Raw genomic sequence first — 69,799 nt, 5'->3', positions numbered from 1 at the left:
GCCGCTTCTTTTGAGTGCGAAGTCCGAATTTTTTACAGCAAAAGTTTCTGGTTTTTTAAATTCTGTCCGACCAGTTATCCTCATTTACGGTGTTGGAGCGATTGAAAATTGAACATTCGCGAAATCTGCGTTAGTGAGGAAGTTGATTGATTGATTGGGGGGGTTTAACGCGCCGACGCAACGCAGAGGCGCGCCGTAGTGGAGGGCTCCGGATTAATTTTGACCACCTGGGGATCTTTAACGTGTGCCGAAATCTGGTACACACGGGCGTTTTTGCTTTTCGCCTCCATCAGAAAAGCGGCCGCCGCGGCCGGGAATCGAACCCGCGACCTCGTGCTCAGCAGCGCAACGCCTTAGCCACTGAGCCACCGCGGCGGGTCGTTAGTGAGGAAGTGCCATGCGTTATACGTTGTGCCCTTCTCCGTAATTTTTAAATATCTTTCTCATTTTCCTAATTTTTGAAATTTTCTCGGTACCAACTATCTCGCTTTACGCTATTATAGTGATTACAAATGGAACTTCTGTGATATCTGCATTTTTGCGGAAATGAGGGCCGTTACACGGTCCTTTCTGTGGTGGTACTCGGCAAAGAATGCTACGCATCAAAAGCCTCTTTCGATAACGAGGAAAGCATTGTAGTAAAGATCAGGATGATGTCGGGGTGACCCAAAGGACAGAAGTCCTAGTTTGATGACGTGGCTACAAAAAAATTACGCGCACTACCGCTTTGTCTTCTGTGTGTGGGCTAAGTGCTTTCCAAAATTGAAAAAAACAGGCTAAACAAATTTTTCGGCTGCACATAAAAAATTCATTTTTGACCTAATTAGGTGTCATCCTTGTTAATTGATATGTACTTGCATAAAAAGCTGATGTTCTTGTTTTTAAGCTTATTGGGTCCAACAATTAAAGAAAACACACAGCACAAAACTTTTGGATACAAAGAAAAAAATTAGGGCTGGAAAGGATATGCGTGCGGAGTTGTCGGCGAATCGTCTCCCGTGCACGCCGGTCGATGGAATTCTGATACGTCTTTCTTGCCCTTCGGCTTCCAAAATTCGGCAATAGATTAGTTTTTCGGTTGGTGATTCAGGGGCCCATTGGGGTTGTTGAGGGACTGCAAAACTATGGTTCCTCATAGGCAAAACAGCCCTCTTCAGGTTTTAGCGATAATCCCAACGCTCAGATATCCTCAAGTGCCAACCTAAATTTCTAAGGTGCTGTTCGAAAATCGGTGCGAAGACAACAGCATCGCGGAGGTAGATTTGGTAGGTGTCACACTTCAGTGCATCTAGCTACAGTTTTGTGCCTCTTAGAAACATTGCTGTGTGTGTAAACCGGTCAAACGGCATTACCTTCAGCTCCTGCTGTTAGTCCGGCGCTTTGACCCAGGTTTTTGAACCTAAGGTATTCGTCTCACGGATGGCGTGCGCCCCGTAGAAAACGTACAGCAGGAAAGCCAGCTTTCTCTGACCATGGTGATGGTTTGTGGGTGAAGTAAAAAAACCTTCCGGCGGTCGGAATTGAACCTGGGTTCCCCGCTTTATGAAGCCGACGTCTATCTGATCACGCTATTCCCACTTTTTTTATTGCATTGAAGACAAACCCAAAGTGCTTTAATGTCACACCCTAACTGCAAAAACAGTTCGTTCACTGACACATAATTTAGAAGTCCGGCAGGCACACACACGCTTCAAGAAGACGCAACCAGTCCGGCGGCTGCGATTGCGCCGCATAGACGCACATTGTTCGCGAAAAATTGACTTAGTCCCACCAGGTTCAAAACAGTGGCTTTCATTGGTCTTCTGCGCTTATAGCAGTAATGTTTAAAACGCAGGCATGGGTAAGGCGGCAGCTGTGTATATTTGCGCGTGCACAACTGTGTAATGTTATCTTGTTTCCTACCTTTTGTTTATGTTCTTCAGGTCCTTAGTTGTGCGCGAAATAAGGTTCAAATATTTCACAGAGTGTTGGCTACCTTCGTATGGCAGTCCAAGTGGGTGCTCATGCGCCGCGATAACCTCTTGCTCTCGTGAAGGTCTGGTGGTGTTGGATTGGGGCATTTGTTTGTACATAAGCTCGTTTCGCGGTTCTTTTTCAAAATGGCTGATCATCCGTTTTTAAAGATTTTCATTTAGTATAAATTGAGTGCTCATTTGCCTTTCATTTGCCCCCACCAACCCCGCGAATCCTATGCCGCCTTAGGGCTTTCTTCAAGACGTTGCTGACATTTTCAAGTTTCTTGTGCGTTTTTCTCTCGAGTACCTGTACGGTCCCTCCAGCAAGGAATTGACGGGCGTTTAAATTGAAAGTTTATTTGCAGTGCCCATTTACTGCCAACCATACCTTATGATTTTAGATAACAGTGTATTGAAGCTCGTCAAGAAAATGTGCATCCAGGTGACTGCAAAAACTTTCTATTTCAAATTGCACCGATCCACGTTGCCTGTTAAAACACGGTTCATTAGTAAAGGTGTATATGTGCCTTGGTCTGTTAACTGTCTCCTGTTTAACCAGCGTGAGACAATTCATCACTGATTTGGTTTATGTCAGGATGCTGTGTTTTTTTGGATGTTCTGCAGTAGACTTATAAAAATGACATAGACATCACCCCATATAGTATACGATTCCTGCCAGTGATGAAGGAGCGTTCAGTGCCATACAACCTTCTCGTGCTGATTGGATTGTTTAACCTATGAAAGTATCTCATGAATGACCGCAATGCGGAGGAACCTTGTTGGACTAAGGCATGCTATTCACAGCATGCTAATTACCCATATTTACAACTATGTGCACATACAAAAGAGTTGACTACAAGATGAAAAATAAAAAAAACTAACCACAATGAACAATTACGTACATTTAGTTTAAAATGGATTCTAGAGTGGACAACTAATAAGCGGTGGATAACAGTCAGGGAGAGAATTATTTTGCCGCAGACATCTTTAAGATTAACGATCATGTGGCAAAAGTGTAATGCGGAACAAACCACACCCTCAGCGTGTATATACAGAAATAAAACCATACTTTACGTCACCGTCTGAGGGGGCTATGAGATACTCTATACTTTGTGGAGTCAATTCCAAGACTTTGTTAAGAGCTCTTTGGAAGACATACCAAAAGAATATAACATTCTTGCATTTTATGAAGCAGTCCTCAATTTTATTCGGTACATCGCACAGGCGACCGTTCACAGAAGACACAAAAATGTTGCGGTTGTGCGGCACGTCTCAACAGGCAAAGTATTAGTGTGCAGTCCGAAGAACAACGTTTTTGTTTAAGCAGAAACCGGCATTTTATGGAGTCGTAAGAGAAAACATTGTCCAGAAAAGTCGGAATAAACAGTTACATACATTGGTGCTGGGAAAAGCATGAAAATTATGTCCTTGCAGAGTTTGGCACGAGGCACAGCTAACATATTATCTGGGGCAAAACGACCCAACAAACACTGTATTGAAGTCCACACTTTATACAGAAAGCGCCGCCAACAAGGTCTTGTCGAAAATGATGATAACACAATAAGATTTGCAATACATCAGCGAGATTATCTTGATAAAAGCGCGAATAACACAGGGTTGATAGAGTCCCGAAAAAACAAGAACCATGCAACTATTTGCCACCCAAAGAAATGAGTTAAACCCAGCCATTCAGCGCAGACACGTCTAAAAAGGTCGTCATGCCTCATTGGCGCCACAGAAGAAGACAATACAAATGTTGCGAAAACAAGATGAAACCGCTGTATGTGACTCCGACCGCAATAAAAAATTCCTATAAATCTAGACAAATATACATGTCTTGGCCCTTGCGAAAATGGGCAGGTTATGCGGAACAAAAGCTTATAAATATCTTCGAAAAGCTTCTGTGCTTCCCTGCCAATACAGGACGCTTTGCGGGTGGACTCCAGCGGAACGCCGAGATATTTACGTGGTACACAGGACCATGGAATGCTAGCGTACTCGGCGGCTGTTAGTGCCCATGAGCCGACCCAAAATCCATAGCTCTTCAAAAGTAACACCGAAAGTTGGGGGAGTTGGTAAATCATCTTGAAAAAAAAAGCACACAGCCGCACAACAACGGGAGGAAAGACAGAGGGATGTACAACACGGCGCTTGTGTTGTACATCCCTCGGTCTTTCGTACCGTTGTTTCGCGCACTGTATGTGTTTCTCTTCAAAAGGTTGACTTATGAACAGAAATTATGCCGAATTCTTCAGTCCTAGAACCAACATTTTTAATAGTTCGTTTATCGCTAAAGAAAAAGGTTAAGTCATTAGCATATAACTGTAGTTTGAGTTCGGTTCCGGCCATTATAAACACCGAGTGCTACTGCATCGCAGCACACTGCGACAGAAAGGTTCTCAGTAGAGTGTAAAAAGTAAAAGCGATAGATAGCAACCAGGTTTTACTGAAGAATGTCATCACCCGTGCCCTGACAACAAACTGTGTGATTGATGTTGCCGATTTCCTCATAGAAAACGTCGTTTTGCAGCACGGTGCTCCGCGGGAACTCGTCACAGCCCGTGGTCGTTCCATTCTTTACAAAGTCGTCGCCGACCTGCTTCGCCCGTGCTCCACCCGACATAAGTTGACCACAGCATACCACCCCCCGACAAATGGCCTGACCGAGCACTTTAATCGCAGACTTACCGAAATGTTGTCCATGTATGTCTCATCTGACCACAAAAAGTGGGACGCCGTGCTTCCATATGTCACATTCGCTTATAACTATTCACGCCATAATACCACCAGCTATTCCCTGTTTTATGTGTTGTACGGTCCAGATCCAGCTTTTCCGATGGACACTTTACTGCCTGCACCCGCTTCTTCCCCGACAGCCTACGCCTACGACGCCATCACGCGGGCTGCGCTGGCACGTAACGTCACTCACGCGCGGTTTTGCGATTCCCAGGTAGCCCAAAAGTCCCGTTATGACGATAAGCCCCGCACTGTGTCTTGTCCGCATGGCTCTCTGGTGCTCCTGTGGACGCCTCCTCGCCGTGTTGGCCTTTTCGCAAAGTTGATGCGTCGTTACTCTGTACCTTATCAGTTGCTGCGACAGGTGACAGATGTCACGTACGAAGTTTCTCTTTTATTGGCCTGCACATCCCGCGTGTAGAAATTTGGGCTTGTTGGTACATAACTTTCATTCATATAGCGCAAAAGACGAGACCCAGACAAGTAGACACACACGGCGCTAACTTCCAACACCTTTATTGAAAACGATATCACACATATATAGGCAAGAATTCCGTGACGTAACTTACATGCGTACATCAGCACGAACGCAAGTAGGCAATCTCTTTTTCTGATAAATTGAGGGAAGTAGAACTTACACAAGAGCTTCCTAACCTGGTTTTTTTTCCGCCTCAATGATTTCACGTCTACATTTGTCCTTACTGTTACCAATAATAACACATTTATCAAGAAATGGTCTGCAATCTGCACATGAGTTACAGTGCATAACTAGTAGTCCAACTTGTTCGTTTTTGTTGTTTACATTGCGATTGTGCTCACGAAGGCGATCATTTAGACAACGACAAGTTTGACCAACATACTGTTTACCACAAACAAGGGGAATCTGGTAGACAACACTATCTATACATTTAACGAACGGAGTTTGGTGTTTCTTTTTACAATTATTACATATCTGCCGATCACCCTTATTTACTTACAAAGCCTATCCAACTTCTCAGGGGCTGAAAATACCACTGGCACTTCTATTCATTTCGCACTACGTTTCAAATTGTGCGACACAGTGTGTAGGTACGGCATCACTACCATTTTTTTCTTATTTTGACCAGGATCAGCGACAGAGGGATGGTCTACAGATTTTAGGTCCCTTATTAAGGCTTCAGCAACAGAGACTTGAAGATGGCCGGGATATCCTGTGAGCGAAAGCCAGTTGCACTGTTGTAGAAGACTATCAGACATCAAGTGCGGACAAGATTTAAGAAGGGAATAAAGAAAGATAGGTTGGTAATGGCTCTTTTGACTAATTTAGAGTAAGCGGAACTGAAGGGAAGAAGCGGTTTATTGCTGCGAGGTTCATACACCCAACAAGTGTGCATTGGGTGAAAGATGAGGCTGATATCCAGAAATCTAAGCATATTGTTAGTAGGAATTTCATGCGTTAGAACGAGTGGGTTGAACCTTTGTCTGAGCACACTGAGTATGCTAGAAGTCTGGAATTCAAAGGAAGCCTGGTCACAATCAACAAAAAACCAACAGTCACCCACGTATCTAAACGCTCTCACAACCACCATTTTATCTACGGTATCCTTAACGGACGTGTCCAGTTTGGCTAAAAAAATGTCATTTAGGATTGGCGCAATGCACGAACCAATACAAATGCCCTGTTTTTGAAGGTGGGGTTTATCGTTCCACCAGACAAAAGTAGACCTCAGATAAAAGGACGAAGTTCTAAAAAACTATCAGCAGGCATACCCACAGAATTTTGAAAGGCCACGCAACTAAACATGTCAATGCAATCTTCTACAGATTGCAGTAAAATGTCATGCGGCAGAGAAAAATAAAGATGTGTGTCTACTTGTCTGTGTCTCTCGTCTTTTGCGCTACATGGTTTAAAATCCCACGTGTCTTCTTCATCGGACATTGTTCACGTATCTCGCCTCAACGCCTATCGGACGCCTTCCAATAGCGACTCCTAGCCAACATCGGGGCGGTGCTTTCGCCGCCGGGGGTCATATTACTTGGCACTCCAAATACAGGCAAAAGACGAAGACGACGAGATACACTGGACGGTGCTCGGTTCGAGAAAGAAGAGTAGAAGATTGATCTGCCAGCTCAGGTCCTGTTAACGTTACTCTCAGTTACCGACAGTTGCTAATTCCCCAGGTTCCTTCTTTAAAGTACCTCGGGATTATTTACACCAGTGAACTTGATGGACCCCACATATAGCCCTCATTGAGGGCAAAGGTGCACGTGCTGTTTGTATATTGAGAAGTCTAAATCATAGAAAGAAGGGCATGCGCAGAGAGATCCTTCTTATGATGTACAGAATGTACGTTCGCCCCATTTTAGAGTTTGGGTGCGTGGTATTCGCTGGGTGCGCCGCGTATAAGCTTCATCGTCTGGTTATTCTAGAGTGCCAGGATCTTCGCTGCTGCTTAGGGTTGCCTGAGAATGCAGCAACTGCACAGCAGTTTACTAGGAAGCGCGCGTTCCTCCTCTGCATAATAGGTTCCGTATACTGACTGTTGAAACTTTTCTGAGAGCTTATAGCTCTGGGGTGACCTGGGAGCAGTTTCTCTTTATTGCAGAACCAGGTGCGTTTATGGTGCACCAATGGCCCAGGTCCTTATGCACAAGAAGCACTTTGGTACAGAGCTTCCTTTCTCCATTGGGTGTAGCAATAAATCATGTTATTCCATATGCTGACAGGAGTTCTCTTCTTTCTATCAATTTCCGGAACATCTTCCCCAAAAATCCTAAACTTTTACCAGCCCGGCTGCTCAATCGTCTTCTCGAAGATTATTTGTCCTCGATGCAGCCAGGTGCAATAATATATACAGATGCCTCTCAACGAGAAGAAAAATCCGGTATAGGAATATTTTCCCTTTCCCTTAACTGGACCTTTTCGGTTCATATGGGTGATTTTATCCCCATATTCTTCGTGGAATTCCTGGCAATTGTCCTGGCGCTACGAAATCTGGATGTATCAATTACATCACGAATGATAATTTCTGATTCTTTTTCTGTATGCTTAGCCCTTTCTTTCCCTAAATACACTCCTTCTGCGGACGTTTCGGTCACTCCTGCCATCTCACTTCACTGAAATTAACCTTCTTTGGGTTCCTGGTCATGCGGGGATCACATTCAACGAGACTGCCGACTCTCTAGCAACACTAGCACTTTCTGGGCCTGTAATAGACGTCGTAGAGCCGACACCAGTAATAGAAGCAGCTAGGTACCGTAGGATGCTCAAACTCCAAGAACAGCAAGAATCGGTTTTATTATCATTAAGATGTTTTAATTATCTTATATTCTCACGGAAACCAGAATGTTGCCTTTCACGCACCTTAGAGGTGGTTATTACAGCGTTACGTTGTCGAGTACCCAAGTTAAATAGGTACTTACACAGGTCTTGTCTCGCGCCAACAGCTCTGTGCAGCTATTGCAACGAAGACGAGTCTGTCGAACACTACCTTTTCACATGCCGACGTTTTTCCCGACTGAGACGTCAGTCCCTGGAGGTGCCGCTTTATAGTTTGGGGATATCCCTAACAGTGCCGGCTCTACTATCGTTAGGGGCATCCGAAACTTTACTTGGTTCTGGTAGCCACTGATCATATGGTGAACGGCCAACATTCGGCAACCAGCGCTTCGGTATTTCTCTGGCCGCCCGTGTTCAGACGCACAACGGCACCTGCCAGGCTGCCAGATATTCAGTTGGCTTTCGGCTACCGATGTTGAGAAAGAAATCGTCCGGAATACGGCTTTAGGGCATCCGTTTTTCCTTCGGAAAGCGGTGTTCAGCCGAAGCACTGCAAGCGACCGGCCACAGGATATCCGTATTCTTGTGGCAGTTGGTGTTCGAAAGGAGACCGGCCGTAGCGCGGCTGCCGCGCATCCGCTCTTTCAATGGTGAACCGCGCGTCCGGCGGCAGAAAGACCGGCCGAATTACGGCCTCAGAATGTACGTTTTTCATTTGGTTAGCGGTCCTCGGCCGAATTACGGCAAGCGAACGGCCGCAGAATTTTCGGCAACCGGTGTTCAAGAGTAGACCGCCCTTCGTAAGGTATCAGGTTATACGTATTTATGCGAACAACGGCGCGCGTCTTGGCGCCGAGAATTTACGCACAGACGTGCTTGGAAGAATACCCGGCGATATAGGACAGGTTTTTCCCTAGGTGAAGAAAGAGCCGTTAGGGAGTCGAATGGCGCAGACACGTTTTTCAATCGCTCGGGGTTTCTGCGTTTTAAATGAACAAACTACGTTTTTCAAACAGTAATATGAGTGTTCTAGGTGAACGGGCAAGGTCCAAGGACTCACTGGACATTACCAGGGTAACGTTTAGGCCATCGAAATGCCATTTATTGCCACAAGAAGCTGTGCCACACCGACGGGTGAGCTAAGCCTCGCCAGTCATAGCCGCTACAACGCCTCGCCCATCGGCTTCGTTGACGCATCAGCTCGAGGCTATTCGCCCCCTCAAGAACTGGAGACCATTGGACACATCGACCCGGCAGCGATGTCCGACCCGAGATGGCGGTCGTTCACCAAAATAAGTGGCCTTAAAGGGTGTCGAGCAAGCGGTCACCACGCAGGAGCTCAACCAGCGCCATGTCAAGGACTCCCCACCAAAGAAAAGCAAGGGCGCTCAAAACCGCAAGTTTCCGGCTATTCTTCTGACAATATTACTGCGAAAAACAATGTGCACTATATTGTTTGTGATAAACTTAAAAGACGCTAAGCTCGTGCATTGGTAGGCTCAACTTTGTGCCCTGCTTCATGTGATTTTATGAATGTCTATTTAGAAACACGTGTTATTTTAAATTTGCCATAACAACAGAGCCTTGTGAATGACGAAGCCTGTATGTTAATTAAGCTGCGGTGTTTGAAGGTGAGCTTGGCTACACTTCGGAAATGACTCATTTGTTTAAACATAATCGCCAGCATCCTAGCAAACACGGATTTCGTCGGGTTTTCCTTGCTCAACGCAGCTTGTTGAGTCACGAACGATTTGGCTTTAGCAAAGATAAGCTTAAAGTAGCTGACTATTTTCTTGTGCGGCAAAAAAGCATTTGAGGCTGTTTCATATCACTTTCTTGTTAGTACATTGCGGGCAATGAACTGAATGAATTGGAAGTGAACATTTCGACAGACTTCTGTCTGGTTGGGAAGTTACTGAACTGAGATTTAATTAGGCTCCAACCATGCAATGAATTGGTTATTGCATGGATAGCCGAGTACATCTCTCTAAAACAGCAGTTGGTCGCTCTCAATGGTTGTTCGTCCGGATATGTTCCCGCGACCTCAGGAATTCCCCAAGGCTCAGTTGCGGGCCGGGCCCTCTTTTGTTTGTGTGGCCTCAAATCTTTGGTAAAAATGTTCGCGAATGAATGTGTAATTTACAGGACTATAGCGAATGAACGTGATTCAAAATACTTGCAGCATGATTCAAATTATTAACATCCTGGTGTGCTGATTCAGAAAAGTCGTTGAATCTTAAAAAGTGTGTGAACGTCAACTTTACAAGAAAACGTTCATTCCAACTGAATGCTATACAGTAAATTACACTGCTTTAAGAACGGCCAGGAATATAAATAAAGAGGAGTTTATTTAACGAGTTGTTAGAGAAATAGGCACGTTCACAACATAAGACTTGCGGCTGCATGTCTTTTTGGCCTTCCGAGATAAAATTTCAGCGAACCTCCACCTAACTTAAAAGAACACATGTGCGCTCAATCTAGGAGTACGCATGTGTTTTCCAGGATCCCTACAGCAAAGAGCTGGTTGATACGCTCGAAAACATATCGAATAAGGCAGTGCGATTCGTATTAGATATTGGCACTGTCAACTTAGGTTGAGGGAAAGTAAAAGTAAACTTAAATGGTAAGACGGGAAAGATCATAGACGAAACCTGAGGTTAAATTTTGTTCGTAAAGTCTATCATTGGAAAACTGGAATAGAAGGGGGGGAAGTATATCCAAGCTCTATTCCCTATATCCCAAAGTGGGATCGCTAGCTTGAAAAAAATTATTAACTTTCCTTTAGGGTGACGCCTTGCGCGATTCATTTTATTTTAGATCAAGATGAGAGTGTAATTATATTCCACGTATGATTTTATCTACTGTTTATAATGACGATTCTCACCGCGCTTTGTAGAAATATTTTGTTATTGGGTCTCATATTTGATGCTTAGTGTTATGTATCTCCCTGCTGTAATGCATGCCAGGGCAAGCATGTATCAAATAAATAAATAAATAAATAAACACATAATAAATAAATAAATAAATAAATAAATAAACAAATAAATAAATAAATAAATAAATAAATAAATAAACAAATCAACTTGCGGAGCCGCAAGTTCGCCTCCGACGGGTTGAGAACCCTACGCATTCAAACTTGACCAATGAAATATTTATTGCTTTATTCGTTGCAGTATGCAAGGTTTGCTGTATGAATACTACAATTGCTAAGTTATTTGTTTGAAAGAAAATATGAAACTCTTGTCTTACGCCTTTCCTTCCCTGAACGCAGAGGGATACAACTGCAGCCATCTGAAGAAGGGCATCTTTCACAACACGTCTAGAATTTTCTTAACGTATTACAATTTTAGAGAAAAATTAAGTTCTTTTTGACTACTAAGGAGTCTGCACGTAACTCATGAAAACAACATAAAAAGTATATTGAAACTGAAAGTACTTCTTTGATCTCTTCTAGGATCAACCCTGTGAAAATTCATCAGAAAAGTTGACCGAGCAGAAAATTTGTTTGCAAGAAAAATGGGCAAATACTGGACATACTTTTTGTGTGAAGTAACTCATATTGAATGCTTCTGAGTGTTTTATGGAGTACCGAACCGCTTCGTAAAGGCATTCGCACCTTTTTTATATACAAAAAACTGGTCAAGCAGCTGTTGTAAAAATAGTTGATTTAGTAAGAGCATGAAAGTGTTGTCCTAAAAGAAATTTCCTAAAAGCGGCAGTTTCATCTTTGTGAAATTCAACCCACTCAAGTATGCGCCTTCCGCCCCCTCGCCCCCTCCCCCAACCTTCCGTGTTTATTACAGGTAAGCCGCCACACAGAAGATATCAGGACCTGGACAAGAAATATATTCCAGCTCTGCAAAGAAATGAATATTTCCTGTATTCGACAGTAAAAGAGGCACAGCAATTAAAGAAACGACCATTTGTGAGCACTGTTGAATAAATTAATTTTATTGTAAACTGACGCTGTTAATTAAGCAAGGCTTCGCTGAAGGCTGGACGGCTGCTGGTTGCGCGCGGGCTCACTTTGATGTGGGTGCAGTAGACCCACAATGGTGGGTTTGTGCTGCTGTAAAGCGCGATTGAGTCATCTGCTTGCGCTGCATGCAGTGGTCGTCCACCGGCCTAAGTACAGTTAGCGTACTGTGGCTGAACTACAATGCCGGTAGCACGGCCGGATTTCCGGCAGCTTTAGTCCATCTGGAGTCCGATGACCGAATCTCGGCTGTCCTCCGGACGCCGTACTTCGGCCGCACACAGCTGGCTTTGGGATGGCCGGAGCCCTACGGCTGGAATCTGGCCGTATGAACGTAAGCCGGTCGACTGGCCGACGGACACTGGCCGTTGGACAGTGATAGGAGTACGGCCGTGTACGGGCGAAAGGCCCACATTTGGACACGGGCCGAACATGGTCGCCGGAGAAAGGCCGGGCAGAAAATAACCGGCCAAAGTACACCGGCTTGAGTAAGGCCGAACAGTCCTGTGCTGCCAGGGCACGGTCGAAAAAAGAGCTGCTCCATTACGATTCTGTCCACTCGAAGACCTTAAAAAAAGCTATAGCCACTTAGTGCATCCGATCATCACTCATGAAATCATGCCCTCATTCTATGCATAAAAGTTTCGCTGCACAGCTATTGCGCCTGAAGGCCGCAGGTTTCCCGTAGCAGGTTATGACCGCTGTAGCGGAGACCTTACTGAAGAAGTTAAAGGTCAGTGAAAGAGCGAATATGACAGATGAGAAGCAGAGAGCCACCAAGCCTTAGGTCATACCTTATGTCCATAGTGCATCCCATAAGCTTAAAAAGGTCGCGAAGAAGTATGGGATTAAAATGGTATTTTCGTCACCTGTGAAACTTGCAGGCTTGTTCTCACGCATCGCAAAAGGAAACAAGAAGCGTGAAGGGTGCGTCTAGAGACACGCCAGCCGCTACGTGTACTTCAAAGTGGGTGTGGTATATGAAATACCATTGAAGTGTGGCAAAGTCTATGTAGGGCAGACCCGACGCTGTATCAATGAACGTATGCGTGAGCATGACCTCTCCATGAAGAACAAAACTGATGCCCACTTGCGCACGCACTGTTTGGCCTGCAAGAGTGGCGAGTGTGAACCACTGCTAAAAGAAGTTAAAGTGCTGCTCAGGTCCAGCGACACGAAGGCACCGGAAAATTTGGAGGCCTACCATATAAGAAAGAAGGGACAGGGATGCCTGAGTGATACATCGGTGTTTCTTCATAAACCAGCGATTAAGTGTCTTGACATGTGTCTGTACTATTCTGATAGAGCTGCCTGTAAAGATTGTAGTGATTGAAGGAATGCGCATGTGTGACCAGATAGTAGTGTACTTATATGTGTATGATCTGTTCAATAAAATTTAGTTGAGAGTTTACGCTCATCCCGTCCGTCCTGTGTGTGGTGTGTTTTTCTTGCAAGGCCCGTGTTCATTCACCAAGATGAACCAACTCGCCCAACAAGTTCTTCTAAACTACGTGTACTAATGCTTTAAGGACTTGTCGATCTGTGGGAGTCAATTGCAGGCGCCGTAATTGAGCTGAATGATGGGCTTCTTGCAGCTCTATCCACGCGTTGTGGAGTCCCAAAGCAATTAGTTTTTGTGTCGCAGTGGCAGTGGGGAAGCCAAGCGCAGTTTTGTACGCTTGTCTATTCATGATGTTGAGTCGAGCCTCTTCGGTTGTTTTGAGAGAGAGGTATGGGGTTCCGTAGGTAATGCGGCTAATAAGCAAAGCCTACACTATCTGCAGGGTATCATGCTCTTTAAGGCCTCGACGGCGGTGGGAGATGCGTTGCAGAAGGTGCATCAGTTGCTAAATGGTTTTATGTAGAGGGGAAATTGTGTGCAGTCCAGAGCCATTTTGGGTATTGTGGGACCCAACACCCGCAGTTGCTGGACGTTGCAGACTGGCTGCCCTGCAATGGCCAGTTGATGTTTAGGTATACCTCGAGCATATTTGTGAGAAGGCTGGGAGTGGAGCGTCAGCAAAGCAGATTTTTCGGGTGTGCACTGGAGGTCTCGTGTCTGGAGGTAGTGAAAGGTAACAGTAATCGGTTGCTGCAAGGCGTCTTGGTGCTCTCCAATGGAGCCAGTAGGCGTCCAAACGGTAAGGTCATACGCATATGCTGCGTGTTTATTGTGGGGAATTTACTTCAATTGCGGTTGGAGGTCCTTCATGGCGATGTTGAAGAAGAGTGGCGAGATGACTGACCCTTGGAGAGTACCTTTTGCTTGAATCGTGAAAACAGACGATCGAAGATATCCAATACCAATTGTCGCGGTAAGGTCCGTTAAGAAGGCCTTGACGTAGTCATACATGCGCTCTCCACATCTGAGAGATGCGAGTGCTGCAAGTATTACCGAGTGTGAAACGTTATCGAAAGAACCTTTGATGTCCAGAGTGAGTATGCCGCGCTTGTGGTATGACGTGAGGCGATCAATAATGTCCGCCTTAAGTTGCATTAAAATATCTTGCGTGGACAGATGGGGTCTAAATGAAAACATGGTCATTGGGAACAGATCATTATCCTCAATGTGTGCTACCAAGATGTTATGCACTAAATGTTCGTACAGATTCCCAGCACACGATATCATTGAAATGGGGCGAAGCTTTGCTGGAGTCAATGGTTTCTTAGGCTTTGGGATACGAGTAATATCCGCGTGCCGCCACATGAAGAGTTAAATTCACGATGAGAAAACCATGAATATGACTTTAATCAGTAAAATTCACGGTGGGAAAATCATGAATCTAACCTTAATCAGGTACATCGGTCGCCGATGATCGAAGTAACGATCACAAGAAACCATGACTCACTGGCTCACTCGCTGGCGGCACGCAGCGTACGGCGCCCTACTCCAAGCAAAACTGGATGAACAATATGTTCACTTTATTTACGCTACGTATTTATAACACTCAAGGCGCATGATCGCATAAAAGAGTTCGGGCAAGGACCGCGTTGAGCGGGGCTCGTCGCTGTCTCCTCTCCCTTTAAAAACATCAATCCCCTTCACTTTACCACCGAAACTCCGCCCACGAAAGGGACGTTACAGTTTGGCGTATTCATTAATCTACACTAGGCCACTCACTGCCCACTGTGACAAACTTAGGGGAGCGCAAATAGTCACGTGACTTACCTCTCTCGCTCTTTTACCCGGAGGTGTTCCGGAAAACGCAAATACAACACAAATAAAAACCAACGAACTAAAACCAAACCTAACGACGACCATCGGCTCTTGGGTGGTTCGTGCTTCCCATAACGTGTGTGCCTATAATTGCGCCCCGCGCCGCCATAATTCATTTGGTTTGTACACACATCGAGCGCCTAACAAAGCGTGGTCACCTACCCATTGACGCATCCAGGCCACCGAATCGCCGGGGTCAGACGTGGAGCGGATGGAAACTTTGCCCAGTAGCATTGAGCTGGGTAACTGTGCTATACAAATCTTCTAGTGCCACCTTCCTACCTTTTACCCCTTGACTGATTTCTAGCTCCCTTCCGCTTAGAGAATTAAAATGGCGGTAATCGCGGTCGCCAATATGTCAATGGTGTCCCTTCGCTGGTTTTATCCTCCTTCAAATGCGAGCATCGCTTCTAGCTATTTTGTAGTGACCGACGCATTTGTATACGCCCTCTCCAGGGCCTGCTAGTCCGGTGAACACAAAAGCGCGGTAAACCAAAAAAGAAGCTTCCGTGGTTTTTTCTCGCGCGGCTCGCACCCGAGTCAGTTCGGCCGACGTGAAAACAAACACAATACAGGTAAAACCTCTATACCTAACCAACGATATCTATTTGCCGTGCAGTTCTAAGTGTGCATTAACTCTGAATTTCTTTTGTATTGTAGTGTCATTTTGTCTATATATTTACGAAATTTATTTTTTTTGTCAAAAACGGAGGGATTTTAAGATAAGTTCTTATATTTTATTTTATAATATTATTTATTATTTTGCTAAACAAGAAAAACGTGTATCCATGTTCAGCTATATATGTATATATACCCAGGCAGCACAAGCATGTGCGGCCCATCTTTGCCCGAATAACTTTGGCCAGTCCTTTTCTACCCGGCCAATCTTCGGTCACATTGTTCGGCCCTTACTCCAAAATGGTCCTTGGCCGTGTAAGGCTCGATCTTGGCCATCATCCATTGGCTCTCACTTATAAGGCCCACTTTCGTGGAAGAATTGCAACAGATTAATTTAAAATGCGCACCATTTTCTATTATTTACCAAAACCTCCACAAATGGGCATGTTTACCTAATTATAAAAGGGCCATACCCACTGGCTGTAAGAGAAGTGAATGCAAAGCAATGAGTACTTGTTTGACTTCAAGCGGTAGCTTTTGAAAGCTGTTCTGTAGTCTATGTTCGCAGTAGAGTACAAACTGCTAAAAAACTGGCCATGTTTGGGTTCATTACACCTGAGAGTACTTTGTATGAACTGGTATAAATGTTATATGACCATGAATGTTTTCGGTGAAATGAGGGCAGGTTACGATGTCATATGAAAACAGTTCGGTCTACACTGTAGGTAGAGGCAAAATGTTCGGAGGCTTGGCTGAGCTGGCATGCCATGACTAGAAAACAGTGCTAACTGACAAATACATGACAATGATAGGTGGTAACAATGTGCTGTTTATAACGCCTACACAGTCGGTATATGGTACGCAAGTTTCCTGTGGTGGAAAAATATTTCTAAAGCTTTGAACTGTGGAGATACGACTGACGGGTGAGCAAGTCTCAAAAAACCTTCCCCCGGCAAGCAGTGTCCAATTCTGGGTTACTGTGAAAATAAATGAACTATAGAAGTGCCTGAGTTGGTTTCATACCTTGGCAGGCATGAACCACATGGTCCTTATTACCCCAAAAATAACTTGGCTACTAAAACTTGTAAAAAGGCTGTCTAGCTGGGAACTATACAATTACTGGCCTAACTCGGGGATCAGCAGCAATTTATGTTACAAGGGGACACTATAGCTATGAATCCTGCCATGTAATCACCTCTACTCTGGTCCATATTTTGGATCAATGAACAGGAAATACTGAATAATGAATGACTTTTTCAGTATATATAATATAACACAAAAATTCCACAGAAAGTATGCAATGCATAGGATGTTTACAACATAGTCCAATAGTTTATGGAGCAACCCACGTGTTTCCAGACTAGACAAGTCACATGACAATGCAATAGCAGGATGCACACACAAGCAAAGACCAAACAACACATTAAAACAGATGAGCTACAAACCAAGAACAAGGGCCAGGATGTTTTTCTCGTCACTGATAGCCTCCTTTGCTCCTTTGGAGCCTGCCCAGCTGCACCGTTTGCCCAGGCTATTACTAATGAGGGCAGATAACACTGCCCTTGTAGCCGCCTTCTCGTCAGCCCCTCCAATCTGGCGTAGATAGTCTGCCTGGAAATAAAAAAAGAAGCAGTTGTACATTTTAAAGTCAATACTGATCATCTTGTGATGCAAAACATGGATAGATACAATTTGGAAGGTTTCAATGTCTGCACATGTGACTTTATTAGCAGCAGCAGAAACCATCGGATTGCTACCCATGCACAAGTCAGCTATGACTTGTAAGGTAAAAAGTCCTTGTATATCATAATACCTTCATCAACCATAATATCATGCATCAATCCCACCAATAATTTGAAATTTTTGGTTGCGCAAATCCACTTTTCCGGTGGAGGCAAAAAGCAAAAACGCTTGTGTCGAAATTTGGGCGTATGTTAGAGATCCCCAGGTGGTTAAAATTCATCTGGAGCCCTCCATTACGGCACGCCGAAGCCCAGGTGTAGCCCTACAACCAGTCAACAAATCAATCAGTCGATTGGAAATTTCCATTGCCCAACTGCCCTTGAAAGATTTTGAGTTATGTAAGCAACCTCTAAAATACCACCAACGTAATAAAATATCAATACAGTCTACGCTCGTTACAGCGGATCCGGCAACAACAAACTTTCGGTTACAACAGACCATTTCTGTTGGTTTCTTTGGTCCCCATGCATTTTAAGCGGAGTCCACTCCGCTCACAACGCACCCGCCTATAGCGGACTATCGGCTACAAGAGACTAAATTTTGGGCTAAAATTGTTTTGGCTGAATGCTTATAGCGGACTTCCGCGGTGCCGGCACCCGATACGTCTTTTCTTTGTTTATTTTGGCGAATAAACTGTTATGTCTGGCAACATTGACGGCAGCCGGGCCATTGGCGCAGCCGCCTTTTTTTGTGTGCGACCGGCGGCATGAGCGGAAGGATAGCTGATTTCACTGATGGATAAATTAATTGTGATTAACGCTGTTGAACACGGCGAAAAACAGGCCGACATCGCCAAAAGTACAGGTCTATCCAAGCAGACGGTGCGTTCGACCACTGCTGCCAATAAACGCGGCTGGTGGGATGGATCAACAGCGCTTTCGAATACGGAAACTGACGTACTCGGAGTCGAGTCTGCCCTCCATCTTCACAGGCTTTTTAAGTAATAAAGAACTCAGGTTCAGTGAAGCTCGGCATTTATTATTCCCACGATGCATCGTTCGCGTTCCGTCCGGTGAAAAAGGTAAGAAATTCCTAAACTAGGAGGTTGCCTCCCATTCGTTGTGTGCAATCGGCCGGTGGCCGTGCACAGTCCAACTGGCAGAATTTCCGATATTTACAGCTGTCCATCAGATTATATCGTATCAGCTTTTTAATTGCCCAGACTATAATTATATGAAACGCGGAATCTTCCTTGGGGGAACGTCAAGCAGCGATCCGATTTGCTTGACGAACGGTGCCTCATCACAAAGGGTTTTAAAAAAGCCTAGATAATTCTGCTGGCCATGACTGATTTTATAGCGGGTTAGTAATTGCTCCTTGCTATATTCTTGCTTTCTTTGCTCAGCTTAGCGTGCGTCTTAACGCACTCCACCGCATGTGCTAGGCCTTTTCCAAGTGCCGGTGCTAAGGTTCGGAAACAGGGTTTTTAGGTGATTCTTCCCCCCGCGTGAACGCTGTGCAGAGGTGCTGCAGGCGCGTAAGAAGAACAGAGGGTCCGCATGTATCTGCAGTACTGGTCAAATTTCGCACTTTTGCGCTTGTATACCTCCGCTCCCTCCCACCCCCAACCCCAGTAGGATACTGCATACTTCGGCTACAGGGGACGTTTTTTTCCGGATTATGAGGTTCCGCCGTAACGAGCGTGGACTGTATTTGAAGTTTTTTAAATGGACCCTCTCCAAAAGCCATCCACCTTATTTATATTATTTTCCTGTATTAAAGGGACCCTGCAACACTCTTCGTGCAGTGCAAGTGAACCTGCGCGGCGTTTAGATTACACTGCCAGGAACACCCGAGCCAAATATTACACGTGTATGTGAAGCGGTAAGCGCGCAAATCGCCGTGAAAGACGTCGAAAAACCAACCGCACTCTCTTCAATTCTCTGAGTCATTATGCACCACTGGCATAGCCTCTGCGACGTCAATCGGGCCATGGCTGTCCTGGCTCTCCTATTGGCTGGCGCTGGTCAACTTCGCGGCTAAATTCTTGCATTTGCTGTGATGATCTGCCGTCGTCGGTGCTGTGTATGAACCTCTTCTATGTCTGAACCCTTCCGCATACTTTTGGTGTTTCTTTTGTTTTGAGTGCGCGCAAAGTTTGAGTGACGAACTAAATATTCCGCTTTCAACGAGCCCACTCGACAACAAACGTTTATTGCTTCAAAAACGCCCTACTAGCGTGTGCACTTGCTTGCGAGCAGGCCGCCATGCCTGCTTTTTTGTGGCACCAGACGGGAACTAGACCCGTCCGCGTTGCGGGGAAAAGGACAAACCTCCCCGGCCTGTGACATATCGAAGGCCGCCGAAAAGAACGCCGCGCGCCTCCCGTCTCTCCGGGAGAGAGCGCGCAGCTTTCGTCGCGTTGTCTGCGGTTGAATTGAGAGGGAACATTTATGCGCGATTTTTTATCGCGCGTAGTTTCGCTGATAGTGAACGAATTTTCATAATTCTTGCGGGACGAGATTGCTGGCACAATACACTTTACCCCAAGATCCATTCCGAGTAGTCTATGGTAAGTGTTGCAGGGTTCCTTTAAGCCTGCACTGCAAAATAGAGGCTGTTGCTAAGGGGAACCTGAAGCTTCATCTTGTGTTTATGACCATGAAGGGAGAACGAGCAGAGAAGGCTGAGTCTGAGAAAGTGTCAGGTAGTTGACTTCTCAATCAGTTTGGGAGCACCCTGCTGACAGAACTTTTCAGTACTGAGATTGCAAAAACATTTTGTAGCAAGACACAGCACATGCCATACTACAAACTGTTATAAAAGGATGACAGTTCTGCTCACCACGCTAGAAGCTTTGGCTCCTTTACTTAGTTGTTATTTGTGGGGGAGGAGGGAGGCAAGACGATAGGTGAGAAGAGTGGTGCTGAACTTAGAAGTGAATTAAATTGTTTAGAGTCTTATTTGTGGCCACGCAGTGTAGCTCAACTATGCAAGCATTGAAGTACTGTTTTGAAGAAATGCACCCCACCTACACATTTATAATGCTCCACAAAATTAAAACACTCCGCTGGTGTGCAATGCGGTTTTATTTAACCTCCACCTTCGAATTTAGACTGATCTTTAATTTAATAATGAAGCACCATTTGCATTTGTTCACACACAAGCTTATACAAGTTTAACATGCTAGACATTTGTCCAATGGTGCCCTACAGTGCTTCATAATCTCTTTATTTCAAAATGCCGACTCTCCTCATCTGACTTACTCCAGCAATTGCACCAATTCACCGGCCACCCACAACAGTATTATATTATCTCATTTATGGAAAACATCTTTCCACAGACCAGCCTATACGTAATGTTCTCCTGACATGGCACTGAGTAGCTCTACCAGGCAGCACCTGACAAAGCCTTCACAAGAATCCTGGCATTATAAAGAGACTCACATTTTCTCACAAAATAAACAAACCTGGGCCAATTATGAGTGCAGGTCAGAAATAAATTATTCACAAATACCATCTGCTCAAGCTTCTCCACGTCTCCAAGGTATGTGTTGAGCGCCCTCATCTCTAGGACATCCTTAGCGGGCTGCCTAGGGCATTCTTCGGGAAGCACAGGAACGCGGACACCCGTGGCCCCTTGGGTTCTGATGGCTTTCAGCTGGGCCAGGATGTCCGCCTGGTTCCGCAGGGCCCTGTCCCAGAATTCTGAAAGACAAGAGTAAATGCTACAGCTGCAATACAGTACAGCACAGGCCCTCAGAGCTGCAAAACTCAGCACTATAACCAAGACGTGCAAAATTTTTGCTTTGTGTATCATTTTTGCCTTGTGCGGGCTTGCCGTTTTGGTTAGAGAATAATATGTGTGTCGCTCACCAAGAGGGAAGGGACAAACTGCTGCAAGTTTGACTGGCTAGAGGCTCATACAACACAGAGTGCAAGTTTTCCGCAAAGGAGTAAGCCGTGCTTTTTCTATGCCTCCTAAAACTGTGGCAACAATGTCTATTGTAAATTGGTTTTAAGCAAAGTTTGGCGCTGATATTCACAGGTAGGCATCCTGGCACCTTAATGAAGTGGAGCGTACAAGTTTCTAGAAAACGAATTTTGGGGACAGTACTGCTTTAAATGGGAAGTCATTGTGACACGACTCCACGTGACGGTAATCTCATTGGACAGTTGCACTTTGGTGTGTTTTTGTCAGCATTCATACTTTGTTAAGGGCTCTTACACAATTATGTCACTCCAACTACCTCAATTCCGAGCCTATTTTACTTTACTCAGCAGCTATGCAGGAAAGTTTGTCTGCAGGCGTGCAGTGACGTTTAAAAATGCAAAAATTTCGAAAGCATTTTGACAATGCCCTCCAAAAAACTACTGTTTCTGCTCGAAGATTCTCACGGCACCATGGTTGGGCAACCTAAAAAAAGAAAAGTGTTTGACACAATTCCTTACCGGCTTGTTGTCACATCATCTCCTGCTGTTGTTCCATTAGCACTTGAAGACTCCCAATCCTTTGGTCTTCAGTGCCACCTGTGAAAGAATTTGATGCAGTATATGTTCAGGCTCTTTATTTTTGCATGAAGCAAACACAATACCAAGCCCCACTTCTAACTGCCGGCCTAAAGAGCACCCTGTTTGTCCGAAAGAAAAAGTACTTTAAGTTCATAACATGCTTAGGGCACAGGAACAATGCACTACATGTTCCAGGCCAGGGTATCCCGGACTAGAGAAAACCCCACACCTCGTGGGTGCGGAGACATCAGCACCTAAGGCTCGCATAAATAAAGTTCACTCCTCTGTCTTCTTCTCGCAAAATGTCATGTTTTGTGATAAATATTTTCATACATGTCAAAGCTTCGAACTTGCTGTTGGAACCTACCTTCAATATGGCTTGGCAGCACTCTTGATGATACCCAAATTAAACAAACAGCCACCACAGTCAGTTTTGGTGGCTGAAGTGAATGTTCAGAAAACAGTGGAACTTAAACAGGGGCAGTTGCCACGCGCATCTAGCTTCTTTTTAACCTCAATGGTGCTATCCTCATCTGGTGTAATTCCTTGGCAGTAGTTCTAATAAAACATTGTGCCCATAACACTTCTGTGTGATAGCTTTGCCGCCACACGTGAACAAAAGTTCTCTTTCACCGAATGTCCCAACCCTCACGGGAATTTCGAACATTTTAAAAGTAGCGCACTCACACACAAACACTAAGAAAAGAGACGACAAACCACAGCACTGTGGTTTGCCCGAAATCCAAAGCCAACTAGGCCAGTTCTCACTTTCTCGTGGGAAGGGAGCTGGCAACTGGGTGGATAACAGTTGCAATTTGCACACCACTACCCAGGGGGCACAGGAAGAAGGACAATACAGGTGCAGGGACATAGGTCCTATGTCCCTGAACCTTGGTTAATGCCTTGGTAGTGCTGTGCAAAATTCAACCTTACGAACTAGCTCGGCTTTTCTTACTACTGCAGATAAGTTATCTGCTTTGTAAAGTGAATTTTCTATAAGCCTACGATAGCGTTGATGCTACAAACAGGACAACATTGTTCTGCAGCTCTGTGGACAAATCAGGTCTGCTGAATCAGACCAGCAGCATATAGCTAATGACTTTGCTGCAACTGTATATAAATCAGCTTTGAACAGCCGTAAAAGCTTATACCAATGGCAGCAGTAGCATTTTCTTTAGAACTACAGTAATCCCTCCTTATAGCGAAATCACTTTACTCGAAATAACGCTTTATTCGAAATTTCCTCAGGTCCCAGCCCAAATGCATGTATTTCAGACCGTATTACTCGAAGCTCACGCAGAGCTTGACCCACTTAGAGTGAAGTGGAGAGTGGAGGCGCCGCCGAGTGCCAGCGACCCAGCTGCGAGGCAGGCTGTCAATATGGCGGGTCAACGCAAGCTGGTGTTTCCCCGGTGATCTTCTCGAGCCGGTCTAGCTCGATTTGCCCCATCTGCCTTTATAGAGACAGTCCAAGTGCACGATAGAGCCATTGAATTTTGTTCCTAGACATTGGTCAATCGCGTAGACGCGACGTGAAGACCGACACACTCGAACCGTAGATTTTGCAGAGTCGTTGACAACCGGGTGCCAAAACACTCTTGTGTTGCAAACTTCACGGCTGCACACCTCGGCAAAAAATTGCGCAGTGATCATTCAAACCCCTAGTGCAAAACCGGTCAGTTTTCATGATTGCGCTGTGCACCCACAATGAGCCGTTAATCTTTTTTAGCTCAACAAACACAATCTCAGACTCGAGCCACGGCGTTCACGGTGCTTTCCAGCGGGAAACTGTCGTAGCCTTCTGTGTCGCCCACACGCCACCTATAAAAGTGGCCACTTCCACTGCCACTTTTAAGTGCGGGGACCACAGCGTCATGAAATGTTTGGCCAAATTGGAGTGCGGGTTGCTCGTGCCCGTTAACACCTTGAAATAGCCAAAGTTCACTGCCTTGTTTTGCTTTAGTGAATATCTTGTGCTTTGATTCCTAGCAGCTGTGGCTCAATTTAGGCTAATGCTTTAGCTTTTCCCTAGTGGTCGCCTAAATCGAAATACCGCTTATAACAAAATTTTTCGCCGTCCTGCTGACTTCGTTATAACGAGGGATTACTGTAAATATGCCTTTTATGAGTTCCATATCACACCAACAGAGTGTTTAAAACGTTAATTTATACATGGCAGAATTTGCCCCCATCATTTATTCCATTTCACTATCAGTGAATAGCAGTGATGCCACCACCGACAACAGCAGGTTGTCATGCTTGCTGGCAAATGCGAAAATAGGATTGTTTGAACGCATTTTCTTGGACTACAAATAAAAGTTCCTGCATCCCGTAAACAAATTGCTTGGGTTTTTGAGTCACAGTAGATTGCTGAAAACTTTTATAAAGGCACTTTTCAAACACTTGCATTGTTATAAAATTCATATGGCTTCCTCTAAAATGAAACGGCTTGAAAATTTTTGCCTCAGTCACGACATTACTTTCTGCCCAATGCATTTGCAAACCCATATATTGCACAAGCCACATGTTCACAATGTTATATTGTGGAAAAGGGTCCTAGGCACCCCTGCTGAGCTTGGCAGCCCAGTCCTCTCCTCCTCACCGCAGCTCACTTGCAGTTGCTGACTGTCCCACTACCCTGCACATAAAAATTGCAGGATATCATATAAGGCTACCAAAACCAACCCAAAACTGGCATTGCGAGACGAAATTCGTAATAAGCAGAGGTAAGGGAGAGGGGTTGTCCCTTAAGTGTTCACTTTAGTTTTTAAAATGTTTATAAAGATCACTGACGTAGCAGTGAATCTTGCTACAATCTTTGAGGTTGATTAATAAAACACCAATGGTTTACATTAAACTTTTGCACTACAACCCCAGTTTGCCTGGGTCAGACACTGGTCCAATAAACTTGCTTGATAAACCTTCCACTCTGGTGTCTGCTCGGAAACGAATTGGCAAACGTCTAAGTCAACTTTACACCGATGAATACTGTCATTCTGCACCGCTGCAAGATATTGCAACTAACCTGCCCATTATATGCGACAGTAGACATGAAGGGGACCAAACAAGAATGAAAAACACATGGTCACGGGCCGAAACCACAGGGTAGAGGGCCATATTTAAAAAATAAAAGTACAGCTACAAGCCACGTCACCATAGAAAACTGTGCATTGAAACGGAATCAATGCGGCTAATGCACACAACTAGCTTAGCTCATCCCTTCATAACATTGCTCTTCAGTAAGAGGGCAGCTGTGCTTTTAATTTGCAGAACCATTTCTAACCTAGCGTCCAGACAAATATTAGAAGCTACCATTAACCAAGACAAGTGGCAGACTTTGCCCTGGCAAGCATACGTTTGTGCCACTACAAAAACAGAATAGCGTGGTTGCAGCTTAGGCTGTGTACAAAATCTTGCTTGTCCAGCGTGTGATTTCATCACTAATTTCAGTAATCCTTGCGTGTTGTAACAGTTCAACAAAGCTAGTCATGTCAGTTTGCGAATGTTTTATTATTATTTTCATTTTCAATTTGAAACCGCTTTCAAAAATGCCCCCGGGGTGATTGAAGTAGGCATGTAGACAGGAGTCTTGCACCCACAGAGCTTTTCCTATCAGCCAAAAAACAAAACAAAACTCCAAAGCTACCCTTTCAGTGAAAGGTGAACTGTCCATCTGCTTCCCCCACCGCCAACCATAATAGTAGCACTGACTCACAAGAGCAACATGCTTGCGGAGGTCAGGGTGCCAAGCACAGACTGGCAAAAAAGAAGCTACACAGAATGCCCCAGTAGAAGAGACAAACCTGTGCCAGCGATTTTAAGGCTGCCATTTTTACACCAAGCATCCCAGAAAATATTTTGTGAGCGATTTCATTAGCCATACTGAAAAAATGTTGAGCTATACTTTTTTGCTATAACAGACTCCCTTCACGTGTGTGCATTATTTACATGAGGAGTATTGCTGTAATAGCAGTACATAAGAGAGCCGAGGGCACAATGCTGCCAGACTAGAAGGCATGGGCTTTAAGGGGGGACACTGGTCTTAAAAAGCTTTTTTAATTTTTAAGTAAACTCTCTGAAACTTGTCAGTCTTGCTGCTTTTCCTCCACTGATTTTAAATATGGCATTAATTTTTTGTTCGTCAATTAGGTCCTGAGATAATTAAAGGTTATTAATCATTTTTGGAGGAACACTAGGCCGAACTGTTGTTAATAAAACTGTAATCTTTACATTTTCCAGCACTGTGAACACTAGCAAGTGCAATAAGACAATCAGTTTTTTATGCATCGCTTGGAATTAATTTTACAGCTCATTAATCCTTGGTGGCAACACTGGCAAGGAGCCATTTTGAGTGCCGACTTCAAACTTTCAAGTTTAATGAGCTGTAAAATTAGTTCCAAGCAATGCATCAAAAAACTGATTGTCTTATTGCACTCACCAGGGTTCATAGTGTTGGAAAATGTAAAGATTACTTTTCTGACCAACACAGTTTTGTCTATTGTTCCTGCAAAATTGGTTAATTACCTCTATATATCTCAGGACCTAATTCACCAACTAAAAAATGATGCCATATTTAAAATCAGTGGGGGTAAAGCAGCAATACTGACAAGTTTCACAGAGTTTACATAAAAATTAAAACAAATAGTTTTAAGAGGAGTGTCCCCCCTTAAGCAATTTCTTGCAATTTTATATTCAGCTTTACACTCCAAATAAAACGGTGGACAAAATCGATGAATTAGAAAATAGCTTACTCCAGAGGATTGAAGACACGTCGCCAAGAACACTATACCTTGTATACCTTCTGTGCTTTACAGTGGAAGGTACTGGCAGCAAGGTACTTTCTCAGCACTACCAAAAAAAGCCTTTGGCAAGTCATTATACAGTACAACCCCGTTGATACGTTCTCGGTTCATACAATTTCCTGATTACTACACTTCGAATTGAGAACACTAAAAATTCCTCATAGTGCGTTTCCTACCCGATACCTAGTACGTCTTCCTAGATTTTCCGTTTCTCCCTCCCGTTTTTTTCACACGTATCAACGATATTCTACTGTATTTCGTACCCTTTCAGGCAAGATTTGTAGGAGTAATACAAGCACAGATTCGTAGGTTGTACAAGAAATTCAGGAGCTCTAGCAGGTACACTTTTCCTATTGATTAGGGTAACTAACAACAAAGTAACATTCAACGTGAAGCATGTCAAACAATTTCCAAGAAACAAAACATTGTATTAGTGAAAGCAGTGAATCAAAATATGTTGTGTAATGAGTTCAGCTCACTATTTGCAAAGGTGGCGTCCAATGGGACAGCTGGCCTAGCTGCAGGGGCCACGGCTGCAACGAAATAAAACACAATTACAAACATTCAGGAAAGTCAACAGGCCAACTCTGCTCCAACTTGCAGAATGTGCTAAATGGCCAGAACAGCACAATATTAAGTGACGTGACTTTGCTATTGCGCATTCAACACGATGCGATGAATCTTGGGTGCATTGTTTGAAGGCTTGACAGGTCCTCAAAAATGTCAAAAAAGTTTTACTTGGGTGTTTTACATGTGCAGGGGTCAGAAAGCTGAATCAGATTTGGGAGCAGTTTTTGGAGCAGCGAAATCTCAATTTTGGCGCAGAACCGTGGTTTGGAGCAGAAGAACGACATTTATTATGTCTCCTTAGGAGACTAATAAACTCAAATTTTGGGCAACTCGGAGAGAAAAGTGCACTTTTTTATCGGTTTTGAACGTACACAACACTGAAACAGCCTTTCAATACAGTTTTCTCTACCAGAGTATCACAAGGTACAAACTGCAATACCTTTCTACGAAACATTTTTAAATTCTTAGGCTCTATGCATAGATAACGTGGAGCTCCTTGAAATATCAAATTGAAAAAATAAGCAATCGTAAGGCATTATTATTATCATGTGAATGCCGAAATTATTATTTTTGTAATCCCAGACTCGGCTTTAAGCACAAGTGTAGAGCCAAGTTGAAGCTTGCGCAAAGCGACGTGACAGTCGGCGCAATCCCCCCCCCCCCCCCCCCCCGCCTCCCCAACCCTATCATTTCAATTCCAACAGTGCACGTTCACTACGATCATAATTTCAGTAACGATGGTATGTCTAGCTACCTTCCTTTCGGCATTAAATTTCACTTCAGATAGATGAACCATTGCAGTACCACTAGCTTGCAATAATAGCCCGTCTTGCAATCGGACACTACTTGAGCATTTTGCGGCGATATAGCCAGCGCCGCTACTTCTGCATTGTCGAGCGTCCCATTCCCGCCACTCGCGAGGAAGACATAACTGAGCGTTTTATAACACCGCAATGAGTCTGAAATTTCACTTCAAAAACACACTACGCCCCACACTCAAGGCCGAAGGCTGAAACACGGCGAATTCGCGGGCACCACATTGTTTTAGTCGAAGTCCATCTTTCGAGTCACGCAACTTTCTGCAATAGATCGGACGATTGAATGTAGACCCAGCCACCCCCATAACCACAACCACAGTAGAAATCGGCAAACAGCACTCTGCCTCAACCACGAGCAACTGCTTTACCAGGCGGCCATATTTTCGAATCTTTACCACACAAAGATGGCGGTGCCCACTAACGTTGTTCCGGAGATAAGGCACTCCAAAAATTGCCCTTTTTTCATTACTTGCACAAGTAGTTTGTCGCCTCTGTACAGATTTTCTGTACAGGACTTTGCAATGTTTTTGATGGAAAAACTTTGAAAATGCACATAATATAACATGTGCAAACCAACATTGTGACTTTCAAAAGAACGATCTCGGGGACAATGTGGGTTTTTTATCGAATGATCAATGAATTAAACCTCTACAAACAGCACCATTTTGGGAAAATTATGTAGTCCGCAAGCATTTTTCTCCACTGAAACTGAAGAAGAGTTAAAAGCCTCGGCTCTTCGAATGTTTTGGAGCAGTCTGGCGAAATTTTTCAATTTTCAAGCTTTTGGAGCAGCGCGGTGCAGGAAAACCAATTTGTATCAAAACTGTGCAATATGCACATGCTGTCTCCCCCTGCATCTGGAAGCTGATTGCCTGTAGCGGTCAGCAGGCTGAAGCCTACACCTGGGCTTCGAGGTGCACTTGTAGTGAAGGGCTCCAGATTATTTTCACCACCTGAGGTTCTTGTAACGTGCGCCGTAATGTCAACACCTGGGCGTTTCTGCTTTTCGCCTTTATCAGAGAGGGGGCCACCACAGCTGGGAATCGAACCAGCGTGCTTGGGCCCAGCTACACAACACAACATCACAGCCCCTGAGCCATCACGGCAGGTTTCACGTGCCAAAACTACACATTGTACTAGTGAAAGCAGTAAATCAAAATATGTTGTGTGAAGAGTTCAGCTCACTATTTGCAAAGGCGGCGTCCAATGGGGCAGCTGGCATGGCTGCAGGGGGAGTGCTGCAACGAAATAAAACACAATTACAAACATTCAGAAAAGTCAACAGGCCATCTCCGCTCAAACTTACAGAATGTGCTGAATGGCCAGAAGAGCACAATATTAAGTGATGTAACTTTACTAAAGCTAACACGAAATTGCCCATTGAACACAACATGACGAATCTTCAGTGCACTGGGTTTTACGAGTAGCATCCCAGTAATGCTCTTCCTCAAAAATGTCTGAATAGTTTTATTTGGTGGTGTTTTACAAGCCAAAACTACACCTGGTCTACACACCGTAGTAGAGGGCTTGAATTATTTAGGCCACCTTTTAATTTTTTAATGCAAACATACTGAACACCGCATTTTTGGTGTTTGCCTCACTTAGGAAGGAAAACCAAGGCTCTCCCTCTTTTTAAAATTACGCGCAAACACAAGGAGGATATTGTTTTCTTTTTCATTTCGTCATTCTTTGCCCTAGTACACCCTATAGGGCGAATTCACTGACCACTGTCCCGTCTGTCGGAGGTACCTGTGCGGCAGCACTGACTTCATATGATACTTGCACACAGGCACACGGACACTGGCACAGATAACGCGCATCACAGCATACTAGCGCAGTGTCACTCCTGTGAGCTGCTGTTCCTCATTCATCATGTGGCTTCAAACAACTGTGGCTGGAGTTCTGCAAATTTAAGCACCCAGGTCTGTGGCGAGATTATTGGGGTGATGGCGCGTGAGACGAGGTACCAGAGTTGTTGTGCCACCCAGGGCTGCTCCGCACTTTTTAGTGGAGTGTGGGGCCATGAAGTGCCCTGGTGAGTGTCGTCAACCTGAGCTCCCAATGAAGCTGCTGAGCGATTATGCCAGAAGTATCGGTGGAAACAATGATGGCGTATGTAAGTTTAAATTTGGTGCAAGGGTGACAGCCTTCTAATTTGGGGCAATGAAGTTTTTAAGGGCGGGTTTAACGTGTTTTTTTTTGTAGACAAACTAGAAGTTACAAACACAAGGCTGTGGAACACACTTGGGCAGTAGGGAACAGTCGAAGGCAAAGAAGTCATTGTATGCCCAAAATTACCTAACGAGTGGCCTTGTTTAGCATTCACACCAAAGCCCTCGAGGCACCCAGCGTGAGGGTGTGTGCCCAGTGTGGTTTAAAAGTAGGACGGCTGGCCTGAATAGTGAAATTTTCAAGCACTTTGTAAGTCCTCGAGCTAGTGACAAGATGTGAGATGAAACCTGCACCACCCCATCGTCCTCACGTGCAATGAAATGTGTGCCACAGAATCGGCACCGGTAAGCCTTATAATGGATACTGTGGCAATTTCGCAGCATGAAGCCAGACCAGACAGCCTTCGAGCACTGTCCTAGACTTTGCTTTGGAAGCACAAAGAACCTGACAGACGTGAAGCTTTCGTCATGCAGCCTGTTTCAAGTCCGTTGTGGGAAGCATAAATAATGCGGTAAACAATTGCAAAGTGAAAATATTGTTAGCCACTCTACGACAAGGCATTTCAAAAGCCATGGAATGTGCAGCAAAAACAACCACACAAACAAACTTGCCAACACTCAGCTGCAAACCACATTTTGAATTGGGAAACATGGTGTCTGCGCTACATACAAATGGGAGTCAGCGACACCACACAGGTTGCGCCATCGTGTGGTAGAGGGGCCAGTGCATTCTCCTCATATATTCGTAACTGGTGTACATGTTTTGCACTTCTCAAATTACAATGCCCAAATTTTGTCTAACATAGGCTTTCAAATTGAAAGCCACAATCCATTCACCAGGTCCACTTTTAAAGCAAAGCTTTCTACCTCGACCAGCCAATGGTTCCTTCGTGGCGTGCGCGACAAGAAACTCCAAACACGGCTGGGGAGATGGAGGGCGGTTTTCACTCACAGAGCAGTGTAAATGGCGCAGCGATGGTTACCCAGCGTTCCCCACATGCAAGTGCCTGCTCCCACCAGCAGAAGTGTCAGCGCGACGGCTTTGTCGTCTGCTTTAGCGACGGATGTTTTGGGCCTGTTATGGCGCAGCTTCGCGTCCAGTGCGTGCTTCTTTTGCACGGTTTGATTAACCTGTTCGACAGCACCTCCTGGGTAACCCAGACCCAAAGGAATTAGGTGGTCATACGGCAGATTTGTTAAGGATTGATTTGCAGGGCAGGAAAGCAAAATGTATAGACACATACAGACATCTGGCCACTAGAGAAACGCCACCTTCTGCGCAGTGCTTGCCACGAATGGGACTCCGTTTTCTAAATTGGTGCATAGCAATTCAGTTACATTTTAACAGGTATTACAAAAGGCGAAAGGTTCTCATAAACAGCGATTATATTGGTTCCCTCAGCTTTCTCGCAGTTCTCAAACTAATTAACTAGTTTAAATCAGTATAAATAGGAATAACAAAGCTCACATGCCGAACTGTTTCAGTATCAGCGCTTGTGTCTCGCAGTGGTATGGCCCCGAGCTAGCACATCAGGATGGCTAGGCTCTGCTGTCTCACCCTTCGAAAGATGCTTCTCTCCGTTTTCTTTCTGCCGATGCACGGCCGTGCTACAACGGCGGCAGCCGCCACTCTAGCCAGGCCGTGGCTGACACTGCTGCTGCTTTCAGGACGTTGCCCGCGCGAACTGTAGGTAACGGCTTGCAGAATATCTGGTTTCACTCTTTGTGGAGCCACGTGTGTGAATTCAAGTGATGTTGCATGGGCAATTGTTGTGGGTTTCGTTTAAAGGTTTGCTTTCCAATCACCTTCACAGCGTGGATTGCAGCCGATTTTTTTGTTTACTAAGGCAAAAGCTTAAGAATAGTGCGAAGGATGCATGTTGGACTCTCATTCTCCAGGACCCAGGTTTGAACCCAACAACTATGTAATCTTCTTTTTCTCCTTTACTGTTTACTCTGTCGGACATTTTACCAAACCATATTTAAGTTACACTGATTGCAGATGCCGCATCTTTACTTATTTATTGGGACATTTATAGATTTGGCATTTTTACTTCTCAGGGAGTAGATCTCACATGCTGACGCAGCTTGATAGTGCTTCAATGGCACCTTTGCTACACAAGACAATAGAGGGGAGAAAACATCGCAGACTACAACGTAACGCAGGCGCAAAAGGGAATATTGCAACATTGTTTTAAATGAAAATATAGGCATACACTTGGCATCACACAGTTATTCCTACAGCTCCCAAATAAAGACCTTCAATTTCTGGAGATGCTTTCGATACCACAAAAATGATAACCACGAAGCCAGCAAAATGCTACAAAAGAACACTGACTGCCTATCCCTTACTATTTCGAATCCTGTGTGGAACTTGCAGGGTGTGGAACGACATCTCGTCCTCGTAGGTGCTGCTGGCACCTAAAAATGGCCAGTTCCAACAAAACATACCAACTGAAGTATTCAAATATTTTTTTTCTTTTGCTCTCACATTCTCACTAGTGGTTAAAAGGGTAGAGTATGATTTTAATCTTAATAAGTTGAACAAGCATCCGACTTACATGTTCCAGGGAACACTGGTGGTATGGGACCTGAAGCAAGACAATGAAATACAGAGGACGTACAAAAGAACAAGACGATTCAGGATGCTGCAAACTTCCCCATGCTATCTACCATGAACATTGGCAAGCGTGTTTACTCTCATCAAAAGACAAATGCTATTAAGCACCTAAGGAAATAAAAAAGGATGGTTATGGAATACGGCCTATCTTTATATATGGTAACATTAAGGAAGAGACGGAAGAAATGGGATGTTTCTTTGGCACCTGTGTACATCATAGATCAAATTCCTTATGGTTCCAGGGCATTATTCAAACCATTGAATAATCAAATGCATATCAGTAGAATGAATTTCAGTGATATCTCCTTATTCTTGTAATGGAGTTTAGTGCCAATAGATGCTCTGAGGGAGCCCCCCCCCCAGGATTCCACTATACAAACAACGCTGACACTCGTGCTGGCACTGGCAAGTGTCACATTTTAATTTGAACAAATATTACGGTTTGCAAATGGAGATATGCCTGCTGCAATAGTATGCACAGACGTTTCCTGCCCCTTCTACAACAGCATTTTAGTGACCACTGCCTTTTCTTCTAACCCGTTCGTCCACACAAACCACCGCTACTATACACCTGGTGAATAACGGCCAGAATGATTAATTTTACTGCCCTCTCCTAAACATGTTGAGACAAGCACGAAAGCTTAAAAGTGCACAAACCTGCGCTGAAACTGCGTCAAATTGATATTCAAACTTTCAAAGACTGAAATTGCAAACGAAGAACAAGCCCACTCGACGATTTTTCGTGCAATAAGTAAAAGCATCTATGAACAAACTCAAAGAATATCAATACATAGTTTAAGAGCTAAAGGTATGTACTACTGTGCTCCTTCTTGGTGATAGATGCGTGCATTGTATTATCAAGCTCCATTCCTTGGACCACGCGCAGGCCTTGTCTACATAACTAATTGGAGATTTTCACTCGAATAAAAAAAATGCCATCAATACCACAAAGAAAGTTTTCGCTTTACAAAACGAACACAAACAGTAATCAAAAAGCAATATACACAATATGACTATACACACCAGAAGGAACACTTCCTTGTAGAGCTCCTAGGGGCCTGCCTTCACGTGACCCCCTCACTCTTATGCGCTTCTGAGGCGGGGTCTGCGGATCGTCTGAATCCAGGTTTGAAGTCAGCTCAGCATTCCGTACGTTGTCCAACGCCTGCTGAAGTGTCGCTGTATGAAACAAGAAAGGACCACGTAATTATTTATAATTATTAAAAAAAAACTGACGTGAACTTTTGAAACTTGCTCAGATTTGAGAGTCAGTTATTGGCTCAAATAAAAAATTCTCTTGATCACTCATTTGTGCCCTAACGAAGAATTCAATCTGACTGATTGATTGTGAGGTTGAACGTATCGACGCTTCACGGGCAATGAGGCGCGTTGTAGTCAAGGGCTATGGGTTAATTTTGATCACCTGGGATATTTTACGTGCAGCAAAACCGCGAACACACCGGCGTTTTCACTTTTCGCACCCATCAGAAAAACGGCTGTGAACTTCATTTAAATCCACAAAAGCAGTCACCCCATTCCTGCAAATCATTTCAGTGCCTTTTTAAAGCGGCACAATTAAGGGGACAGTGTACGTTTTTAAAGGAAGGCTACGCTTCGAGTTATTTGAAGAAGCTGTTTCTGGCACTATCCTAGCTTCCTGCTGATCCTCTGATGTCAGACATAATGACACTAATCAGTTCACAGGCTTAAAGGAGTACTGACACGAAATTTTCGTGTTGTTTTTTTCGCTGCTATGGGTGTGTACCAGCCCAGTAATGATAGAATGATACTTTAGGCAGTATATCGCTGCGTAAATAATTATTTAGAGCCTCGTTTATCCGGGTCAGTTTCAGTTTCGACAAAAATAGCACCAAGGCGGTTGTCATTACAAAGAGGCACTCCTGAAGTCGCTGTTCTTGTCGCACCCATGACAGCCTGGAAGCGCGTGCGAGCCCAGACCAGCTGTGGTCTCCTTTACCTTCACACACCCCGGCAGCATGACGTCAGTCCCAAAACCGTGACGCGATACACACAGCTTACCAGTGTGCATCAGCCGCAGCCAGCACGTCGGCCACATCATTGGAGCCCTGACATCGGCAGTTTGGGGCCAGGAGAAGATTGCGTCATGCTGACCCACTGTGAGCTTTCTCGTGCAAGCAAAGATTAAAATGAATTTAAAATATGTTATCCTGAACAGTTACTGTTGAAACTTGCTGGGAGATATCGCCTTATACAAAAGAAGATTTTTGCATAGTTATTTCAGCTTTGAAATTTTGTTTCTGTACTCTTTTAAATTTATTGCTTTTCTACAATCTTTAGCCTGTATAAACAGTCCACAAGGAGTCTACATTAAATTTGATGTAACAGTAATGGTATGAGGGCTCCAATTGTATGAAAACCCACTGCAAACCAGGGAGTTGTTACTGCAGGAGTTCGGAATGGCAACAGCAAATTCAGCATAGCGTTTTCTAATATGCCACTAATTGCAGTTAAACCAAGGGCCCATACTTCAGCCTACCCATGCCATTATGAATGACCTGGATAAAGGTATACAATGCAGCCCCAAATGGGTTGTTAAGAAACTAATTTCAAGATCCCTTTAATGCTGAAGCGGATTTCAACATCCCTTTATGCAAGCTAACCCATATTATCATGTAGAAAGTCTGAAACATTTTTTTGTGCGGGAAATCTGCAAGAGTCCTCCCAAAATTGTTTCATGTTACCTAATTTCGTGGTATGGAATGGAGGTGGTGCTCAGATTATAGAACCCAAACAAGGTTTGCAAACATTGTGCTTGTTTGTAACACTGTTTTGTGAGAGCCAAGTTAAGTGTATCTCAATCCCGAATCGGAAGCAACGACCTCTCAACATGTCCCGTGCAAATGCGTCTTTCTGTCAACGCAAGTAAAAAAGGTGCTTACTGTAAGATTGCAGGATTCTCGCTGGGTGCCTTGACCAATCAAGGCTAGCAGGCAGCTTCCGCTCCACCGCTTGCAGCACCTGCTTCTGTGGTTACATTGGTGGCCTTAACACAAATGTTCCGTGTGCAGAGAGGTCCAGCCACCGTTCTGGCACTACATACGTAGACCAGTCGTCTTGGAACTCCACTTCGTGGAACCTATCGAATTGAAAGAACAAAATCAGTGTGCAGGTGTATAAAATTTGGTCAGGTTAGGTTAAATTGGAGATCCTTCGCCCATGGTTGGAATAGAACCATTCGTTGGAGACGTGGCGTCAATCATTACTTGTAATAGACCCTATGCGAAACTGCTTAGTGATCTAGCAACACTGATGTAAACAAGACCGTCCGCCATATTGGTACGGGCGACGATCGCGAAGTCTCGTACTGTTTAGTGTGAAAGAGTAGGTTACGGTAACGCGATATGGCTCAAACTGGACTGCGTTTTCAGGGTCCCGACCACGGATTGTGGACGAAGGACTCGTCTGCGCTGCCGACTGTGTCTGAGGACTCATACCACTCGTGGTGCCGCGCCAAAGATCCATCCGAGGGCAGCGGAGCAGGTCATGCCACCTAGCCACCGAGCCGCGTTGCTCGCCTTCATCGGTGCGGACAAACACGTGCGACTCGCAGTATGTAAATCTTTGTTTTTTCCTTGACACGAGTTAACCGGTATGAGCATTTGTATAGCACTTTGTTTACCGTTGTTTACCATGCAAATGCGTAGCGAAGACCCTGTTGCAGTAACCCTGAAAGAGGAAAGCGACAATCGCCAGACCGTGTCGCTAGTGGGTGGATTGAAATGGCGTACATCGAATTTACGGGATTATTCTTGGCGAAGATTTTTACGGAAAGGTTGCGGCCGTTTTCCGTGACGGTCTTCCGCCCGCGCGTTTGCCGCAAAGCATTCGTGCTTTGCGGCGAAGTAAACTACAAAAGTGCACATGCGCGTTGAATATTTTTGTGTGTGTATTCTCATTATTGCGCATGTCCTGCCGCAACGATCTGTTTGTGCGTCTGGCTTGTCCTTTTTTGGCAGTGGGGTGGTTGTGGTAGTTTCTAAGCGCGTGTTTTAAGTGTGCCCGAACAGATAATACCGTAAAACCTCGTTAGCTCGAACTCACTGAACTAAAACTTTCTTTTTAAATGCGATGGGTCATCGGTACAGCCCGAATGTTTACCTGTTTATCTCAAAAGGTTTTAGAAGTGAGTTCCAGATAATCGTAATTTGCTTGCTTAAGTTATGACGAACACGAATATGCGGGTACTGGTATCATTACCCACGGTGAGGTTTATAAACTTCCTTCTCTTGAAAGTACATTAACAAAGCATGCAGCGATACTTGCACGCTCGAACTTGAAAAAAAAATTTGACATCATTGCTGTTTGAGGTGTAGATTATTGCCCTTGCAACAGTGTTAAGCAATACACAAAATCTGGTCATTTTGAGTCTGTTCCTTGCGGCCACTGCTTTCTGCTCTGTCCCTTTAGCATAAACTGTAGCGGACTAGTCCTTTTCTTCCCTGAGTGCTATTTACTGTTACTCTCTCTGTTCTTGCAGGTTGGGCCTCATCCTTGTGGTTAGCAGCTGGTTTTGCTCCCAGAGAAAAATTGGCCGGCCCTATGTTGTGTGCCCCGCCTCTGAGACGGACAGTGGGGAGATTGTGGAGGCAGCGTGCGAGTGCCCGGCGGGTTGCAGTGGAGCATGCAGTCACATCCTGGCGGCTGTGCACCTACTCGTCCTCTTGCAAGCCCAAGGTTTTAAAGAGGCGCCGCCGGAGCTTGCGTGCACAACTGCCATAACAGTGGGGACGTCTGAGACAGCAGGGCATCAAGCCAGCGAGTGCCCAAGACATTGACATGAGAAACCCGCAAGAAAATGGCCCCTCCCTTCCCTTGCCATTGCGTCTGTTCGGCGCACGTCGAGTGCAGGAGCAATGCGAGCAGCAATAAAGTGCCGTGCAAGCACTTGGGAGGAAAGTTGGTAGCCTTTGGAATGGGTTTTTTGCCTCAGTTTTGCTGGCCTCACCCCCCAAAGTAACAGAAACAAGGACTGGCATGGCACCTGGAGGGTCACCTATGAGCAACCAACAAGCATTCAAGCCACATCACGCCGTGGTCATCTCACGAGCACGCAGAGGCTGGGCAACGTCATGTTTACTAGACCGCTGCATGCAGGGGTGCGCGAATGCTTCCCTTTGTTCCATTTATATCCACAGTTTGCTATACTGCACGCGTTATAAATCAGCAATGTATTTTAATTTACCGGGATTTACACTGTGGATACAAAAATGCAAAAGCACTCAAGCTGATGCGCGGCGGACTGATGCAACTCTGGCCGTTTGTGTTTGATGAAAACTTGAAAATTGCTTCAGCTACCTAATTCAATGGCCACTATCATTACGTCGGAGGTAAGCATGCCGTGTGTGAAAAACTAGAGTAGTGAGTGCGTATTTTAGTCGCAAAATATTCGACAGTAAATACATCGTTGCTGAAATGACAATGGGCAACAAGTTAACTTGACGTAAACAAACCTGCCAGCCCGGCAAATCGGGAACGAAGTGCAGAAACTCGAATTTTCCCACGTCATATCATCATAAAACAGTGTACGCCACTTCCGCAACGACACACGGCTAAATGCACCGAAAAGAAACTAACAACATACTCCGATACCATGCGCGCCCGCCACAGAGAAAATTTTCAACTGCGCCGTGACAGCGTAGTGCAGCAAGAAAAGTTTACAGCCCTAGGTAAGATAAAGGCTCGTGTAGGGGCTAAGCGGTACCATTTAACAATAAAACGAAGAGGGCGTAGAGCCACAGGGACGAGTGAAGAAATAAAGCCTAATTTTGACAACGTGTGGTACTGTTAACCCGCTCGAGCGCCGCTGTCAGTCACAAATAGGTGACGCAGGCTCAGGCTTCATTTAGAACCACGGAACTCCAACGCAGCTGTATTTTTCATCCGTACAGCGACTACGAAATCCCGCGCTTAGCGAACCAATGACAAATATTCGCTCCCAGCCCACCGCTCCCAGCATGTCACAAAGGTTGCTCGCGCCGGCATAGTTCGCGTCAGAAAGTTCGTTCAAGAGCGTGGAACTTGACGTGCCTTTTCTCCATCTGGACCGGTATTTCCTCGTTGCGTGCACTGCCGCACGCAGCAATGCTCCGGCATTAAAGTCCATCACCAAGAGCGGTCAATGCCCGCCTTCCATGTTTTGCTACTTGGTTTTGGTTTCAAACGACCGTACCAAAATGGCGGACCTAGTTACCGGAGTCGACGTGAGATGGCGGGGAGCATTTTGCATAGCGTCTATTGTGAAGAACACAGAACACAAACTGAGCCATTAATGGGACAATCGAAAAACACGATCGCGTCCTGACTTGCCATTGGGCGAGGACAATCGGAAAACACAATCGCGTCCTCACTTGCCATTGGGTGAGGCGCATCTACTGACGGCTGATCTGGCGCAATACAAACTCTGCGGTACCTCATTCGAGCGTGCACGCGCGTATCTGGTCTTTCTCTGAATGCTACTTTATCGCTGTACAACAACTTACAGGCACGTTCTTGTTTGCATGAAAGATCCGACAATTCGCAGCGATACCTTGGTGAAACAATAAATCTTTCGGGATAGCTGTCTCGCTTTTCTTGGGAGAGTGGGCCGAAAAGGAGAGAAAGAGAAAGGCCTACTTATGGCGCACCGAAGTGTCTGTGTACCAAAAAGACGGTGCTTGAAATGAGTAGCGAGTTAAGTGCTGCATTGGAATGTTTCAAATGTCCCAGACACAGTTACCCACTCTTTATCGGCCCTCTTTGTCACCGCTAACACTATGCTGCATGCATCAACCAAAAGAGCAACAGAAGCTCTGTTACGGTTTAGTCATATCGGCAAGACGATGACTAGATGAGCAGGTAATGGTCCAAGCACATCAACCACCAACAAAAAAAAACGTCGTCCTGAACGCATGTGTTTGCGCATAGCCAGAGCACGGTTAAACAAGACGCGCGAAGGACTACGGTGAGAAAGAACGTGCGAGACACACTAGGCATTAGATGCAGTAAATACTTACTGATGATGGTGATGAAGTCTGCTTGGTTTGGAGTAATAGCGAGCGCCACCTTGCCTAGCACTGCTTTGTTGCCTCTTCGCGGCCGGCGAGAGTAAAGGACCTTTTTCAAGTACCGGTCCTCCCAGCGACCTCCGCAGCGAACCTAAACTGGCAGTAAGGTGCGCCCACAAGAATATTTGGCTTTCGAGGACACCGCGCTCGAAATATCCTATTCCTGCAGTCCTTCCCGCACCCTCCTGTCACGCAGTGCCTTTCACATGATTGTCATGGTAGCAAGCGCACGCTCGCGTGATTAGCGTCACCAAATAAGCTACGCTTTATTTAAGCTACACTTTATTTAGTGACACACGTGCTAAATAAGCTACGCTTTATTTAATGGCGCTAAACCATTTATTTAGAGGCGCTAGCGTGACTAATCTGCTGTGGCCGCTCAGCGCCCGTTTTTCTTAACTTCATTCGTGGAAGAATTTCCAAGACGGCTCTGGACATCCTTCTGCAAAAGCCACCCGAAAGAAAAGTGAAGATTGTTTGGACGCCAGCCCACTGAACCCTCCAGGGCAACACGACCGCCCACGACATCGCCCGAGATCTATCCCTCCAGGCGACACGAGGGTGTAGGTTAGAGACGGCGTGTCCTTTGGTCACATATCAAGACATAACGGGGTACTATAAGTGCCAAAGAACAGAACGATCTATCCCCCCGGTCACGAATCTCTAACCACAGGGCAGGAGCACTGCCTCCGGCTCCCCGAAACAAATTCGTTTCATCATCCGTCAAAACTCCACTTACTCCATCCCACGCAGTACCTCCCGTTGTGCAAATTTTGCGCTGCCCCCGGCACCCTGTAAAATATGGTATGGGAGTGTTCCGCAAACCTCAAAATTCCAAGAATAGCGCACCCTTCCCGTGAGCAGTGGGAGAAGGAGCTGTCCAGCTCCGGTCTCGATTCCCAGCTGCGGCTGGTGGAAAGGGCCGCGGTGGCAGGGATCTGCAATGGAGCCCTGGTCTGAGGGCCCCACACCACATTACGATGCTGTTAATAGTTTATCCTCCTGCTCCTCCTCTTAACTTTTTTCATTTGCATTGCTCCCTCACTGGAAAGTAAGTGCTCGGAACGTGGTCAGCCTCAAACAATTTTGCCCCTTTCCTTTGAAAGCCTTTTTGTGTGAACATACGAACTCACTGACAACTCCGCGAATAGAGGAAATAAAAACGTACAGCCCTAGAAGGCAGCCGCTCGCTCCTCAAGCACCAAGCTTAGGGCGCTTAGGGGCGTCCGTTTTTTTTTCGCACGAGGCTACTGCCAAGATTGGCGGTCTGGCAGCATATATTAAGTCATATATGCCCCGATAATCGGACCTCCACGTACAGATGGGCCTCTTCGATTATCAATCCCAGAAATAAGGGATGTCAGTCAAGAAACCCTCGGAAAGCAAAGTAGAGAATGTGGTAGGTCATTGAAACAGATAAAATTTCGGAAAGACAGAAGGAAAGTGGAGAAAAAATAGTCCGCGGGTGGGATCCGAACCCACGACCTCCCGAATACGTGTCTGGTTCGATGACCACTACGCTACCGGCGGGGATTTTCTCTCCACTTTCTTCCAATTCCTTCCGCTTTCTTCCCCTTCACCTCGGGTTCAACGCTGGTCGACCACTCGCGGCATGTCGTAGACACTCAGTCACGGCCCGGGGATTACAAAGAAGGTACCCTTCACCCAGAGGAGTCCGAGTGCCGGTGGGTACCACCCCCAAGCACTGGAAACAAAAATACCTTAACATAAATGCCCCAGAAAGTGGAAAGGAAAATAGCGGCGCCGTAGTGGTCATGCAGAAAATGCAGAAAGTGCAGGCCAAATCGAAGAGAAGCAGACAATGCAGCACGGGAAGCGGCGCTGGCAGGCATCCGTATTGGCCGTATCCAATCCAAACCAAGGCGCATCCACATCCGTACGTAATGAGAAGCACCATGGAGAGAAGCGCCATGGATCCTCCATGAGAAGCACTCTGGTACGCTGTCACAGTAATCCTGAATATTCTTTTCTTCATGGTGGATAACATAGGAGCAGCATACAACCAAACCGGTTTGTCGGAATGTTCTTTAATTAGGTCAAACTCTCCGCTCCAGCTGCGCTTCATCTCTCAAAGCCAGTGATTGTGTTGACCACCATAATGCTGCAAGCTGCTGACATTAGGAACCAAAAACGCCGGGAGTTGCGGCGCGCAAAAGAATACGCCAAGACCCAACTGAATATAAATCAAGCGTCTTCTTTAGTGTACAGATCAGTCGTCACGCATGCAAGCAACAAGGACCAAGGTTCACCGCAACCTGGGCCGTCTGCTGCCGTTTGTCTATCGCCAGAACCCGTTTTGTGCGACCATTACAGTGAGTTTCCATGCACTGAGGATCTACCTGACACTGATGAGTTACCATCTGAGGACGAAAGCTCCGATCAAAGCGACAGTGATGCTTCTGATGACAGCGAGAGCTGCAGCTTCGCTGGCCAAATTTGCGATTGGGCAGGAAAGCACAACATTGCACACGCCGCCCTTAACCATTTGCTTCCAATCCATCAGAAGCAAGTGCTGGATCTGCCCAAAGACGCCAGAACGCTCCTCGCGACACCGAGAGGATGCCCAATTCGGCAGCTGTCTCATGCCGAGTATGTGCCATTTCGACTGAAGCCTGGACTGGAGAAGTGCCTATCGTCAGGGCTGCGTATACCTGATGCAGAAACTCTCCACCTGACAATAAATCTCGACGGGTTGCCTCTTTTTAACAACACGTCCTATCAGGTCAATACGGGTAATGGGTTCGGAAACAAACGAACGTGGCCCATTCCCAGTCGGCATTTTCAGCTTTCAGAAAAAGCCCACTATTATTGATGAATGTGTTGAGGAGTTCATTCAGGAACTGTGTAATACCCAGAAGGAAGGCATTGAATACCTTGGGAAGAAGTGGCATGTCACCGTACGAGCCGTGGTGTGTGAATACATCGCAAGAACTTTTGCAAAGAGCTCGAAAGGCCACCAGGCGTACTATGGGTGCGACAAGTGTACACAGCTAGGTTTTCATTCAGGACGGATGATTTTCCTGGACACAAAAGCTGCTCTTAGAACTGATGCTTCATTTGCAGCTCAATGTCAGGAAGGGCATCACACAGGAACATCTCCCTTTTGTCGGCTTGGAATCGCGATGGTGACACAGTTTCCAATTGATTATATGCATCTCGTCCTGCTTGGTGTTGTGAGGAAGTTTACAAAATACTGGGCTCACGGTCCGTTCTCAGTGCGGTGCTCAGCCGAACATTTGAAAGCCATAAATGCCAGAATTGCTCTGGTGCGCCAATGTACACCCTGTGACTTCAGCAGGAAGGTTCGAGGCTTGAGCGACCGGGAAAGATGGAAAGCGACAGAAGCAAGGCAGTTCCTCCTTTACGTCTGTCCTGTAGTGCTGAAAGGAATTTTGAAGGAAGCACCCTACCAGCACTTCATGACGCTCCATGTTGCTATCCGTATCCTGTGCTCAAAAGATTGCTCACCAGAGTTGGTGAATTACGCCGAAGAACTCTTGACATACTTTGTTGCGCATGCAGGGGCAAATACTCTGTATGGGAATACTGTCTATGTGTATAACGTACACGGACTAATTCACATGGCACAGGAGGTGCGAACCTTCGGACCACTGGATTGTTTCTCATGCTTTACGTTTGAAAACTATCTGGGATGCCTCAAAAGGAAAGTCCGCTCATTGTACAAGCCTTTGGCTCAGATATATAAACGGCTGAAGGAAAAAGTGGCCAGCTCGAAATGGGAAGCAGAAGACGCTGATGGAGTTGTCAGTCGGGAAAATACAAATGGCCCCGTTCCATCAGCTTTTGTAAACGCCAGGCAGTTGATTGAGGTTGTTTGCCTTGGGCGAATCTTGAAAGTAAGTGAAGGGAACAACTGCATTCATTTGAAAAACAACCAAGTAGGCATCATAAGCAACATCGTGAGCTGCGACGGAGAAGAAAGCATTGTTGCGTGACTTTTCCGCACTGTGGGGGATCTCTACACGCACCCCTGCAGGTCCACCTTTCTCGACGTAATGATGGTGGACAACCTCTCTTCCCGTCATTACGTTTTCCGGCTTGAGGACGTCAAGGCCAAGTGTTTCTTGTACCCAAGCAATGGCGCGTAAGCTTGTTTGCCAATCCTGCATTCACAAGACCAGTGAGCAACGCAAAAAACACTGCTACACATAGTATCTATTTCTTTTGGAAAATACCTGTGTCACTACAACGTGCCCACCGGCATTACGTTTGCCTTGCTATAAACTTGTACTGTTGGTGTGATGTGAGACGAATGTTACACCAATACCGGTCCAGTTTTACAGTGCGGGTGGGCAAAAAAATTTTTGTATGTTTGACTTTTCAAGACTTTTGTGATTAATTTCTTGTGACTGCTGCGCATGATGTCTGTGACAAAGTACAAGTTTGTTTTATTCGAAAGATGTGGTGTTTATGGTGCCCCCAGCACTTTTCCGGCAGCAAACAATGCTTTAGTCGCTAAGAATTAATCAATGTATGTAAAAATTTTTACTCTCCCACCAAATCATGGGTTTCTTAAGGTCGTCTGCGATGATGTCATAAAACAGGTCTTCAAGCAAATCCGAATGTCGCACTAGGTTTTCAGAGGACTACAAAGCCTTGTTACTGTCAATCCTTTTACATGGCACCACTATACTGTAACTGACATTTGCCTGGCTTTGTTTTGTTTTTTACTGTATTTGCATATGGCTTGTTTTTGTTATGGTAGAAAGTACCCAATATATGAAACAAGGGGTATACTCGACAAACATGGTCACGTAAGACGATGTTGCTTACGCCAATCAGCCTGTATCATCTCAGAAAAACCGAAAGCACCATACTGTTGTGCAGCTATAACAAGCCTATTGTGAGCAGTACCAACAACAACACGCTCTGGTACTTCAATGTTTACGTGTATTTTCGTAACTTCCATTTTTACCCCACCATTCTTCTATTAAATGGATAAATGCATTACATTTAGGGGAAAATAGCCTGTGCTGCAAGATTATAAGCACTGCATAACTTGCGTTCACTTTTGCCGGCCTCAGCCAATTGCACAGCTGGGCACATATGACATATAGGTACTGTTGTGGGAAATGAGCGAGTGAGTCGCATGGCCATTCCCTTTTTTCCTAATTATTAAGCTTATTTGGGCGAAGTTTAGGCTCAAAGTGGTGTCAGTATGATTCTAACGAGGCAATCATTCGAGTGAACCGGTTAGTCTTGTCTGCATGGCCCCTTTAAGGCACCCACCCCGGTGCTATTCAACTGGTGATGGTGCCACCAAGTCTCAACTCCTTGTTTAAATACACTGATCATAGGTGCCTGGCTGTTCTTTCAGTTTTTATGAACATAAAGCCACAAGGAAACTGCGAGGACTATTTTTTGAATGCGTTTATGCTAAAATATGTTTGTGTTTTATTGGAGCATAGTTAATGACATTCAGTTTGTATGGCAGGGGATAGTAGCTGTGGCCATCAGCATGTGTTCCCACTGCTGCCAGATGACGGCAACATGAGCAAAGCACATCGGCCCATCTCATAGCCTGAAGCAAAAAAGGCAGCATAGTAGCCAAGTATGGACTATTTTTTGAGAAAAATATTCTTGTGATGAAAATCTGGGGACAAAAATAGAATGGTATCACATCAAGCCACACACGTCCCTACCATAGCTTACGTTGTGTGACCTGCTTTTCATTTGACCACATAAATAAGAATACTTACCTAGTTGGTCATTATTGTAGCTGCCAAATTGGCTCCTAGATCAGCTTAGCTGCAGTAGCCGTGTTTTTGTGTAGTTGCTGAGCTCTTGCAGGACTTTTGCAAAAAGTTTTTCGATCCAGACTCTGGGGGCCACTATACTGCATAGCTACTCCATGTAGAATCCGTGCAATACGCACACGATGAGATGGCAAAAAAACCTAGGCTAGGGTATATGCATGTGGTCAAAACAGTACCAAACTGGTCTGGTTTGTTAAGTGCGTTCTTGAAAATATTGAATGGGGAGCTTACATTAGGCGTTACATGTAAACATTGCTGCGTCACTCAAAATGAACATTGAACTGTGAACGAAATGAACTGTGCCAGAGAACGATAGCCATAGTTGTCATTATCAGTAGCCAACTGCTTAACCTTGTTTTCGTGCTGCATAGAGGGTTTATTTTTGTGTTCATTCTGTATGCCTATGTGCTTGCTACCAGTTTTTGCCGTGACATTGGGGCTCATTTTGCATGACTGGGCAAAATAATTGGTGTATATAGTGAAAAAACCTGTTTACAAATAAAAGAACCAGAAAAACTTACTGTTGTGTATGCAACTAGTGTTTACATTGCTCACTCGTTTATAATCCATGCACAGCACACAGAGGAAGCAATTTTTGGACAGCTTAGTCTGTAATGCTTAAATTGGTGTGTGACAATTCATTGAACATTGTTTGGTCGGATGCCAATTACCCAAAAGCTTGCCCATTTCACTTGAGCTCATTCATCGAACGCTGTTTCGTTGAAGTAAGTCGCCCGTTTCATCAAATGATGTTTGGAAGCTCCGTGAGCGATTAGTATTGCTGGAGAAAAATTTCAAGCCCTTTCCTTCAACAGGGGATACATGAAGTGTGAAAGGCTTTCTACTTGTAGGGCTGTGTAGAAAAACTACCATTTTTAACACAAGCCTTCGTCACTGCACATTTTTGTGACACAACAGAACAGAAGAAATGCATATTGGGTCATGCTGTCTTTTGTGTTAGCTTTTCTGAAGATTTGTTTAGATTACTATTATTTTTCGGTTTTCAGAGACATGATTTCTACGAAGCGTTTAGCAATGCGAATAGCCAGAAGGCACACATTTTTAGTGTGCACTGAAAATACCTCATCTGACTAGCAAAAATCATAAAGACGTTTATTTTTCGAGAACGAAATAAGCTGTATATGTACCTGCATTGTAGAATGGCGAGTCACAAGAGCCCAGCCGCTCTTTGGTTAGTTGCCAATTGCTTTCAAAACGGGGCCTCTGCTTGGGCCGCTGCTAGATTTCCAGCTTCCAGCCTGCCGTCTCTAGCTTTTCACTTCTGCTGCAGGCGGCTGAGGAACTGTTTACTACAGCCGACTGTTTTTTCGGACTAAAAACTCAGACTTGCAGGACATTTAGGAATTTCCCAAGAAACCACCAGTTGTCCTATGGAATAATGGCTCATGGGTTTTTCAAATTGCTCTTGTATTCGGGCTATTTATGTTCCCCTCCAGGTCCGAAAAATCGGTCCGCTACTGTATAAGTCCAGAACGTGTGATTCCGACAACTGTTGAAAGTTGCCTGCTGAAGTTTATTTTGGGCCTATTTATTTATTTGTGACTGTTGAGATTTATTTTCTTGTTGCAGCCCTTGTTCCATTAAAGGCTGACTGGGCCAGAAGATATGTGGAGATCGAGGTGGTGTGTGGATCAGCAGTCCACCAGGCAGATGGCGTGGCGTTTAACTCTTCGTTGAGTTCGTCGAACTTCTGCAAGCCAACAAGTTTTTGAAAAATTCATGAAGTAACTGGTCAGCTTGCATTCTGTTGAGGTGGGGGTTGGGGGGCCAGGAAGGTCCCAGTGCAGAGTTTTTGATGAAGTATTTGCAGTCTGATCCGCTGAAAGCAATTTTTAGACAAATACATGCTCGAATAAAAAATGTAATCTTGAAAACAGTCATCCTGAGAATATGGGCTTCTGGGTAAACAAAAAAACTCGTTTATTTGTGACCATGCTCCCCCTAAGGCTTCGGCACTGGGTTCAACTGAAATTCAATGAAACGTCCTCGATGAAACAACCATGGGACCAGACGGCTTTGGATGAACCGGTATTCAATGAAACGGCTTCTTTGAAGTGACATTTGACAAAAAGGCGTTCGATAAATTGTATACAATCTCCCCGCACGGGGCACCTTGAGCAATCTTGGTGACGGTACTGGCGATACCGCGGACCCCGAGCCCCCAAACATACGCTGGATCCAACCGTGGCAATGTGTTTATAGGTGGAGGGTTAGAAACCACGAACGGTGGCCGTCGGAGCCCAGGTCAAGCTCCGGCGAATGGGCTCCCTGTCTGTTCACCAGGCAGGGAGCTCCGGGACCTCTTTGGCTACCAGGGTAAGGTCAAAAAAGAAAGTACCCCCGTCTCCCTGCTTTTATACTATGATATATGGCTTCCAAATTTTCCAAATCCAAAGATCGGCCCCCTAAAAGGGGCCGCACCGAAGTATCCTTTCCTCCGTTGCCAACGACGAGTTTCCGAAAGCCGGACAACTATGCTAGGTTTTTGGTAATCGAATCTGTTGATGCATCGAACCCCCTAGCCACAAAGTCTGTCTTCCTGATCTCCAAATTTCTTGAGGGCATTGTTGGTCAGTCCTACAAAGCCAAAAAACTCAGAACAGGAGAAGTTCTTGTAGAAGTGAATAACAAGCAACAAGCTACAAATCTCTTGACTCAAACTCGCATCGCAGATCTCGACATCAGGGTCACACCCCACCGCAGCCTTAATAGCTCCCAGGGTGTGATCTCTGAGTCAGATCTAATGAATGAAACTGACACCGATCTGTTGGAAGGCCTTAAGGACCAAGGTGTGACAGCAGTGAGGCGTATCATGATTCGTAGAGATAACAAGGAAATCCTAACAAAACATGTAATATTGACTTTTGACCATTCCACAGTTCCTGAATCAGTAAATGCAGGTTTCATTCATTGCCCCGTCAGGCCATACATCCCCAACCCCTGCCGGTGTTTTAAATGCCAGCGGTTTGGGCATGGCACTACCGCCTGCCGTGGTCGACTAACATGCGCCAAGTGCGCACAACACGATCACCCATCAGACAACTGCCCATCGCAAACCCTCACGTGTGCTAACTGCCAGGGGCCCCACGGGGCCTACTCTAGAACATGCGAGAAATTCAAACAGGAGAAGGAGATTATCAAGGTGAAAGTTACTGAGAACCTTACCTTCCCAGAGGCGCGAAAGAGGTTCGCCTCTTTCCCCCTGGGGAGGTATGCCGACGCAGCTCGCCGGGGGGCGGAGCGGCGTCTCGTTTCCACAGGGACCCAGTTCAGCGAGTCTGACCTGGTCCCTGCCCCGCCCCCCCCCCCCTGGGTTGCCTCTGGCAGCCCAACCCGCCACCACGCCGCTTGCTGAGGCAGCAGCGGTTGAGGGGCAAACGTCTTCCGTCGGGACCGGTGCCGCTCCCGCCTCTGTCTCCCCGTCCTCCAGTGCGTTGGAGGGTACCGAGGTGATGGACACCACGGGCCCCGCACTGGTTCCCACCGCACCGCTCGTGCCACCTCTGGCGACCCGGACGCCCTCGGCGGTTGCGGCTCAAACGAAGGGCTCCCGAGGGGGGGCCAAGTCCGGGGGGCCCGGTCCGTCGGGCACCCCTCGGACATCCGACGACGACATGGATGTCGGGCCGTTCCTGCTTGCAACGCAGCGCAAGGAACGCGTCCCGACGCCAAAGCCTCCCGACAAGCCAAAAAAGGCGAGAGTCACAGCCCCGAAAGACGACACATAAACAAACACACACACTCCAGTAGCTCTCACACTAAATAATGGGAAGAGAAAACATAATTCAATGGAACTGTAGAGGCCTTCTTAAAAATCTTGACGATGTATACGAACTTCTGCATGCTAATCAGCCAAGTGTAATGTGTGTTCAGAAAACACATTTGAATTCCAAGCACACAAATTTCTTGAATAGTTACATGGTCTTCAGAAAGGACAGGGATGGCTGCACACACTCTTCTGGCGGTGTGGCCATAATCGCCCGGAAATCCTTAGCCTGCCACCCTGTCACTTTAAACACTATCCTTGAGGCTGTAGCAATACGCTTGATAATATTTAATAGGTTGATAACGGTATGCTCCATATACATTCCTCCTGATGTTTCACTTTCGAACTCTGACGTCGAGGCGCTGGATGACCAGCTGCCCGAACCGTACATTCTAACAGGCGACCTAAATGCTCACAATTCTTTTTGGGGTTCTTCTCGTACGGATGCCCGGGGTCGCCTGCTAGAGACGTTTCTTACATCCTCTGGACCATGCCTTTTCAACAATAAACAGCCTACATATCGTAACATAGGACACAACACATACTCATGTCTTGACTTGGCTATTGGCTCTGAAGTTCTCTTTCCTCTTCTCGAGTGGGGTGTGGGAACTGACCCATATGGCAGTGACCACTTCCCCACCTCACTTACATACATAGGTAAAGGCCCATGCAGTCCATCTTCCCATAATAGGTTCAATGAAACACGAGCTAACTGGAATATATTTACAGAGACATCCAAACTACACCACACATCCATAGGACACCTACACGCTGAAGAATCTACCCAACTCCTCACGGCGCACATCCTCGACGCCGCCGAAAAGTCCATTCCCCACGCCTCTGGTGCCCCGCGAACCAGCGGAGGCCGTGGTGGAATTAGGACTGTAGGCGGGCGCGAGAGGCCCAGAACAAGGCGTGGGGTATCCTTCGTCGGTACCCCACGTCGGGAAACCTCCTCTTGTTCAAACGGGCCAAGGCTTTAGGAAAACGTGTGCGCCGTGAGGCAAAACGAGAGAGTTGGCGTACATTCATAACATCAATAAACTCCTACACAGACACATGGAAAGTATGGACACGAATACGCAAACTCAAGGGACAACAAACACACAGCCTGCCTCTGGTCAGCGCTACAGAGGACACACTCGAAGACCAGGCTGACACACTCGCAGAACACTTCCAACACGTGTCCAGTTCAGCACACTACACAAACACTTTCCTGAAACATACAGCCTGTTGTGAAAAGAAGTCCCTACGCGACAACAACCAACCACAGACTTCTTACAACTCCCTGTTTTCACTACATGAGCTGAGGGCTGCTCTAAGCACTTGTAAACCCTCAGCTCCAGGCCAGACAACATTACATATACAATGATACAGCACTTACACGCAGACACTCTTGTAACACTCCTTCACCTCTACAACAATATATTTCTTTCGGGGCACATTCCAAAGTCTTGGAGAGAGGCCATAGTTGTAGCATTCTTGAAAGAAGGGAAGGACCCTTCCTCTCCTGCTAGCTATCGACCCATTGCCCTGACCAGCTGCCTGTGCAAGCTTTTCGAGAAGATGATAAATCGCAGGCTCGTGTACTTCCTTGAGTACAACGGTCTTCTCGAGAGCTGCCAGGCAGGCTTCAGGGCGGGGCGATCAACGAACGATCAACTCGTAGCTCTTGAAACATATATAAAGGATGCCTTTGTGCATAAACAATTTTGTCTGACGGTGTTTTTCGACATAGAGAAAGCCTATGACACCGCTTGGCGGTACGGTATCCTCAGTGACCTAAAGTCAATCGGTGTTGCGGGCAACATGTTGAACATCCTTTGTAGTTATATGTCGGAGAGAACCTTTCGCGTCAGAGTTGGTCGTGCACTGTCAAATGTTCACGTGCAAGAAAATGGCGTGCGCAAGGTGGAGTGTTGAGCTGCACTCTCTTCGTAGTAAAAATAAACTCTCTTGGAAAGGCACTGCCACCTACAATCTCGTATTCCATGTATGTAGATGACGTGCAGATATCCTTTAAATCGTGTAACCTGTCCATCTGCGAACGCCAAGTCCAGCTCGGTCTTAATCCCGCGAAGAGCTCTTGTGTTCTATTCTCCAGGAGGCGTGGCGTCCACCCGGACCCAGACATCACTCTTGCGAATGTGCCAATTCCTTTGAACAAGGAACACAAGTTTTTAGGTATTATATTCGACGAAAAACTTACATTCATCCCACATATCAGACAGCTCAAATGCAAATGCTTAAAAACAATGAATATTCTTAAGGTCCTCTCACATCAATCTTATGGGGCCGACAAACAACTCCTGCTGCGCCTGTACACAGCGTTGGTGGGGTCTCGGCTCGACTACGGCAGTGTCGTGTATGGGTCGGCGACAAAGACCGCACTGAGAATGCTCGACCCAGTGCTGCATCTTGGCCTTCGCCTCTCATGTGGCGCATTCCGCACTAGCCCCGTTGAAAGTCTTTATGTTGAGTGCGACAAATGGTGCCTAGGGCATCAGCGGGAGTATGTTGACCTGTTGTATGCATCCAAGATCGTGTCACTGACCAACCATCCTTTTAATCCCATCATGAACGATACATCAAATTTACAACTCTTTTTAAACAGGCCATCTATTCCCTTACCGTTCTCTCTCAGAGTTAGGGAGGAGGCTTGTGCTTCTGCACTCAATGTCCCCCTTTCAGACACGCACAAGACACCCATTCATAATTTTATCGCACCATGGCATCTTCGTCCTGTAACATGCGACCTGTCATTCATTCGTGTAGAAAAAAATAGGGTACCCAGGAATGCAATTCTGCAGCACTTCCTGTTCCTGCAGGACAAGTACAGGTTCGCAGAATTCTAAAGCGACGCGTCCAAAACTAATTCTACTGTCTCTTGTGCAGCGCACGGACCAAATTTTAGAGTTATCAAAACAATGAATTTTCACAGCAGTATTTACACGGCAGAAGCGTATGGCATTTTACTCGTGTCAAATCACATCCTCGAACATAAGATTCCAAAGTCCATCGTCTACACAGATTCTCTAAGCGTTGTGCAGGCATTGTCATCAGGAAGGTCGTCAAAAAACTATGTAATCAATGTTCTTTTAAAGGTCATAATGACTGCATATGCTTCAGATTTAGAAATAACCATATGCTGGGTACCAGGTCACTGTGGGATCCCTGGCAATGAGACCGCTGATCAAATGGCTAGTGCTGCTGCTCTCATGACCACAGTTGACATAACAACAGTACCTTACACCGACCTAAAGACACACATCAGACGACAGCTTCGTAACACATGGCAACTACATTGGAGTCAACAGACAGACAACAAACTACACGTAATAAAACCACAACTGGGACGCTACATAACTGACTCACACAACAGATACACTGAAGTTGCCCTGGCTAGGCTGCGGATAGGCCACACACATGCGACGCACTCCCACCTGCTCACTGGAACTTCGGGACCCACGTGTAGCAGGTGTGGAAAGGGCCTATCCGTAGTCCACATACTAATCACATGCAGAGCACTTGACACAACACGACACAAACATTTCCCTGAATTATACAGACGACACATTCCTTTGCACCCATCATATTTTTTAGCCGACGAACCAATGTTTTCTAGTCAACGTGTTTTTAAGTTTTTAGCTGAGGTAAACTTCCTGCAGCTCTTGTCATATCATGTGTAATCACCCTGGCCCTATACACCAGCCATCTCCATTGTCTTTTGTTTTGCATCACCTTTACTTTTAGTTACATGTTTTAGTACTTACGGTGTGATGAAAACTCAATAACTTCTTCTTTGGCGCTCTTTGCCCTCGTTGGCCTTGCGCCATAAAACACCAACCATCATCATCATCAAACTGTATACAATCTGCTTAAATTACGTTCGTTCATAGAATAAAAAAATGACAAATTCTCTTCAGTGGGCTGGAATGTTGCCACAAGTAATTGCCACAACCTTCCAAAAAAGCATTGGAGAGGTGTTTTTTCACGCGAGGAAAATTGTTTAATGTTGATTTATGCGTGATGACACACTGTCGTAGATTCAGCTAATCACCTATTTTATTTATTGATATTTTTTCTTGTTTCATTCAAATGAAAAAAAAGGTTGTCATGGGGAATAAATGCACCCTGGGTGGGCAAGAGAAAATATCAAAGAAACGCCATCTAATGGCACTCCAGCTTCTCCAGGACTTCCAGGCACACTGCCAGCTGATTGCACAAGAAAATTCGGCCGTAGCTGTTTGTAGCCAAAGGGACCTGGAGACATCTGCAGTTGCTTCCATTAGCACAGGATGAAGTATCCATGGTTTTACACAAATGATCATGAACTGTGCGCACGCGTATTCCTTCTCTCCATATGGATAGTGTATAGAGGACTATGCCCCTCATCTGAAATGCTACAGATTGTAGCAAGGAGGAAGATAGCGATCCCGCTCATTAAAAAAGTGGTTCGTAGTGTATCGTATTTGGTGGTTCTAGTGAATGCTACACATGAGAACAGAATGGCACATTTCTGACGCTCTCAAGGAGCCGGGTATGATAACTGCAACATTGGATATCGTACACCCATCACGTGTTACCCACTGTCCTTTTGAAAATTGATTTTTTAAGGCAGTGTCTAGCATTCTGTTCAGACAAAACAATAATAAAAGCTAGAGATTCCGTCTAAACTACACTGACGTAACAAATATAATTCTGTCCAGACGGAATGAAAACCGGCTGATCAGACGTCAAAGTTTCTATCGTTGGATTTGGTGTAGAGGTTACGCCCCCGCTACCCAGCCTTATTTTGGAGGGTTCGAATCTGCTGCAGCTCTTTTTTGTGATGTGGCTAATATTTTGTAACAGCTGTTACTTCATGCCTGCTTTACAACTGACGCAGAGAGACCAGTCGATCTTGATTTTTTACTCAACCGGCTTAAACGGTGCCGCTACTTATTGCCAAGGTTGACATATATCCATCGCTAGAGACACGTTCGATAATCTGTAATTATTAATAGTGATTAGTAATTAACAGTGACTCTGGCTAGTCAGTGAGCAAAAGCGGTTTGGCCGGTTAGGTAAACATGCATCAAGGCAGACTGCTCACACTCCGTTTTGTGAAGCGGACATGGGGCAGCAGCTTGGAGTTCTGTCCGGACAAAGCTATAGAATTATTCATCTGTAATTAGTAATAGTATTGGTAATTCACTGATCCTGGCTAGTCAGTGAGGGGAAGTGGTTTGGCCGTTTGGATACAAATCAAGAAATTTGGCTGCTGCCGCCACAGCGACTTGCGTTTCCTCTGGACAGAACTTCAGTGACAGCAGTTCCGCCTGGCTGGAACATTAGCATTCTTCTTTCGTCGACGGATCGCTAGACACAACTTTTGTTTAATGAGAGCTGAGGTTGAGGTACAGTATGTAGTTAAAAGACACTTTTCTTAGGTTGTTCTTCGTACTTGAAGCTGTCATTTAACAAGAGCCGGAACGATCGATCCAAAACATCACTCCTGTCCCGGCGCACTTACGCGCGTTGCGAATGCGGGGCCTAACCACATGCAGCGTATTTTCCGTGTTTTCACGCGTCGATGCCGTCCCGCGTCGACGTCGGCAAAAATGTATGGCGACGAGAGCTGACGCACGAGCAGCGCCGATGTCTACGCTCGCAAGATATTGGGGTTGACGCTGCGCGAGCATGCATCGAAACGCGGGCTGCAGCGGCCGGGTTTCCTGTCCTTCTCGTGGTTGGTGGTCATTTCTTTCAGCAGAAAAAAAATCAATTTCATTTTAACTTGCGGTAATTGGCTGCCTTGAGACAAATTGCAAGCTCTATTTTTGTTCGAAAGTGCTAATTCGTTTGTGGCTTGTTCGGATTTAATTGGGGAGATCAGGCATTTGCGGCAGCTTTTTGTGACTTGATTAGGAGCTCTGGCTACATCTCTTGTAGTGATAGCAAGAAAAGGCTTGTCTGCAAGATAGGTGCGTGACGAGCAAGCGTTATCAACGCCAGAATGCTAGCAGCGCATTCCATTCCATTCGTGGCTACCGTGGCTTGGGCAGGGGTGAACGGGGATGTGCGATAGCTTTTATTGACTCGAATAAGGGAGCTGTGGTTACGTCGCTTGTAGTACTAGCATTACTGTCCTCGGCTCCAAGATCGGTGCGCAGGAAACAAGCGTTACCACTGCACAAATCTCTCAAATATGAGCAAAAAAAAGCACACCCGATACTATTCGTGGACGGCCTTATCTGGTACACCAAACCCTCCCCGTCTCCTCGCGTGGTCGAGCGGTTGAGAGCCGGACTTGAAATGTGAAAGTCCGTGGTTGGATTCCCAGCAAAAACTTATTCTTATTTTTTTCGGCGAGGGTTTGATCAGTTTTTTTTACAGGGTACAGAGAGGGTGCCATAGTCCCTTGCCTTTCAACGTACAAATGGCGTACGACGGTAACCTCAGTATCAAGGAGCGCTGAAATTCATTTTGCTTACAATTTGATATTAATGAACGTGCAGTCGGTACACAACATGAAGGCTAAATCAAGTAGCCAGTAAAGCAGTTGTACGAGGTGCGTCTTCGTTTATCATCCTGTCTTATTTTGTTTTGATTTGACCGTGATGGCTCGAGATACATTTCGCAGCATTTCAATATTTGCCCGCCCATAATACTTAGCAATAAATAATGACGCAAAGTGATGTTTTTTTGTAAAGCTAAAGTCCCGATAATTGCAATTCAAGAATCGACAATAACTGCTCATAAACGACTTCAACAGGATGGCATACGTGTCGAGCAACCCGCCGACCCGCCGACAACCCCGCCGACGCAGCGACTGGAGCGCGACTTCGCTGACTTCGCCGGCCTCATGCGGTTACTCGCCCCCTGCTGCCGGCCCGCGCATGGACGCTGTACGACGCCGATGTCGCGCGCGCGTGATTTCGCGTCCATGTGGTTAGGGAAACCTTGCTGGGCCCCTTCTCCACTTGAAAATTGTGAGGTGGATTGCCGCGTCTATTAAATACTACGTCCGAGCAGGAATTCGCGACGATATGTGACACCAGTTCACCCACAGCACCAGAAAGAAATATTTCTTATCACATAGCAAATTTACACATTTACACAGCGCATCGGTCAACGGACGTTTGATCTGCATCGGTGTCAGCCGTACGAAAGGCTTGATATGGAATGTTCGAACGTGAAGATTGACTTGGAAATAGTGTGCTCACTCTTCCCTTTTATGCTGTCTACTTCAAATGCGAAAGGTTTATTAGTGGTACCGATGACGTGGGACCGATGAATGAAGAATAAATGACTTGTCTACATGCTCATTGCCTGTTTTTGGTTTTATTCATTGGTATCACGCCCAAAGTCACCAGAGTGGCTTGGTGCTTCCGAACACAACATGGTTGCTAGTTAGATTCATTGCAACGGTGGCCGTTTTTGTTCGTTTTTGCGACAAGAAGAATGCTCTTACGTCGCCTTTGGGGCACTTGCTTAATATCCTGGTATGATTTAAATGTAGCATTTAATTTAAATGTAGCATTGAAAATGTGCCTTGTTGTTTAACTGATTTTCAGCGCGCAAAACAATGTTGGAAGTTTAAGTTAGCACACCACAAACCCTAAAATTTCAGTTAAAACAAATCTGATTTCTGTAGCCGGGCCTGCTTTTTTGTAAGAGCTTATTACCTAAAGGAGAGATCTTTTTGCTTTCGTTAGCTGACTCACAGAAAGGCAGGTTCGTGGCAGAGGTCAGTGCCACCGCCAGGCGCTCGTGAATCTATATATACTGCATGCCATCGATCGTGTCTACGTGGACAATAAACAGGTTGTTCCCCCGCACCATTGTATTTCCCGCCCACCGCCACCCCTCCGCGTCGACCATGCGTGGAATTCTTTTTCCGGAGATTTTTTCTACATGGTTGGCCGCAAAGAAAACGAGTAATCCACGGCCAGATGCTTCTGGTTAGTCTTCGGACCTTTGGTGGCCAAACAGAAAAGGTGAAACTCGTGGCCAGGTGCTTGCCGCTCATGTTCCAACTTCCGCTGGCCAAAAGAGAAACAATTACTCCGTGACCAGACGCTTTTTGTTCGTCATCAGATGTTTGTAGGCCAAAGAGACAACGTGCACTCCGTGGGCAGACGCTTGCCGTTCGTCTGCAGACCTTGGATGGCCAAACAGACAACGAGGTGTCCGTGACCAGACGCTTGCTGTTCGTCTTCCGAGCTAAGCTGGCCAAAAAAGAAACGAAAAATTAGTGCCCGGAAGATCGCCATTCGTCATCGGACATATTGTGACCAAAGAAAGAACAGGTTCTTCGTGGCCAGGCGCTTGCCCTTGGTGTTACGACATCAGCTGGCCAACCAGACGACAAGTAGTCCGTGACCAAATGCACGCCAAAGAACGTAAGTTCTCTGGCAGTCCAAATTTGCCAATGGCCAAACAGGCCAAGCATCGGCCAAAAATAAGCCGAAGGCAGGCCACGTTTTCTGTGCTGCCTGGATATATATATATATATATATATATATATATATATATATATATATATAAGGTTAGTAGAGACAGAGAGAAACGAGAAAGACGTAGAAAATAGCAATAAGTTTACTGACGTTTCAGGGAGAGGACTGCCTTTCTTCCCTTTTTTCAGAGTACCTCTCCCTGAAACGTCAGCAAACATATTTCTATTTTCTACGTCTTTCTCGTTTGTCTCTGTCTCTACTAACCTTATTTGTTTCGCGCTCTGTGTGAGTTTTTATCTTTTCAGACTATATATATATAAGTATATATAAATATATATAATATATACATACATATATACATATATATATATATATATATATATACATATATATATATATATATATATATATATATATATATATATATATATATATATATATACAAGAGAAGAAAAACTTCGAACAAGGTAAAAGCACGATTGTGGCCTACGTTCTCATTGCAAGTTCTCTTTGCTGAAACGTAGGCCACAATCGTGCTTTTACCTTGTTCGAAGTTTTTCTTCTCTTGTGTTCTCTACCATCTTCAAAGTTCTACTACTCCCTGAATATATATATATATATATATATATATATATATATATATATATATATATATATATATATATATATATATATATATATATATATATATTTGCAGTGTGTGTTATGCCTATTCTTTTTCCCTAATGTACAGTTTTACTATTGTGTGTGTGTGTATTCAGACCTGTATACTTGTTTTTTTTAACCTGTCGATTGTGCTGTCAGGTCCCAGCGGCCTAGTCCGGCGGGCAAAACAGTGGCCTTTTGCCTCAGCAACATCGCAATTTGTTTGTTAAACACTCAATTAAAAGCACCTAATAATGACTACCAATGCCTATTTTTAGAATGAGTGCCTGTATGAACTCTGTTCCACCTAAACTTTTGTTTTCGACACAAGTATGACATTATTATTTATGTTAACGCCCAACATTACCTGTTCGAAACACCACGGCATTCAGCCTAGCCCTTTAGTTTGACAAACTCCCAGAACATATCCGCTAGCCGCGATTGAATCGGAGGCTCATTCTCAGTGACAGCAGGGGCAATTTTGAATCCAAAAATCTCTAGATTATAGTAGTTCATTATTGTTTACACAATTTTTCCAGTGATTGTTGGACCTCGTTCGGACTGACCTCAAAGCATATTTCTTCAAATATGAAATGTCGCATTATCCTTTTTAAAAGCCTACTCAAATACAACACTATTTTTAATGTAGTGGTTGAGCATCGAACACGCCTTCGTTAGAATATTATTCCTAAATTGAAGAGCGCACGGTGAAACATCACTGCGTAGCTTCACTTCATTACGCTTTAAAATTCACTCTGCCGAAGGCATATAGAACGCTTTTTAATCAAAACTCTTTTTGGCTGTTGAACACCTTTAAAAAAATTCCATTCGAATGAGTGAAAATGTATTTGATAGTTTGAGACGTCTTGCTTGAACAATTCAAATATTCTTATATATGAGAAAATGGCAAAAGTTGGGCCGAACAGTACATCTAGGAGCATCTAAATTTCTTGATAAATCGACTTCTCTGTAGCGTTTATTATCTGTGTATGCTTTTTTCCTGCCCTATTCAAATTGCGTCAGGCAAATAAAGTTCCAATTTTGTAATCCGCATGAAGAGCTGTCAAGCATTATTTTTCCTTCATGCCTATTTCACAATATGCAGCGCTCGAACAAGCGACACTAACCTTTGAACATAAATGTCAGCATCACGCTTCTTGAAATTAGCCGATAGATTGAAATTTGCCAAGCATTTTATGCCACAATTGGACGGCTCTGTTCAATTGTTCCCACCTTTGTGCCATCGTAAACAATACCATTTTTTTTTTGTTTTTCCGTCGCAGATACAGGTCACGCACGCCTTCTCAAGAAAGTATTTCTATTATGCCCAAATTTACGTTGAAGTTATTTTCAACGTTCGAGACCTAAGACGTTGTTTTCTCTGCCAATTTTTTGTGGCATAAATTGCGCTTTTTATGCCTAAAAATACAGTCTCTTCCAGCAACATTCAATTTTTAATTCCCATGAAAACACGCGTTACTTCAACCGAAAAGCGGCCATAAGACACAAAATACCGCAAAAGATCGCGCGGTATGTCAAACAGTGCCTTCCAAAATTAAATGGCAATTTTTATGACGCATGTGTGCTTTAAGAGAAGCTACGCCGTTACAGAGTCCAATTTCAGATATTCCAAGCTAGGTATTCAGAAAACAAGTGCTGTGATTTTTTAAACAAAACTCAGTAAAATATTGCGAGTTTTTTGCTTGTGAGAGCGTCTGTTGAACAACAATAACTCAACTAATTCTGTGTATTTACCGCAAACGCATTTCAACAGCTAAGATCAACTATATACAATTATGAGCCAAAATTTCAGACTTAATATAATAAAGAACCATGGAACTCATGCGTATTTTTAGTGGCTTATTCCTGAAGGGATGACTGTAGACAGGTAAAACCCGAGCGGATTTTGTGGGAAAGTTAGCAGCAAAACTTTCAGATATACAATAATAAAAAAAACATGTAACCGATGCGCCTTTTTAGTGGGATATTGCTAAAGGATGACCGTAGACAAAAAAAACCCGAGGCTATTTTTGTGGGGCCTAAGAGTGGTGAAAATATTTGGCCACTTTGAGTTCCATATAATGCCGGTATAAATGGATATCACTCTAGACAAGATGATTTGGTTATTAATGAAGAAGATTAAGAAATCTTCAAACCTCCAATCGAAACCCAGGAGAGTTGCTCCAAATGAAACTGTAACTTCTCAAAGTGTAAATGGTAGAACGGCTTTGTGAAGCTTTTTTCAGGGTATTTGAAGCAAACGTTAAAGTTTCTACGTCAAATGAAAATAAATATATCCGGAAGGCCTTTCTGAGCACTCGAGGCTTTAAATATTACCAAGGTTCTTTCACTACATTAAAAGCCAATATTTTCCCATTGGGGTTATGAGATTTCGTTAAATCTAAGTTCACTAAGTCTAAAAACCTTGAGCGCGAAAGCTGCCCAACAATAAACTGTCCATGTTTTTATATATGACGACCAGCGTCCAAAAACATTTGTGTAGAGCAAGTGCATAATCGCATGTCTATTCGGCATCCGCTGTAATGGAGCTCCAGAGGTCGGCCAGGATTGCGAGTGTGCTTTTACCACGTGACAAGCTCGCAAAAAACACCAAGAAAATGTCCAGCGCACGTAAGCATGCCCCTGTTGAGGAGCGCCCGGTGTTGTCCAGTTTGATCTTAGAGAGCACTGCGCCTAGAGTTTGTTGCCTGATCTCACTCGTGCTACTCTGCTCACCAGTTCATGAACGTTCGCACCTGGAATGAGGAGCATACAAGGGCTCGCGTTACAGATGCCGAGTTCACGAAGTGGGTTGCCGCGGGTTCTAGCGCGTTCTAGAGAGGTGTGAAAGCCTGCGAATAATCAATCGATCAATCCTTTATTGACTATCAATGCCTGACTATGAAGGAATAAGACTATCAATGCCTGCCAGTCATTGAGAACTTTCAGCGGGAAGTTCGGAAATCCAGTTAGGTCACCGATGACGGGGAGGGGCCGCCAGCTTTGCTGTCTCTCCAGCCTTTCTCCACTAGCGCAAGCTGCCCCAATGTTTTTGTGAAGAAAGCATAATTTCAAAAAAGGATGCGAAAAACATCTTGCCACCTTCGCTATTGAGATGCGGAGACTGAGGAAGTAGTCGAGCTGGTTGTCTTTTAAATCGAAGTTCACAATTCACTTTTATAAAGTCACATGTCCAACCTGCCGAAATCAACTTTCAAGGCCACCTCCCGCGCTAGGAATCGAAGAACATCTACACGCCCCGAATACGATGTGAGCGCAACCGGATAGATGCCACTTCCGCAGCGCGGGGAACACAGTTTTGATAACCACTGCGGGAAGCGTGTTTTGTTTTTGAGCCGCACGTTCCGCACACCTGCTCGAGCGCTCCATACCTGTTTGACACTTGCCCTTAAACTTCTTGTCCCAGCATTTTTCCTCTTTCCGCTTAACAACGCCAAGTTGTGAGGTGAGCGACGCCACACACGAATAGAAGTCAAGCTTAAACAGCTCTGCTGTAAAAAAAGCATAAGGCCGGGTTTCGACCGTTACCTTTAATATTTTTAATTCGTTAAAGATATTAAAGGCAACGGTCGGAACCCGGCCTTATGCCTTAGGCGTCATTTCACGTCTAAGCCAACCGAACTGAGGGATACGCCGTTTCTTTACGTCCATAGGTCACGATATGGCTATTGCGTCGGTAGTCTGAACGCAGCATAAGTCATTATTATGCGATCCAAGCATACGTTATCGTTGATCAGAAGACGAAACAGACTTGAATACTGTGCTCATGGGATAAAATAAAAGCTCGTTCAGCACTCTCTGTTGGTTAACGTTTTGTTCACAATAAATTAATATAGAGTGCCCACAAATATTTTCCTCCCAATAATTGTCGCATTCCACCCAACCTGGTAAGCATATTTTGGCGTTGTACCCCAAAATACCCTACCTCCTCACTTCACTTGCGCTACCTCCTTGCCCGCATTTGGCGGCTGCTGGTGCGCCTGATCGCGCCATACTCCCCACCAATCACAAGTGCGCCGTTTCTTCGGAGTATGGAATCGGAGGTCGTCGCTCCCGTAAGCGCGCGCCCTGTCCTGCCAAACTACAAGCCAATCGTACGGGTTTCTTTCTTCATCCAGGAAAGGTGAGGTTATCTTGCTCCCCGCGTTTTTTCGGCTGCCAGTTTAATTCTAGCTACGCCATAGGAAGGCCGCGATGTGTCCGCTGCACAGACATGACCGCCAACATAGACGTCAAAGAGAGGTGAGCTAACGATGCAGCTGGCTCAGAGCTCTTGCAAGTAAACAAAACTCTTTTCTCAGTCTGTGCGCAAGCGCAATGATGGCCAAAAAGCGCCCACGCAATGGCTGATCATTTTCAATGATATTTTAGTAAAAGGCTGGTGTAAATTAGATGAGAATAAAAGAGGCTAGTGTGGGGGTGTATACAGCCCCTCATTTAAAACAACAATAAAATTAGGGAAATGGGGATGGCAGGGTAAGAATGCAATAAATAAATGGACGCTCATTGCTTTCCCACACACTGGGGGGCGGCGAGGTTACACGTGGTGTAATATGCGGTTTACAAAGCCAATGTCTCTAAGGGAAGCGAAAGGGCGTTTACTTGGAATTAAGGGTTGATCAGCTAAAAACCTAAAGCAATGAAGAGGAATCGTGTGAGTGTAGAGTTCCCGAAAGTGCTTCTTCTTTTCCATGTGGAAGTGCGCACAATCAACTAAGACATGTGTGACTGATAGGCGATGTCCGCACACGTCGCATCGTGGCGGTGCTGTTCCATGTAGAAGGTGCGCGTGAGTAGCGTGTCCTATTCGTAAACTGCGCATGTATATTTCCGTGGTCCTGTTGTGTATTTTTGTGTAAGAGCTGCCTAGTTGGGGTTCTATAGCGTTGAGTTTGTTCTCTGTCTGTGTGTCCCAGTGTTGCTGCCAGCGTTGTCGGATTGCCTTTCCAATGAATGTTCTCCAGTCAAGGTAGGGGAGTTGCTGAATGTCGGCCCCACAGTGGCGCTCTGGTCGGCGAGTTAAGTACCAGGAATGCCCCTGAGTCCCGGCACCCAACACACGGCTATTACCTATTTTATCGCGTACGCTTCCATTATCTCTTTAACTAACCTGTTCAGCACAATGTTCCTACTTGGTTTCCCGGCACACAATTCTGTCACAACACTCAGGGATTATGTGTATGTAATGAATTGTTGTGTCTTTGTTCGTATTATTTGTTCTAGGGTAATTAATATACCATGCACCTGAGCCGTTAATACACTTGTATTTCTATTTATTGTCCTCGTGCTGGCAAAGTTGGGATCATGCGCAGCACATGCCACAGCAGTGGCAGTGTGGAGGCATCCGTGTTAAAAGCAGTGTATGGAATTTTGTGTTGCATGTACAGAAAGTGTTGTCCAATGAGTTCTTTGGGTGAATGTCTGCGGTAATGTTCCTTGAACGACACGTCCGTGATGACTGGGCGCCGATGCCAATAGGGCATGAACTCGGCGAGGTCAGTTTAGTATGATTCAGATACTATTACCCCAAGTTCCTCCACCTCCACTCTCACTCGGACATAGAAAGGAAGAGGACGCGATGGACGGCGCAAAAACAGCCTAACGGAGGATGTATTTTCGATAATAGCACTGAACGGAAGAATTTTTAAGGGTTTTGCCATTACGCAGTACAAAAGTGCCATGTATCTACGCTGGTGCTCTAAGCACCACTGATCAGTTCCGACATAGAGGCTTTCAATAGGAGTCGTCCGTAAAGCTCCGGACGCCAGGCGGAACCCCAGGTGCAGCACTGCGTCCACCATTTTTAGAGCTGTTTTTGAGGCAGACTGTTACACTACACTTCTGTAGTCCATACGGACCTCACAAGAGTGTTAAAAACACGTAAATGGTATGTTGTAATTGCACCATATGACTGGCGGGAAAGGACTCTTAAGATGTTCATAGCCTTCTTGGAAGATTTGAAGTTGTTAAAAGGAGCCATGAAGAGAAAATACAACTTGGTTTTATTCGAAAGATTTCGTGTTTCATAGTGCCCCCTGCGCTTGTCCGAATACAAACGGTGCTTTAGTCATTGAGAAATTAAACAATTTAGGTTAAAATGTTCATTTTCCCGCTCAATCGTGCGCTTTCGTGGTCCCAAATGACATTACAGGAACCGACCGCTCTGCAGCCTAGAGTACCTTCATTCACGCATCCGCCGTACAGGGTAGAGACACGTATACGCTGCCGCCGCCATTTTCGGCTGCTCGCTCGCCGCCAAAGCAAGTCATTGTGTCAAAACCGCGCTAAAATTATCGCCGCAACGCGGTTTACTGAAGAAGTTTGAATCATATTGTCTGTTTCGCGTTGCTAGGTCTCGTGGGAAACGAAAAGAATAACGCGTTGAGCCCGTTGGCCCAATTGCGGCGGCACGGGACCGTTCAAAGGTTGTCTCCACCCTGTACAGCGGTGTTGGTTTGTTCCCGCGTTTCTTTACGTTCCGTAACCTAGATGGCGCCACCATACCGTGGCAAGCGTTTGGTTTGTTTTTGCCCGCATTTAAACCTGGCTTGTTTTTGTTCTGGGAGAAAATATTCGTTCCCTGAAACAGTGCTCGCTCGACAAATGGGGTCACGTAAGACACCCTTGCTTGCGTCAATCGGCGAGTGTCGTCTGAGACAACCCCAAGTCCCGTAGTGCTGTGCAGCTGAACCAAGCATGCTGCGCGCAGTACGAACAGCAGAACGCATCAGTACTTCTATGTTTACATGTGCTTTCGTAACTTCCATTGTTTGTCCCATCATTTTTATTGCTTTGTAAAGAATGTGCCCTATATTTAAGCTCAAATCGCTCGTTCGTCTAGTTTGTAAGGTCTACCTAATTTGCGTGTGCTTCTGCCAGCCTCCGCCAATCGGAGAGCTTAGCTCATGTGACATCATACGTTCTGTTGCGGGAAATGAGCTGGTGGGTCGCATGACCATTCCCGTTTTTCCTAATTATGTAGCTTATTTGAGCGAAGTTTACGTTAAAAGTGGTGTCAGTATGATTCTAACGGGACAATCTTTTGAATGAACCAAACTTGTGTTTTCTCTTCATGGCTCCTTTAATATGTGGGATGAATGTAAGCTTATCACCTAAACCTACTCCAAGAAACTTGTGTGCTCTTTTGAGGGGTAAGTAAACTCTTAATTTTAAAACTATTTTTGTCTGCCCACTTCGATACTCTGCTCACAGCAACTTCGACCGGAAGCTGTGAACATCGTGTACATAAATTGAATAAAATGGGTGGGTGGCCGGGCTCTCCCCAACAAATTCTTTTTTTGCCATGGATACTGTGCAGCTGAGCACTCCACCCTGGGCACGCCATTTTCTTGTGCATATGTCCCGGATAACGCTACAACAGCTGGTACGCGGAATGTTATATCTTTCAATTACCTTTCAAGTATGTTTAACATGCTTCCACATAACCTTGAAGAGCCTTAAGAGTGTCAATTGTTGATCTGCCTGACCGAAAGCCTGCCAGGCAGCTATCGTGGGCACCATGATATTCTAAAAAATAGATAACCCCTATATTGATCATCTTTTCAAAAAACTTGCTCAAGGAGCTTGTCAAAGCAATGGGGCGATATCTTGTAGCAGAACAGACATCTTTCCCTCTTTCAGTATTAATAACACAATCGCCTCTTTCCAAGCAGCAGCAAATTACCCAGCACATTATATCTTGTTGTAGAAAAAGAGAAGAGTATTAGGGTGTCTACGTGTTGCTGCCTAATAATTGTGCATGTTAGTTTATTGGCCGCTGGCTCTGAAGCACGGCATGTGCTCGAGGCTACGAAAATTACTTGCAGAGACAAAAAATGATTAGATTTCTTGTTGTCACGGATAGGTTTTCTTTCTACAGACTATTTGTCTTGCAAGAATGTCTCGGTGTAGTGGGAGGATCTGGAAGCGTGTTCAAAGTGTTGTGGCAGGATGTTTGTTTGGTCTTCAAGTGTATCGTCAGTGGTGTTGACAAGAGGTGTGACATGTTTTCGCCTCTGCAGTTTTTGTATCCTGTTGCAAACATTGCATGTATCTGTGTAGCAATTTATTAATGATTGAAAAGACCTCGAACTGTCTGTTTTTCCTGGCACAAGATTCGCCGTTCCATATCTTTTTCGCGCATGAACGAAATGTGGTTTTCTGTAGTGGGATACCTGCGGAGGCCCCTCCATTTCTTGTTCTTAGCGTTTGTGGCCTTCTTGCAAATGTCATTCTACCAGGGCATTTGAAGACTACGTGTGGTGCCTGAGGTCTGGGTAATAAAAACGCTAGCACCATCAAGTATATGTGCTGTGAAGAAAGTGCGCAGTTCATCAATACCCAAGTGTGTTATGCATATGTAAGTAAGCTTGGACTTTTCTTTAGGAGCATTGCCCAGTCGGCACCAGCTTCTTTAAACTTTTGAGGTGAAGTGGAACTGTAGGGGTATTTTTCTAAACATCTGAGGATGACTGGGCAGTTGTCGTTTCTGTAAGAATTCGTATGCACTTGCCGTTGGATGGACTGAGAAAGAACGGGGGAGTCAATAGCCAGATCAATTAATGAATATCTGTGGTGCATTGTATTGTGGCATGTGGGCTATTTTTTGTTAAAGAGACAACCTCCGGATGACAAGAGAAATTTTTCCATCAAGCGGCCTCAGGCATCTGTGCGTTCCGTTCTCCGTAGTGGGCTGTGCGCATTCAGTTCACTAACTAGTAAAAACGGTTCCCGCAGTTCATCTATAAGCGACACAAATTCGGAGCTGGACAAACAATATTCAGGGGTAATGCATTGTGAGCAAATTGTTGTTAACCTGTTGAAAATAATTGCCCGAACAGCAACCGCTTCTTGGCAGGTGCCCAAATATATAGATGGGCAGGCAACAGCTTTTTGCATGACTATAGCCATGCCACCACACCAGTGCGTACAGCTGACTCTGTCTCTCTCAAATACTGAATATTGGTTCAGGAAGTTGGTGTGCTTAGAGTTCAAGTGGATCTCTTGTAAGCAAAGAACGATTGCTTGAGTTTTGTGAAGGATTTCATATATATCATCTCGGTTTTAATTATTTCCCTACAGTTCAACTACTTAACTATTTGTGATACCATAGATGTTTAAAGAATATCTTCGCTGGTGTAGAGGAAGACTATGGCTGGATGTATCACCTACCACACTCAGGTATAATTTTGGGCCAGTGACACAGGGCACTGCGGCTTTTTACCCGCCCCGCCATGAAGCGCTTTTGTTTCCCTGCCTTTGGTGATGGCCGAGACAGGTGTTACGTCTATTGCATCATCTGAGTGCTGTGACAGTGACGATATGGAGTCCCTGTGGCCTGCACCATGGAGTGTGTTTGAAGTGGAGGAAGAAATCGCTCCCACCACCGTTTGCTGTGTGTTAGATGCAAAAGCGGTTGAAGGACCGCCACATCTACATCCATGGCCACCTGAAGTATGGCAGCCGGAAGAAGAGAACCGATGGCCGAACCGTCACGCATGGCGTTCGTGGCCGTTGAAGCACCTGGGGGTGCCACATGTGGTCTGTTAGCTGGTTGGGCTGCCTTCGGACGCACCGTGGAGTGCCTGGGCGGCACCAAGTCTGCTTCGCAGTGCTAGATAGCAGCACTGAAAACACGCTACTCCGCCACCCGCCGAGCTGAGTCGGCATACGTCTCAGAAGCGCATTCATTGAGCCTTTACACGCTTCTGGATAGGAGATTTTATCGTTTACTTTGAGGTTGAGGACTTTCTTCTGAAGTATGAATGTTTCACGCGTCCTTGAGCAGGCAGGATGCGGGCTACTGCGGTTCGGACATTTATTCATAGTACTGTTGAAATTCTCTGTGGACTGGTCGTGCTCAGAGCACTTCGCACACGTTATGCACTCACGGCAGTTGTTAGTGTTGTGCCCATAATATTGGCACTTAAACACCGACGTGTGTTGGGGACATATGGTGGGACAGTACCTCGAATAGAGGCCTGCATTCACAAATTCAGGTAAGGTACTGCGGTCAAAGGTGAGGACTGTATGTTTTGTTTTGATTTCCTGATTTTGTAAACGCATACTGATCCTCATTACTGCAATGACACCCTCGTCGCGTAGTGCCTCGAAGATGTCAGAGTCAATTTCAATGCAATGATCAGATTCTGATATGACACCTTGTGATCTATTTAGCGTTTGGTTGGGAGTGACTTCGATTTTGCGGTCGCAAAGAAGGGTTTGTTTATGAGCTTTTCGGTTGTGGTGGGTTGTTCACTTCCACAAGAATTTCTCCAGAGGTTACTTTTTGGGCTTTGTAGTGTTTGCCTACAAGTCGTTCAATGCACTTAGCTATTAAGAAAACGGATGAAAATTTCACTGGCTTTGTATTGTCTTCGGATGCAATGATCAAGAATGGGGTAAGTTGTGAGGTATTTGGAACGAGAGGGCAGGCAATAGGGGAAAGTTTGCTTCGGTGCGGCCCCTTTTTGTGGGCCGATGAGTATGTTTAGAAAAGTTTGAGAAAACAATACAGCATAGAAAAAATAGGGAAGGGGGTACTTCCTTCTCTTTGTTTTTACCTTATGCCGACATAGGTCCTGGAGATCCACGGCTGGTAAACAGACACGGAGCCCACCGCCGAAGCTTTCCCACGGCTCCGACGGCCACCGTTTGTGTTTTCTACCCTTCAACTTACAACTCCAAGCCACGGTAGGATACAGCGTGAGTATAAGGGCTCGGGGTGTGCGGTGTCGCCAATACCATCACCAAAAATTACTCTAGGTTCCCCGTGCGGGACAAAACGCTGTCCTCAAACAACCGTGTTTCTTCAGTGTGTCCCAAAACTACAAACTTAGTGCACTCGTTTTACCAGTATTGGACGTGCTTGTAAGGTTTTATCTTTCCTTGACTTGATGTATGTTCCTCAGAAAAGGACGACCAAATTGAAGTTCAATTTTTATTTATTTATTTATTTATTTATTTATTATTTATTTTTTATTTATTTATTTATTCTAAAGACCCGAATGGTCATTACATGGGGGGCGTTATAGTGAGGTTAGGATCAAAACTGCAGTTTATGTTTCCAGTGGAACATAATGAATGC

At 45.2% G+C, this 69,799-nt stretch overlaps 1 protein-coding gene across 1 annotated transcript; it reads right to left on the bottom strand.

Annotated features, from left to right (window-relative positions):
* Positions 1–12,104: 12,104 nt before the first annotated feature.
* On the bottom strand, positions 12,105–35,013 carry LOC144166050 (uncharacterized). Its single transcript, XM_077695712.1, has 4 exons — positions 34,977–35,013; positions 20,961–21,151; positions 17,207–17,372; positions 12,105–12,214 (listed from the first exon to the last, which is right to left on the bottom strand). The coding sequence occupies exons 1-4, from the start codon at positions 35,011–35,013 to the stop codon at positions 12,105–12,107; spliced, it is 504 nt and encodes a 167-aa protein (XP_077551838.1).
* Between the last annotated feature and the right edge of the window lie 34,786 nt (positions 35,014–69,799).

This window comes from Haemaphysalis longicornis, unplaced genomic scaffold (assembly GCF_048455015.1).
Source record: "Haemaphysalis longicornis isolate Haplotype H1 unplaced genomic scaffold, Haemaphysalis longicornis Haplotype H1 scaffold_16, whole genome shotgun sequence".
Lineage (NCBI taxonomy): Eukaryota > Metazoa > Arthropoda > Arachnida > Ixodida > Ixodidae > Haemaphysalis > Haemaphysalis longicornis.
Note: the sequence above shows the minus strand (reverse complement) of the source record. Positions and strands in the feature narration are given on the sequence as shown.

Bases quoted from the DNA above. Each gene is read 5' to 3' on its own strand.
- LOC144166050 (XM_077695712.1), bottom strand. From the start codon at position 35,013: ATGTGGCCGACGTGCTGGCTGCGGCTGATGCACACTG. The intron at 21,152-34,976 runs GTAAGCTGTGTG...CTTGTCTTTCAG, and splicing joins GCTGCGGCTGATGCACACTG to AATTCTGGGACAGGGCCCTG. The intron at 17,373-20,960 runs GTATTTGTGAAT...TTTTATTTCCAG, and splicing joins TGGAGAAGCTTGAGCAGATG to GCAGACTATCTACGCCAGAT.